This window comes from Mesoplodon bidens (genome assembly GCF_964165515.1).
Source record: "Mesoplodon bidens genome assembly, chromosome: 11".
In the NCBI taxonomy this organism is placed as follows: Eukaryota; Metazoa; Chordata; class Mammalia; order Artiodactyla; family Ziphiidae; genus Mesoplodon; species Mesoplodon bidens.
Genome location: NC_138167.1, coordinates 47,799,123 through 47,861,235, shown reverse-complemented (window position 1 = coordinate 47,861,235; position 62,113 = coordinate 47,799,123). Strand labels below are relative to the sequence as shown.

General features: G+C 48.0%; 2 protein-coding genes across 4 annotated transcripts; one reads left to right on the top strand and one right to left on the bottom strand.

Annotated features, from left to right (window-relative positions):
- Positions 1-5,586: 5,586 nt before the first annotated feature.
- SPMIP11 (sperm microtubule inner protein 11) lies at positions 5,587-31,577 on the top strand (the record flags this gene model as incomplete). The annotated part of the gene is made up of 4 exons (XM_081249723.1): positions 5,587-5,665; positions 28,251-28,373; positions 30,699-30,843; positions 31,273-31,577. 4 exons carry the CDS (start codon positions 5,587-5,589, stop codon positions 31,319-31,321), a joined length of 396 nt encoding a protein of 131 aa, XP_081105849.1. The 3' UTR covers positions 31,322-31,577.
- A 311-nt stretch (positions 31,578-31,888) lies between these two features.
- ADCY6 (adenylate cyclase 6) lies at positions 31,889-52,132 on the bottom strand. 3 transcript variants are annotated; one of them, XM_081249696.1, is made up of 22 exons: positions 51,979-52,132; positions 46,791-47,652; positions 43,005-43,154; positions 42,490-42,611; positions 42,283-42,394; positions 41,993-42,120; positions 41,317-41,475; positions 41,101-41,242; positions 40,857-40,985; positions 40,560-40,585; positions 40,175-40,361; positions 39,874-39,971; positions 39,609-39,696; positions 39,338-39,454; positions 38,915-39,073; positions 38,440-38,618; positions 37,520-37,558; positions 37,308-37,437; positions 36,756-37,019; positions 35,734-35,938; positions 34,761-34,885; positions 31,889-34,534 (listed from the first exon to the last, which is right to left on the bottom strand). In XM_081249696.1, the coding sequence occupies exons 2-22, from the start codon at positions 47,646-47,648 to the stop codon at positions 34,409-34,411; spliced, it is 3,543 nt and encodes a 1,180-aa protein (XP_081105822.1). In that variant the 5' UTR covers positions 47,649-47,652; positions 51,979-52,132; the 3' UTR covers positions 31,889-34,408. The 3 variants fall into 3 exon arrangements, with proteins under 3 accessions (XP_081105822.1, XP_081105824.1, XP_081105823.1); XM_081249697.1 differs by having other exon boundaries at positions 31,890-34,534; positions 40,175-40,322; XM_081249698.1 differs by lacking the exon at positions 43,005-43,154.
- Between the last annotated feature and the right edge of the window lie 9,981 nt (positions 52,133-62,113).

Here is a 62,113-nt window from a genome sequence, read left to right as displayed (position 1 = left end):
TCCACCCTGCGCGTGCACAGATTTGTAAATTCCTGCCACCTGTCAAGATGAAGCCCAGCAGTTTGAGGGCTGTTTGATCCTAGGCAAGATACTTAACTTTTCTGTGCCTCTTGTAAATGGTGTAGTACATATGGTTTAGTTTCTGAAAAGGTTTAAATGAAGATTTAATGAGTTAAAAGAATGTATATTAGTACCGGGCACGTAGAAAACATTCGGTAGATTTTCTCATAATATTTATTACATTATATTGAAGTTGATGGCAAGAACAATACCATCTTCATTTTTGTATCCCTAGCACCTACGCAGTCAGTCCTGGCCCTAGTAGTCAATAAGTGTTTGTCAAACAAATGCTCACAACAACCTACAATAGTGAAACTGAGGCTTGGGAAGATTAAGTAGTTTGTCCTACACTACACAACTTATCAGTGTAGATTTTAAAATCAAGTCTGATTCCATTGTTCTTTCCATTCTAGCAAGCTGTACTCTTGCTTTTCTGGAACACCCAATTCACCTTGATTAAATTTGGGTAATATTAGAATCTTTTGTCTTTTATAATAAATATTTTGAGTTTTGTCATTTCTAGACATGGCTGCTCCCACTCAGTTTGATTCTAATTCATTCTCAGAAGCATTTTCTTCCACTCCAGGCCCTCCTCTGCCATATACTGCCTATAATTAGCTTTAGCTCTGTTTTACTCTGGAAGAATTCAGGAAAAAATACTTACTTCAAGTTATAACATTAAAAAATTATGATTTCAAACCTCTTCCATGACAGACTGTTTTCTTTTAATAGAAAAGCACGTTCTCAGTTATGTCATCATGAATTTTGTCTTTTAAACAGCCAAAATTATTTCTCCCAGACTCCTCTTGCCTATTTCTCTGACCTGTGTTTGTTTCTCCACTAAATCTCTTGGACTGATGACTCCATTTTGAATTTGCGATGGTGGCTGTGTACCAATCTTCCAAGAAAACGTTCTGGTACCTGACAGGCTTCAGGCAATGCAGCTGCTAGCCAATGGCTTGCTACCGGCCATACAGAAGAGGGGGACCTGTGTAAATCAGAGAAAGGAAATATTCTTTGACTGAAGATGAAATTATTTGAAAGTAGGCAGCTGTGATTACATAATTGCTAAACATGAGTTTTTGATTCAGGCCTGGCTTCAAAGCCCAGCTATTCTTTTTTTTTTTTAAACTATCTCAACCACTTTTAAGTGTATGGTTCAGTAGTGTTAACTATATTCACATTGTTAGGCAACAGGTATCTACAACTTTTTCTTTTTGCAAAACTGAAACTCTCTACCCATTGAACAACTCCCCATTTCCGCCTACCCCCAGCCCTGATAACTCCCATTCTGTTTTCTGTTTCTTTGAGTTTGACTACTTTAGATATTTCATATAAGTGGAATCATACAGTATTTGTCTTTCTGTGACTGGATTATTTCACTTAGTATAATGTCCTAAAAATTCCCAGTTACTGTATTAACTAGCTGTGTGATCATAAGGGTCATCCTGAACAGAACACCATCTGACATATGGTAGGTGTTCAATACATGCTAATTGTCAAAGATGTTAGCTTTCAGATACATTGCCCTTAAAGAACAATTGACAAAATCTTAGACCAGAGGAATTTTCCTGTCCTTTTTTTAAATTTTAAATAGGACTCTATTCCCTGTAACTCACACTTGTAAGGCTACTTATTCTGGGTACAGGATGATATTTCATGGTTTGATCTTTTTTGTTTTGTGCTTGTGAATGTCATATTTCAGTCATGTCACACATTACCATTTACTACTTTTAAAACAATTTCTCCCCAACATTCATATAGTCTCCAAACTAAAATATGAAAGGATGGTGTGCTATTCATAACTATCCCCAACTCCATGTTCAGTGATGTGTATATTTACATAAGTTTATTGTAAAATTTACTGATAGAAAGGATGTATAGCATGCAATTTACAAAAATTAAAATATACAATATTCTTTATCGTAATTTTCTCATAGCCAACTGATTCTCACAGAATGCTTTCATTGACTTTTGCCAAACTCTTGAATCAAGAACCAACCTATGATGGCATTTGACAAATGAATACAGGCACACCTTGAAGATATTGTGGGTTCGGTTCCAGACCACGACAATAATGCGAATATTGCAATAAAGTGAGTCACACGAATATTTTGGTTTCCCAGTCATAAGAAGTTATGTTTACTGTAGTCTATTAAGCGTGCAATAGCATTATGTCTAGAAAACAATATACATACCTTAATTAAAAAATACTTTGTTGCTAAAAAATGCTAACCACCACCTGAGCCTTCAGTGAGTTGTAATCTTTTTGCAACAGTAGCATCACTGACCACAGATCACTATAACAAATATAATAATAATGAAAAAGAAATATTGCGAAAAAGAAATAATGAAAAAGGAATAATACCAAAATGTGACACAGAAACACGAAGTGAGCAAATGCTGTTGGAAAAAAGTCTGAGCCAGTAGACTTGCTCAATGCAGTGTAGTCACAAACCTTCAATTTGTAAAAAGCATAGTATCTGCAAAGTGCAGTAAAGCAAAGTGCAGTAAAATGAGGGATGCCTGTATAGCTTTGATTGCTGGTTGACATTTTCATTTGCATTAACAAGATGAAAGTGAAACAATGAGACTTATGTTGGAACTTCACTTATTTGTCAGTGACTTGAGCAACATCTTTGCTGAATTGGATAAGAGTTTTTGAATACTGCAAAAATATTTCAATTTTTTGTGCTTTTGACAATGTAATGGCTACAGATATGATACACTTTTAAACTTAATCTACATTATTAACATTTTCTTGATCACTTTCTTGACAATCAACAAAACAAATAAAGACCTTGTTTGTAGTATTTGCCAATTTCTATAGTGTAAACTCTCCCACCGTGGTCAATTTCAAACTACCAATGTGACACCACTGATCATGAAATTGGGAGGAGATGAACATACCATGACATAGTGTTTCCTCCATACAAGTGCAATAGACAGGGACTTCTGTGGTTTCCTATCTGACATGTAAAGAGCTTGGAAATTATCACTCCTGTTCTCACAACAACAAAAAAGCTGAACAAACTGAAAATCAATAACCCTTCTTAGCTCCATCAGAGAATTGAAGTGACAGGTCAAATCTCCACCACAAAAACTAGAGAGACAGGCAAGATCAGAACAGGCAGAACACCGAATCATGGTTTACTAGGAGCAAAAACTACTACTGGAACCAGCAACTGACAGGAATACTTAAAGGGCAATTGACTAATTGGTGGAGACTGAACTAGATTGAAAGATTTTTTTAAAAACTCCTGGAGGCCCAGCCTAAGGTGTTGCCCATATTTTCATGAGTTTTACCTCTAGGAGCCCCACAGGTCTTACTATGAAGATTGGAGAAAAATCCCTTCATCCTTCCAGTAGGGAGAGGGAAAAAGTAGCCATTTTGAAATATACCAGAGCATTCCATTCTCCTTACCAAGACCTTCCCTCAAGGGAAACTATTTAACAGAGCCTAACCAATGTGGGAGAAGGAAAATAACCAACTCCAGCTTCCTATAGCTGTCTTGTTTCATCTAAGAGGGAAAAGAGACAAGAAGCACCTGTGAAGGTCACAGACCAGGGACACAAGTTCACTAAAAGACTGAGACCTAATAGAATTATAGAACAATTCCCCTCCCCTGCACTTTACCAACACATCAGTTGGGCTCCCATAACAGGTGACTACATATGAAAGAACTATAAACTCAGACCCTATTTAAGAAGGAGTTTCTACTTTAGCTATCACCCTCCTACCCCCACTCCCCAACCCTAAGCAACCACTAATTAAATGGTTTGATTCTTTCCTTCTGGCCTGGATCCTTTTATTTCTCTTTCTTACCTAATCTCCCTGAGTAGAATCACCCATACAATGTTGAATAAAAATGGTGAGAGACAAAAAAAAAAAAAAAGAGTTTCTAGGGCTTCCCTGGTGGTGCAGTGGTTGAGAATCCACCTGCCAATGCAGGGACATGGGTTTGAGCCCTGGTCCAGGAAGATCCCACATACCGTGGAGCAACCAAGCCCATGCGCCACAACTACTGAGCCTGCACTCTAGGGCCCACATGCCACAACTACTGAAGCCCAAGTACCTAGAGCCCGTGCTCCGCAACAAGAAAAGCCACCGCAGTGAGAAGCCTGCACACCGCAACGAAGAGTGGCCTCCACTTGATGCAACAAGAGAGAGCCCACGTGCAGCGACCAAGACCCAATGCAGCCAAAAATATAATTAATTTTTTTTAAAAAAAGAAGGAGTTTCTAGGGAAACCCAAAGACAACAGGGAAGACAAAGACAAGGACATCAGAGGAAATTTTAGCCTCTGACACCTACAGCTATAACAAACAGGAAACACAGCCTGACTCCCAGCCAGATAAACATAGAACCTCAGTTCCTTTTACCCAATATATCATGTCTCACTTTCTATAAAAAAATTAGAAGGCATGCTAAAAGGCAAAAAACACAGTCTAAAGAGACAAAGCAAGCATTAGAACCAGACTCACATATGGCGAAAACTTTGGGATTATAAAACTAGGAATTAAACTATGATTAATATGCTAAGGACTCAAATGGAAAAAGTGGATAACATGCAAGGATAAATGAGTGATGTAAGCAGAGAGATGAAAACTCTAAGAAGCAAAAGGAAAGGATAGAAATCAAAAACACTGTAACAGAAATGAAAAATGCCTCTGACGGGCTTATCAGTAACCTGGACATGACGAAGGAAAGAATCAGTGAGGTTGAAGATATGTCAATAGAAACTTCCCAAACTGAAAAGCAAAGAGGAAAAATAATGAAAACAGCAGAACAGAATATCTAGATACAAAGATGTAAATAACCTCGTGAACACAGATAATAGTAAAATGTAATAAAATAATTAGGAAAAGATGAGTTTTTAGTATTCACTACCTTTATTTTTAATAAATATATTTTATTCAATTGTAAGTTTAGACAAATTATCTGTAATAATAATAATAATGATGATGGGTTAACAACCAGCTCTCAAAATGCCTGAAAATTTAGCAAGAAGCTCTCAAAAGTCAGTATGAACTGGCCCAGCACACTGCTGCTTGAAATAACTTTGAAAGTACCATATTCAGATTTATTATATGCATTACATACATATATAAGTTTCCATTATATGCAGAACACTATGCTGAGGAAATTTGCATACATTATCTCATTTAATTCTCATAACTCTATGAACTAGATATCATAGCCCTTTTTTTTAATTAAAAAACTGAAGCTTAATCAATTCAAAGTCAGACACCTAGAGTATGGCAAAACTAAGATTTAAGCCCAGTTCATTGCACTTTCTACTCACTGCTTTCTGCAAATAAGACTAGGGCAAGAAGAAGGGTAACTGGCACTTGTTTCCTGTGCCACTCCAGCCCACTCCAGCCCCACTGTGAACTCATAAATCCTGTGCCTCCTTAGACAAAGGGCGTGTCAGTCATAGTGATTCTTCAGGACATTACCATGGTTACTAACAGACTCCAGTGCTCCTGTCTGAACATTCCAGAAGAGGACAGGGGAGACCCAGGATGGCCTTCTTCAACTTATATCTATTAGGATATCAAAATTCCTTTCGGAACAAGAAAAGGGACACAACTGAAGAAACATGTAAGGGGAACATAGAATAGAGGGTTAGAAGGGCCACTTCTTAGCCATTTCTTTTCCTACTTTGGGTTAGAGTTTTATCCCCCAAGATTAACAATTATACTAGTTAAAATTATGGAATATGGAAGATATCCATTCCCTCTCCTGTCATTTAATATCCTTATTAAGACACCCAATGTGTTCAACCGAATAAGTGTATTCTTATTCATTTGCTTATTTAGTCAACATTTATTAAGCACCAACTATGTGTCAGGCTTTATGTTGGTGACTAGCATTACAAAGATGGATAGGATTAGGCCTCTCTCTGCCATAAAGTAGCTGACCATCAGATGAAGATAAGCACGCAAACAAAAAAATTTGCAATATGGTGTATGATTCAATTAAATATGGAATACTATGGAACCACAAAAGAGGAAGTACCTGATGCTACTGGATTTGAAATGAGAATAGGGGGATCCTTTAGAGAAGACCTCACACAGGAAATGATTCCAGGACTGAGTATTAAAGGATGATTGGAGTTAACCAAGTAGATGACAAGGGAATACAGCACAGACAAAGGAACAGAGAATTGAGAGAACCTTATTAAGTGAACTCCAAGTCCTTGGGTACAGATAAAGCATAGACAGGAGGTGAGAAGCAGGCCTTGAAAGCTAGGCAGGGGCCAGATAACTGAGGATACTGTTAGCCATGCTAAACCTTTTAACTTTATAGGGAACCACTGAAGGAGTTTTAGTTGGCAGTGAGTATATATCAGACCTGTATTATATCCACAATACCTAGCAGTACCTCACATAATAGAGGTTTAATAAATATATTTGTAGGGTGAGTGAATGAATAAGTGATACTGAGTGACTAAACTAATTCTAAAGGGAGGGTTTACAGGAAATGTGACAAGATTAAGGTCTTAGAAGATGAATTGCTTGAAAGCACAGAAATGAAGGAGAAAGGGTATTCCAGGCAGAATGGAGAACCCATGTGAAGGAAACTAAGCGTGGGCAGGTACTAAAGCAAAAGTTGCATTGGGGTAAAGGGAGGGGATAACTGGGAAAAAATAAAGTACAACGTTAAGATTGAGAAGGACTGATCTTGTACAGGCCTCCACTGGGCACTCTCTGTTCTCTTTCTAATTCCATCAAAGAAGCTCTGTTTCACGTATTCAGCTCTGTTTCACGCATTCCCACTAATGGATGCTAGGAATCCCTTAATAGCCCTACACCAGCCCTCCCCTGCTTGCCCCCACCCAGCTGGGTCCTGGCATTATGCCACGGGGATGCTATTGTCTCCAGATTAGGAGTTGTTCACCCTCTCTCAGAGAAACACACTTGGCCTAACCCGCAAATTTCCCTTGTTCCATTTTGGGTTATTATATATTGCCCTCCTGTTACGAGAGTTGAAAATTTAGCTTTCTTATACTCTACCATGTGCTTCCCCTCTCTCATCCTAGTTTTTCCAGTATAGTTATGTCACAGTTTTAGGTTTGTGGTAAGCAAAATTCTAAGAATGACCCTCAATGAACTTTGCCCTTATATAATCCCCTCCCCTTTGAATGTGGGCGGACCCTCAGAATATGATGGATAACACTCTGGTGATTGTTACTTTACATGGAAAAAAGGAGGTTATGTGAGTGGGCCTCATCTAATCACACAAGCCCTTTAAAAGCAGAGTGGTTTTTTCCAGTTAACAGCAAAAGAGGAATTCAGAGATTGGAAGCATGTGCAGTTTTGAAGATGCAGGGGCCTCCATGCCAATGTGGGTGGCAGTTAGGAGCTGAGAGTGTCCCAGCTGACAGTCAGCAAGGCATCAGTCCTATAACCACAAAAGCCTGAATTCTGCCAATAACCTGAATGAACCTGAAAAATGGATTCTTCCCTAGAGCCTCCACATAAGACCCCAGCCTAGCCAACACCTTGATTTCAGCCTTGTGAGACTAAGCAGAGACCACCAGACTTACAGAACTGTGAGATAGTAAGTGGATGTTGTTTTCTTTGTTTTTTGGCTTTTTTTTTTTTTTTTTTTTTTTACTATTTTTGGCTGCGTTGGGACTTCGTTGCTGTGCGCTGGCTTTTCCTAGTTGCGGCAAGCGGGGGCTACTCTTTGTTGCGGTGCGCAGGCTTCTCATTGCAGTGGCTTCTCTTGTTGCAGAGCAAGGGTTCTAGGCATGCGGGCTTCAGTAGTTGTGGCTCGCGGGCTCAGTAGTTGTGGCTCAGTAGTTGTGGCACACAGGCTTAGCGGCTTCATGGCATATGGGATCTTCCTGGACCAGGGCTTGAACCCAAGTCCCCTGCATTGGCAGGCAGATTCTTAACCACCGCGCCACCAGGGAAGCCTGTGGATGTTGTTTTTAAGCCACTAAATTTGATGATTTGGGATGTAGCAATAGAACATACAAGTTTAAATCTATAGTCTTGTAGTCTTAGAAATATGTAAAAATTTTTCACTGCTAAGCCAAATAATGTCACTATAATAACTTTTCCTTTTTTGTTCAATTTTTTGTTTATCCCTAGAGTTAAGAATTGCCACCATTTTTTTCACTTGCTTAGTTCTCCAGGTAACTACTGTTACTTTTTTCCACAAATTACTTCAACAGCTCTATTAAATGCCCAATGATATTTTTTCCAATCACTCAAAACACAACAAATAATCTACCAAAACACAACAAATAATCTACCAATTCCTTTTTTCCCAAACTTCCTCTCTCCTACTCCTATACTCTGCCTTCTCCTACTCCTGGCGCATAGCTCTTGTCCTGAAACTTGCTTTTGCCTCTCTCCAAAGTTTTATTCCCTATTTCCTGGATCCCATGTTTTCTTTCTTGGTTTACTCTCTCCCTTTCCTGGAATATATCCTTGAATAGTTTTCTAAGAATGTGTAGGAGGTATATTTTTGAGTGAAGAATGATTTTATTCTACCCTCACACATTTTTTAATGAATTTATTTATTTTTGGCTGCGTTGGGTCTCCGTTGCTGTGCGTGGGCTTTCCCTAGTTGCGGTGTGCGGGCTTCTCATTGCAGTGGCTTCTCTTGTTGCGGATCACGGGCTTCAGGCACACAGGCTTCAGTAGTTGTGGCACGCGGGCTCTAGAGCGCAGGCTCAGTAGTTGTGGCGCATGAGCTTAGTTGCTCCGCGGCATGTGGGATCTTCCTGCACCAGGGCTCAAACCCGTGTCCCCTGCATTGGCAGGAGGATTCTTAACCACCGTGCCACCAGGGAAGCCCTACCCTCACGCCTGATTGTCAGTTTTTCCAGATATGGAATTCTAGGTCGAAAAATCATTTTCTGAGAATATTGAAGTTATACCTTTATTGTCCTCTAACTTCCAGTTGGATTCTTTTGTGTATGATGTATTTCTTTCCAGAAGCTTTTGCTTTTCTTTTTGTTCCCTAGTGTTCTGAAATTTCATAATGTTGGAATTTGCTGTAGATCTTTTTTCATTCACTGTGATAGACATGCCCTGAGCTTCTTCAATCTGGAAATATGTGCACTTCATTTCTGACAAATTTTCCTTTATTATTTCTTTATTAATTTATTCTCTATTTTCTCTCTTCTCTCTTTTTGGAACTTCCATTTGTCAGCTCTAAAACCCCCCGAACTGATCCTGTAACTTTAATCTTTCTCTATGCTTCCTTTGGGTTTTAAAACATTTACTCTTTGGGAGGTTCCTCAATTTTATCTTCCAACCTTCTGTGTTAATTATCTATTTCTGTGTAACAAATTACCCTAAAACATAGAGGCTTAAAACAACGAACATTTATTACCTTATAGTTTCTGTGAATCAGGCATCAAGAAGCAGTTTAGCTAGTTGGTTGTGGCTAAGGGCTTCTCTTGTGGTTGCAGACAGGATGTCAGCAGGAGCTGCAGTCATCTCATAGCTGGAGGCCTCAGTTCCTCTCTGGCTATTGACAAGACACCTCAGTTTCTCACCACGTGGGCCTACCAATAAGCTGCCTGAGTGTTCTCACTTGGCAGCTAACTTTCCTCAGAGCAGGTGATCAGAGAGAGAGAGAGAGTGGAAGGAGGAAGGAAGCCGCAATGCCTTTTGATGACAGTCTCAGAAGTGACTCTGACTTCCACCTTATTCTGTTTGTTAGAAGAGAACTACTAAATCTAGCCCACACTCAAGGGGAGGGGTAATAAAGAAGCTGTGGACCTACAGGAAAATCACCATACCTTTGTATCAGAACATTTTATTTTGGTTACTATATTTTTAATTTCCAAGGGCTGTTTTTGGTCCTCTGGTTTTCCTTTTCCATATCTTCTTTTTTCTTTAGGGATATTATACTTTATTTGAAATTCTCTTCTGTTCTCTGCATTAGCTCTGTTTCCTCTGTGCCCTTTTTCCTATGAGTTTATTTTGATCTCTATCTTCCTCATTGATAACTATTGTCAAATAACTGGTGATCCTTGGCTCTCCATTATAAGTTAAGAGTGAGGAACTAAAAAGCTGACTAGAAGCCTGGAGGGCAGGGGTAGTTATCCACTGTGGGCTTCACTGGGAGCTTTCCTCTGGATCTCTACATTTTCTCCAGGGAAGAACACTATAATTGCTTCTCTGGGGATTGGTTACATGTTTGTCTGCTAGCATAATGGGATCAAGACAGGAGAAGGGGGCACTGAGTCTCACCTTTGAGGATCTCGATTTTCACTTAATCATCGTATTTTTAGTCTTGCACCATATGCCGTCCCTCACAGTAAATCTTGTGCAGGAGTGCAGTGCCTCCAAGATTCAGTTCCTCCAGAGAAATCTTTCTCTTTTTCCCCAGTTTTATTGAGATATAATTGATGTATAACATTGTGTAAGTTTAAGGTGTACAATATGTTGATTTGATATGCTTAAAATATATTGCAAGATGATAACTACCATAGTATTAGCTCTAATACCTCCATCATGTCACGTAATTGCCATTTCTTTTTTGTGGTAAGAACATTCAAGATCTACTCTCTCAGTACCTTTCAAGTATATAATGCAGTGTAATTACCTATAATCACCATGCTGTACATTAGATCCCCAGAACTTATTCATCTTATAACTGGAAGTTTATACCCTTTGGCCAACTTCTCATCCCCTCACCCCCCCCCAACCACCATTCTACTGTGTTTCTGAGTTCCGCTTTTTTAGATTGCACGTCTAAGTGAGATCATACAGTATTTGTCGTCTTCTGTCTGACTTATCTTACTTAGCATAATGCCCTCAAGGTTCATCCATGTTGTTGCAAATGACAGGATTTCCTTCTTTCTCATGACTGAATAATATTTCATGGCATATATATATATATACATATATATATGTATATATATATACATCACATCTTCTTTATCCATTCATCCATTGACAGACACTTAGGTTTCCATAACTTGGCTATTGTGAATAATGCTGCAATGAACATGAGAGTGAAGATACCTCTTCAAGATCCTGTTCTCACTTCCTTTGAATATATAGCCAGAAGTGGGATTGCTGGACAGAGAAATCTTTTATCTCCTTGTTGGGGCATGGTGGTTTGCCTGGTTGTGCCACATGCTCTGTAGACAGCTTCAGTGACCACCTTCCTGTTCTCAGACCTAGTCTTTACTCCTACCTTCTGTGGTACCTGCTGCGTTCTAAGGTTTGAGCCTCCCAAATGAATTAGCTCGATTCTACGTGTATCCTCCATTGCAGAAACTTAAGTTAAAACTTTTCCTATTCTGATAAATTTGTTACTACCCCTCTCTCTACTTCCCATTTTTCAAAAGATATTTCCACTGAAATATATCATCTTGCTATTGTATCCTTCCTCTCTCTTTGACCTTGAAGGTTAATGCCATTATTGTTATTGTTGTTATTTTGATGTGATTTTAGCAAATTTAGGAGGGAAAGGAAATAAACTTTATGGTTAATTAACCATCTCTAAAATGTATTTTCATGATATAATTTCAAAATTATAGAGGGCTTCCCTGATGGCGCAGTGGTTGAGAATCCGCCTTTTAATGTGGAGGACGCGGGTTTGGGCCCTGGTCCAGGAAGATCCCACAAGCTGTGGAGCAACTAAGCTTGTGTGCCACAACTGCTGAGTCTGCGCTCTAGAGCCCGCGAGCCACAACTACTGAAGCCCGCGCGCCTGAAGCCCGTGATCCGCAACAAGAGAAGCCACTGCAATGAGAAGCCTGCACACCCCAGTGAAGAGTAGCCCCTGCTCAACGCAACTAGACAAAACCCGTGTGCAGCAACGAAGACCCAACGCAGCCAAAAATAAATAAATATTTTTTAAAAAAAATAATGTATTTTCATGATATAATTTCAAAGTCATAGAGGGCTTCCCTGGTGGTGCAGTGGTTGAGAATCTGCCTGCCAATGCAGGGGACACAGGTTCAAGCCTTGGTCCGGGAAGATCCCCCATGCCACGGAGCAACAAAGCCTGTGCACCACAACTACTGAGCCTGTGCTCTAGAGCCTGCCCGCCACAACTATTGAAGCCCATGCACCTAGAGCCCATGCTTTGCAACAGGAGAAGCCATGGCAACTAGAGAAAGACCCAACGCAGCCAAAAATAAATTAATTAATTTTTAAAAAATTATAGAAAAGTTGTAAGACTGGTACAAAAGAAATTCTCTATACCCTTTACCCAAATTAGTCAATTGTTAATATTTGGCCACATTTGCTTGCTCTCTCTCCATATATATATAATTTATATATTTACATATCTATATATAAACATCTATTTTTTTCTCAGCTAGTTGAGAATAAGCTGCTCATATTATATTCTTTACTCTCAAATATTTCAGTTTGTATTTCCTAAGAATAAGGACATTTTCTTAGATAACAACCCACAGTATAGGTATCACACTCAGCAATTTTAACACTGATACAATACTATTTAATTATCTATAGTCTATATTCCAATTTTGCCAATTGTCCCATTAATGTCCTTTAGAACAAAATTTTTCCTTCTAGGATACAGTTAAGGATAAGACTGATCACAGAAATAGAAATAATTGGTTAATCAATTATTTGATTGGTTAATTAACCAATTAAATTGGTTAATTACTTATTGACCCATCAATCAATCAAATAAATAAGGATTGCATTTAGTTGGCATGTCTCTTTAGTCTCCTTTAATCTGGAACAATTCCTCTGATGCTTTGTTTCAGGACATTGACAATTTTAAAAGTACAGGCAAGATATTTTATAGAATTTTTCTTAATTTGGGTTTGTCTGATGTTTCTCAAGATTAGATTAGGTTTAAATATTTTTGGCAGGACTAAGCAATATTATGTCTTCAATACATCACATCAGGAGGCTTGTGATGTCATTTTGTCCCATTATTGGTCATGTTAACTTTGACCATTTGATTAAGGTGGTGTTTTCCAGTTTTCTCCACTGTCAAGTTACTATTTTTGTTTTGTAATTAGTAATAATTTCCAGGAAGATACTCTGAAAAAATGTAAATACCCTATTCTTCATCAAACTTTCGCTTACTAGTTTTAGTATATAGTGATGGTTCAATTATTTCTATGATAGTTGCAAAATGGTAATTTTCTAAATCCCATCCATTTTAATTCAAAGTGTAATTTTTTGAAGTTTGAGTTTTTCCAAAGCATTCAATTTCATTTTTATACAAACCACTGCTCTTTTTTTTTAATATCTCATAAATTTATTTAATGCTTGCTTGATACATTTTATGTAGAAAGGTTGAGACTGTTTTGCTTTGGGTGCCCCTGGTAAATCTCATGGAGGCACTCACTGCTCTTTTTAAAAAAATACATATTCCATTAGTTGAAATAATATATCATTAAATTGCAATATTGCAATTACAGAATAAACCTGGCATAAATTGTTTGGGGAGAAAAACCACAGCTGACTCTTGGTATGCACACAATTCAACTGGTGGAAGCATAAGTGTGCAGGTATACTCAAGAGTAGCTCTTGGCTGCAACTGGAGTGTTGCAGGCATTTTTTAATATGTTTTTCAGAGGAAATGGAGAACATTAATTAATCTAGCAAGTCTAGTCAATGGAGTTTCTTTTTTTAATATTTATTATTTATTTACTTATTTAGGCTGCACTGGATGTTATTTGCGGCATGCAGGATCTTTAGTTGCAACATGCAGGATCTTCATTGTGGCATGAGGGATCTTCACTGAGGCATGCGAGCTCTTAGTTGCAGCATGCATGTGGGATCTAGTTCCCCAACCAGGGATTGAACCTGGGCCCCCTGCATTGGGAGCCCAGAGTCTTACCCACTGGACCACCAGGGAAGTACCCTCAATGGAGCTTCTTTAGAAGAGCTTCTACTATATATATATAATATTGAGCTATTCACACTTAATAGTCTAAAATACATCGAGAAACTAGGGCACCTTGGACTTCCCTGGTGGTCCAGTGGTTAAGACTCTGCGTTCCCAACGCAGGGGGCATGGGTTCGATCCCTGATGGGGGAACTAGGATCCCGCATGCTGCACAGTACAGCCAAAAAATACAAAAAACAAAAAGAAACTAGGGTACCTTAAAGAATTACTGATAAAAACATAGATAAGTGTCCTGGACTAAGTTGGAGATTCCTGAATATTTGCCAAATTCAGTATGTGAGTTAGGATGCAGGGGAGGAATAAATGTGAGATCCCTTTCCAGACACATTTTAGATGCTTAGAATTCCTTGTAGTGAAATATCACCCAAATGAAACTAACATAATATTTTATGTAAACTATATTTCAATTTTTGTAAAAAAAGAAATATCTCCCAAAGATAATGATATCTGGTAGAAATTGACAAGATATCCTAAAATTCATATGGAAATATATGGGACCCAGAATAACCAAAGCAATCTTGAAGAATAACAATGTTGGAGGACATACTTCCCAATTTCATATCTTCTACAAAGCTGCTGTAATCAAGACCGTGTTATATTGGCATAAGAATTGCCATATAGATCAGTGAAATAGAACTGAGAGTCCAGAAATAAACCCTTAATTTATGGTCAGTTGATTTTCAACAAGAATGCCAAGACAATTCAATGGGAGAAAATAGTCGTTTCAACAAATTGTGCGGCAAAAACTGGATAATCACATGCAAAAGAATGAAATTGGACCCCACCTCACACCGTATACAAAAATTTACTCAAAATGGACCATAGACATAAATGTAAGAGCTAAAACTTTAGAACTCTTAGAAGAAAAAGCTTCATGACCTTGGGACTAGGCAGTGGTTTCTAAGAAAAGAAAACGAAAGCATAAGTGACAGAAGGAAAGACAGATAAATTGGATTTCATCAAAATTTAAAACTTTTATGCTTCAAAGTTCACTATCAAGTAAGTGAAAAGAGGTTTTTATCGTAAATGTTTGGATTACAAGGCAGATTTAAAATAAATAAGTATAGGGACTTCCCTTGTGGCACAGGGGTTAAGAATCCTCCTGCCAATGCAGGGGACACGGGTTCAATCCCTGGTCCGGGAAGATCCCACATGCTGCAGAGCAACTAAGCCCGGATGCCACAACTGCTGAGCCCGTGTGCCACAGCTGTTGAAGCCCGTGCACCCTAGAGCCCATGCTCCGCAACAAGAGAAGCCAACGCAATGAGAAGCCCACGCACCTCAACAAACAGTAGCACCTGCTCGCCACAACTAGAGAAAGCCCGCACACAGCAATGAAGACCCAATGCAACCAAAAATAAAATTAAAAATTAAAAAAAAACACTTTGTAAATTAATTTGGAAAACTTTCCTCATAGGACATAGCCCCAGAAGCCTAAGAGAAAAGATTGACAATTTTTCCTAAATAAAAGCTATAATTCTGTATCAAAAGACATCATAAAGTTAAAAGGCAAGAAACAGACTTAAGAGGGGAATTCCCTGGCAGTCCAAGGGTTAGGACTCTGTGCTATCATTGCCAAGGACCCGGGTTTGATCCCTGGTTTGGGAACTAAGATCCCACAAGCCGTGTGGCATGGCCAAAATAAATAAATAAATAAAAGAGAGACGAAGAGAAAATATTTGCCATATACAGGTGTTTGTGTGTGTGTGTGTATATATACACATATATTTACGTATATACATATATACACACACCTCTATATAAACACACACATACATACATATATTCATATTTATAATTTATATATATAATTTCAGAATACATAGAAACCTCCCAAGTAAGTCACCAATCCAGACTCCCCTTCTCATCCAACATCAGATAATTATTTATTGGGAACTGATTGTGCCAGGCACTGTGTTAGGCACTAGGACTACAACAGTGACTAACACAGACAATAAACAGGTAAATAAACAAACAAGGTATTCACAGAATATAACAAGTACTGGGAAGGATATAAGGCTGGGAGAGTTGATGCAATGGATCAGAAGTTATAAACTGCTGGCCAGAGGGCCGGACTCAGCCTGCAGAGTGATATCTTAAAAAAATTTGGACCCACATCTAAAAATCAGGAGATTTTATGTAAAATCCACATTTCTGACTTCTCTTAAAAATTAGAACTGGCCACACTGGCCCTAAATTCCCACATGACCACAAATGGCCAGAGCAAAGCAGAAGCTGCCCCTTTAGATGGGACAGGTTTCTTAGTTGTTGTATTCATAAACATTATCTGCCTGACTCTTATAGGCAACTGAGTTTGCAGATCCCATGATGGAGAGTAACTTGGAGAGGCCCACTTTATTTATTTATTTATCATCATCATCATTATTATTATTATTATTATTATTATTATTATTTTTGGCTGCATTGGGTCTTCACTGCTGCACGCGGGCTTTCTCTAGTTGAGGCGAGCGCGGGCTACTCTTCATTGCAGTGCACAGGCTTCTCACTGTGGTGGCTTCTGTTGTTGCAGAGCATGGGCTCTAGGCACGCAGGCCTCAGTAGTTGTGGCACGCAGGCTCAGTAATTGTGGCTCGCAGGCTCTAGAGTGCAGGCTCAGCAGTTGTGGTGCATGGGCTTAGTTGCTCCAGGGCATGTGGGATCTTCCTGAACCAGGGCTCGAACCCGTGTCCCCTGCATTGGCAGGTAGATCCTTAACCACTGTGCCACCAGGGAAGCCTGAGAGGCCCACTTTAGACAGTAATCAAGGAGGTAATGTTTGAGCCACACCATGAAGAATGAGAATGAGCCAGCCATGTGTAGAGCTGAGGCAAGAGCTTCATCCTCATAAGAGTAAATTTCAAAATCTAGAAGGAATTCAAGGCTAAAACCATAACAAAGCACTTCCAACTCCCACTTTGATCACAGACTGCTTTCACTGCATGCCAGCCAGAACTCTGTAACTCATCTCCCATTTCTGACAAGCCATTTTTTCTCATTTTTCCTTCTGTGGTTGATTTCTAGTTTCATACTGTTACGGTCAGAAAAGATGCTTCAAATAACTTCTGTCCTCTTAAATTTGTTGAGTCTTCTCTTGTGTCCTTTATATGGTCTATCCTAGAGAATGTTCCATGTGACTTGAAAAGAATGTGTATTCTGGGTTTTGTTTGTTTGTTTTTGTTTTGTTTTGGTTGTAGTGTCTTGTAGATATAAATTAAGTCCAACTGTTTCATTGTGTCATTTAGGATCTCTGTTGCATTATTGATTTTCTGTCTGGAAGATCTGTCCATTGATGTCAGTGAGGTATTAAAGTCTCCTACTATTGTTGTATTCCTGTCAATTTCTCCCTTTATTGTCTGTTAGTATTTGTTTTATGTATTTAGGTGCTCCTATATTGGGTGCATATATGTTAACAAGTGTAATATCCCCTTCTCATAATATAATGATTCCTTTATCATTATATAGTATTCTTCTTTGTCTTTCTCTATGGACTTTGTTTTAGAGTCTATTTTGTCTGGTGTGAGTATTGCTACACCTGCTTTCTTGTCATTTCCATTTGCATGAAATATCTTTTTCCATCCCATCACTTTCAATCTATGTGTGTCTTTTGCCCTCAAGTGGCAGCATATTGTAGGTTCTTGACAAGTCATTTTAATTGTGCACATCCTGAAATATCTATGCACAAAGACATTCAGGGAACTTGGCTACCCTCTGCCAAGTTTGGCTTCAACCATGTTATTCAGACTTCCACCTGAAAATTCCACTCAATAGTAATTATGTTCTATTCATAGTATTCCCTTGAAGCCACTTGAGCTGCCCAGGAGCTGAAGTCTGGGACCACATGGCCAAGCTCCGGGGCACATAGGATGACTCTAGAAGCTCAGGACAAGGCTATGAAACTCCAGGGAGTTGGAGTATGGAGCTCCAGGGAAACCTATGAAGACAAAGTTATGTGTATTTGGCCCTCCGCCTAGGACATCTAGTCTTCCTAGAATGATTAGTACCATAACCACAAATCTCAAGTGAGCACTTGGGACTTCCTGAAAATCCTATTATATTTCCCTAGCCACTCTCCCACTCCTCAAGGCAACTCCCCCTCTCTCCTCAAATCTCTAAAATCCCCTCTGGATCCTCACTCTGAGCTAATAACTTCCTTGCTCCTTATTTAACTAAAAATAGAAGCAATCAAAAGAGACTTTCCATCATCACATCTAACATTCCACTGCATTTATACCTTCTCTCTGGTACAATGAATGAACTGACTCCATTTGTGTACTGGATCTCATCCACACTTTCCTCAAGGATTTTGCTCCTGTAATTATCCCCCTCTCCCTCAATTTTTTCCCTCTTCCCAGATCATTTCCATAAGTATACAAATGTGCTGTAATCATTCCATCTGGGGAAAATAAAGAATCCTCTCTTGGGGCTTCCCTGGTGGCGCAGTGGTTGAGAGTCCGCCTGCCAATGCAGGGGACGCGGGTTCGTGCCCCGGTCCGGGAAGATCCCACATGCCGCGGAGCAGCTGGGCCCGTGAGCCATGACCGCTGAGCCTGCATGTCCGGGGCCTGTGCTCCGCAACGGGAGAGTCAGCAACGGTGAGAAGCCCGCGTATCGCCAAAAAAAAAAAAAAAAAAAAAAAAAAAGAATCCTCTCTTGACCAAATGGTCCCCTCAAGCTATTGTCCCCATTTCTTTCTCCGCCACCTTCTCCCCTTTCCCACTCCTGATTATACCAAAACTCCTGGGAAAAGTAGTTTATACTCATCGACAAGAGAAAAACAACCATGCTGACTGGCCTCACTTTAAATTCCTGATCACTAAACTCAAGTGGGCCTCTATGGCTGCCCAGAAGTCAGACTACATTTCCTTGTTCTATGCATTCTCTCACTCTCCTGAAGGCCACTTCGTACCTTCTCTTTCCTCAAACCTCTAACACCTCATCTCCTATCCTCACTCTCACATAATGACTTTCCTTCTATTTCACAGTGAAAACAGAAGCAACTGGAAGATAATTTCTATAACCTCTCACAAAATCATGTCTATCCATCTACCTGCATCTGTGCCTGTATATGTCTTATTATAATGAGTGAGTGGTCTACACACTTGTTAAGACCAACCCCTCCACTTGTGCATCAGATCTCATGTTGTTGACTATTCAAGGACACTACTCCAATGTTCTTCACACTCTATTGCATCAGTTTTTCTATCTCTGGCCATTCCTATCTACATACATTCATGCTATAATTTCTTCCACCTTAAAGCCCTACATCCTATTTCCCTGCCCACCCCCCATGCAGAAAAATTCTTCAAAAGAGTTGTCTGGTCTTTCTGTCTATAAATGTCCTGCCAGTCTCTTTTTTTTTTTTTTTTGCGGTACGCGGGCCTCTCACTGTTGTGGCCTCTCCTGTTGCAGAGCACAGGCTCCGGACGCGCAGGCTCAGCGGCCATGGCTCACGGGCCCAGCCACTCCGCGGCATGTGGGATCTTCCTGGACCGGGGCACAAACCCGCGTCCCCTGCATCGGCAGGCGGACTCTCAACCACTGCGCCACCAGGGAAGCCCTGCCAGTCTCTCTTGAACCCATGCCAATCAGGCTCTTGCCCCTACCACTCCACTGAAACTTCTTGTGTGTCTAGTCACCAATGCTCATATGCATGGTGATGTTGCTAAATTAAACGGTAAGCTCTTAGCTCTCATCTTATTTAACGTATCAACAGGAAAGTGCAACAGGGCTCACCTGGTTTCTGAATCCTGGTGCTGCTGAGGTTGCTTGCAATATGTCAGCTGGCAGAGATTTGGGAATGTGGACCACCGTAACAGGGAACGTGGCTCATACCTTTCTAGTACTTCAGAACTAGCTTGGGAAAGTATGTATGGAGAAAATACAGCATTCTGTCTGGCTCTCAGAAAACAACATCCATCCACCTTGCTTACCCAAGTCTTTCTAATCCCAATTTCTACATTCACTAATTCAAGGAACACACGGTCCCTGACTGTGCTCACCCTCAGTTCCATGTGGTCTTACAGGACTCTAATTTGTCATTCACACTTGTCTTCAGAATGATTCTCTGGCCCTGCTCTCTTCCTGGCTGATTTCGCCTTGTTAATACATTCACTCAAGCGGTTTGACCTTTTTCTGTCCCCCCGTACTAGCACTTCAACCTGTTCTCCAGGCTCAAATCAACCACGCTCTTACTTGGCCCTTCAGTGAGGGCTCTAACAGCAACCATTAAAATGAACTTATTAACACTTCTCATTCTTAACACAGACTATAATGATTTTTTTTTTTTTTTTTTTTTTTTTTGCGCGTTACGCGGGCCTCTCACTGCTGTGGCCTCTCCCGCTGCGGAGCACAGGCTCCGGACGCGCAGGCTCAGCGGCCATGGCTCACGGGCCCAGCCGCTCCGCAGCATGTGGCATCCTCCCGGATCGGGGCACGAACCCGCGTCCCCTGCATCGGCAGGCGGACTCTTAACCACTGCGCCACCAGGGAAGCCCTATAATGATATTTTTAAGTCATTCACAATTTTTCTTTGAAGAAAGTTTTTTTTTCCCTTCTAGTAGATGTGAGGGCCCACTCAAGCTTTCCTTATTATAGTCATAATGAAAACTCATAGACATGAGTCAACACAGGTAACTAAATATTCTGCCAGTCTCTGCCTCCTTCCTTTCTTTCCTCCTGATAAAGAACCAAAATAGAAAAACCAAAGAGGAAAACTGGGTGTGGAGAGCATACTTTGTTTTATCCTTGACTTCAGAAACTCATGTTTATCAGGTACTCAAAGTTGTTCAGATTCATGGAGCTAACTCGCTAAGCAAATTCAGAGTGCCTGTTTCCTCACTTGTAAATAATGCCTTCCTTATAGATTTGTTGTGGAGATTAAATTATATAATGTATGTAATACGCCTAAGACCTAGCACATAAAACCGTACAACAGATGATTGGAAGAAAAGTTATAAACCATAATAAGTAAGTTATTATTTACATATGGAACATATACCTTTCCTCTGACTGGAATATCTTTGTCCTACTACTCAAAACATACTTGCCAGGATAGGGTACCTGAAAAGCAATACACACACACACACACACACACACACACATACACACACACACACATATATACGTACATTTTTTTTTGGCCGCACAGCTTGTGGGATCTTAGTTCCCCAACCTGGAATTGAACCTGGGTCCTTGGCAGTGAAAGTGCCAACCCTAACCACTGGATCGCCAGGGAATTCCCATGGAAAGCAATATTTTTAACCATAAGATGCCTTGAGAAGCAACAAATGCTAGCTGGCTTCAAAGGATAGCTCATCCAGGCCCTGAAAGAGCCTGGTCAATTGCAGCCGCCCACAGAAGAGCATCCCTGAGCAGTGAACAGAACTCTCTTGTTTACTAATCAGTAGATTCCTGCCCCTCCCAGACTCACCCTTCCTGATACTACTACTAGTTGCCTCTGCAGGTTCAGCCCAGCTTCCCGTGTTCATTCACCTTGAGTGCCTAAGCTTTCCCTTCTCTGTCCTGCCCAGGGGAGCATGGCCATATATCTGTCCTTTTCTTTGCTGAATCTATTTCACCACCTGCTTTGAACCCTGTTCTCCCACCTACTCTTAGCGTCATACCTGGACACTCCTCTTGGTCCAGGAGTGTCAGAATTTCAGAAAAATTCCCTTTTTTCTGGCCCTTTGCTGAGACAACTCCCTTGCCTCGTTATATGAAAACCCGTGGTCAAGCTAGGCATCATCCTAACACAAATCTACACTCAGGGCATTGCCCACTGACAGGTGTCTCAGAGGCAAATCGATGGGGGTGGGTGGTTAAGAGTGCTTATCCTTATTCTTGGCTTGAAACAAATGACCTCTCCCTGCCAGACTCTCTAGTGACTGCCCTCCAGCCACAGACACGATGACCTCCAAGCTCCACACATCCAAAGGGCCTCACTCCATCTTCCTCCACTGCTGCCTTTACCATTCCTTCTCCCAGAGGAATTCACTGAGTCCTCCAAGTTGCTCTTACTTCCAAATGAATCTCTTCAAAGAAAAAGTAAATCTCACATCTTTGGTAAAAGCTGAGCATATTATCACTTGTATTCTCATTTTCTGGATCGTGTCAAAGGGATCCCATAGGTGGTTTTCCCCACCCTGATTGGAATGTCCTCTGCTCAGTCTCCTAGTTCTCCTGACCTCTCCTAGCTGCCTGTTTGGTGACCCGCTATTAGGAGACAGCTGGAGATGCCACTTAGACTCCAGCAGAGGGCACTGTAGTTCTGGCTTTTCAAACAGGAGCAGAGGGCACTGTAGTTCTGGCTTTTCAAACAGGAGCGTGAATGGCACAATTCAGCCAAGAGTGAACTGGCCAAAACCTCTGAGCCCCTCTGCCTTTCTAAATGGATAAACATACTGAAGTTACAGAAATGTATTTTGGAAACACTCATATGTCTCATAGCTGCTATAGACCATCATCCCCATCCACCTGAAACCAGAAGGGAGAAGGTACTCAAGCTACTCACAGCTACAATCTGCCAAAGCCTAGGGAGTGGGCACCTCCAAGGTGGATGACTGTGTCTGTATTGCAGCAGATAGACCACTTTTTCCACAGGGGCTTGGCATTTCCCCACTGGTTTTCCTCACTGGGACTGATCTAATCCACTGAAGACTGGCCCACCAGGTTCCAGTCCTCTTTGCTCCCTCGATGCTGGCCATAGGAAATGATATTCCACAATTCAGTGACTCTCAGAGAGGCAGGGATCTGCCTCTAGAACAAGGTAATATCATCATGTCTCTCTCCCAACTCAAGGCTTCTCCAAGTTGAGCAGACACCCTTGACAGGGCCCCCATTGAGCTGTACACAGGGGAGCCCATTAAGAGGCTAGTTCTATCAGTTCATGTTTTTCCCTAGTCCTTGGTCTTTTCTGGAAGGCCTGATGAGATGATTTCAAGAGCCAGTTTAATGCGGTGGTTAAGAGCATGGGCTCTGGAGCCAAACTGCTTGGGTTAAACTCATGTCTCTGCCATATGCTAGTTATGTGACCTTGGGCAAATAAATCACTGAACTTCTCTGGGCCTCTGTTTCTCCATTTACAAAATAAGATAGTAACAGTACCTACCTTTTATAGTTGTGCTGAGCACATTCACTAATTATTACCCCTTTTTATTGTTGTTATCTCTAGAATATCCATGTAGTCCATTTTACATCAGCAGTCTGCAACCAGCACTAAGCCTCTCTGTTATCTCGTGCCCCCTCCACCTCCCCTGTGTTCAGAATCCTGAACAAGTGCACCACTTTGAGGAAGATATTTTTGGAGGCAAAGGAACTGTCCCCATATGTAAAATGTGCCCTGGGAATTGGTCTGGTTCCCTGGGTTTATGCTCTTGTCCACTTCCTCCCAAAGCACTGACTATTTTCTTATCTCAGGAAAGACAATAAGTGCAAGATAGCCTTCAAAACATACTTTAGCCAATTTCAATCCATGTTAACGCGCCACTCAACTTTGAGGGATTAATGCCCCACAGCTGATACGACCTCTTAGACAGGAGTCATATTTTACGTACAGTACCACAACATTTTCTCTCAAACTGATCTTGTATAAATTTCTGGTCAGGGTGGTATTACTCTGCTTGCAGTGACACCAACTTCAAGACAACTGCAAGTAATGTCTGTTAGATATTATCACCACTATGTACTCAGAATCTGGAACAGACAGGCAAATACCCTAACCTGAAAGTCAGAATTCTGGGAGCCACTGAGGTAGACCCATTCTAAAAATTCTTCAGCCTGAAAACATTGTGGCCAATCAGCCCCAGTTCCAGCTAACAGAGGCAATAGGCAAAGCAGTGGAAAACTAAGATTTTGTGACCATCCCAGTGGCCCTGGGAAGCTTAAGCTTATACTATTGAGAAATCTGCAACATAAATTTGGAAAAGTAGAAGATCCACCCAAGTACTTTTGCACTACCCCGTATGTCCTTCATGGTCCATTCAAAGCATTAAATCTGGTCTTATGGCAACTCCTAATTTATGGCCTGGCTCTAGAAGAAAGTGTCAGGGCCCTTCATATCTATTTATCACAAAAAAACATATGGAGTATAGTATTAACTGGGTGAGTGAAGAACCTGTGTTATACCATCTACCAACAAAATGATGGATTCATCTACCTTGCCATGGTGGAGGTATAAAGAGTTCATTGCATCCCTCTACCCAGAACATGCCCTTTCACAAGTAGCTGTGGCATGATTCTCATCTACCCCTCACCACCCTTCACCTCAGGTGGCTTCCAAAACTTGGCAGCTTGCAGAAGCTATGGGTTACCAAAAATATCTTCCAGCTTGCCAAATACTGATCCGAGGAATATGCCAACTGGTGCTTGATTCAAGAGGAAGGCATCCAAGTGGGTGATACTGTCCAATACACCTCCAAGCACACAGTAACCCATACAGGAAGCTGGAAGACGACTACTTGGAAACTGAGATAATAGAGAGCATCATCTGGCTGTACCCTAAAGAACAGTCTGAGGCCTCGGGACCCGGTAAAGAGCTCCCACTGTCACCTGCACCCAGACCAATAATTACTTGTAGTCCAGGTCCCATTGCCTACTAGGAATATGCTCTTGCTCTTTCTCCTCAGTCTACACTTACTTGGCCATAGACATTCTGACACCCTCACTTAGCCCAAAGTCAAACGACCCCAAAGTCAAATGACCAAACTCAAATGACACTGCTTCTAGGAAATGGCCCCTCATTGCTATGACCTGTGATGAAGTAAATTCAGCCCCTGGTTCAGTCCAGGCTTCCACCTGCCCAAGCCCTCAACTGTCAAGGGAGGGGATTCAAACAGTGTCCCACTCTGGTAATGTCATTGTCTCAGAGAATGTTAAAGGAGATTTCCACTGGAGTGCAAAAGGGAGTGTGGAGGGACAAATGATGATGAATGTGCGGGGCCAAGCAGGATGAAGGGGAAAAGCAGGAGCTGGGGAAGGACTATAAAACAGAGGTGGGGGGGCTTCCCTGGTGGCACAGCGGTTAAGAATCTGCCTGCCAATGCAGGGGACATGGGTTTGAGCCCTGGTCCGGGAAGATCCCACATGCCGCAGGGCAACTAAGCCCGTGCGCCACACCTACTGAGCCTGCGCTCTAGAGCCTGCGAGCCACAACTACTGAGCCCACGAGCCACAACTACTGAGCCCGTGAGCCACAACTACTGAGCCCAGGAACCACAACTACTGAAGCCCGCGTGCCTAGAGCCTCTGCTCCGCAACAAGAGAAGCCACTGCAATGAGAAGCCCGCGCGCTGCAACGAAGACCCAACGCAGCCAAAAATTAATTAATTAATGAATTAATGAATTAAAACAGAGGGGGCATCCCCACCATCCACCAGAGATGAGTCAGCTATCTTAACAATTTCAAGAGAGAATGGCAAATTTTGACCCAGTTCCTGACAAGCCCAGGATTCTGAGATGCAAGCCAAATCTAGCCTATTTAAGCAGAACATGAATTTATTAAAAGAATATTGGTGGAATTACATCAAACTAAAAAGCTTCTGCACAGCAAAGGAAACAATCAGCAAAATGAAAAGGCAACCTACAGTATGGGGGAAAATACTTGCAAACCATATATTTGATAAAGAGTTAATATCCAAAATATATAAGGAATTCCTATAACTCAATAGCAAAAACAAACAAAAAAAAGAAAACCCAACTAAAAAATGGGCAGAGGATCTGAAAAGACATTTCTCCAAAGAAGACACACAAATGGCCAACAGGTATATGAAAAGATGCTCAACATCTAATCATGAGGGAAATGCAAATTAAAACCGCAGTGTCACCCCACACCTGTTAAAGTGGCTATGATCAAAAAAACCCACAAAAGGTAACCAGCACTGGTGAGGGAAAAAGGGAACCCACGTGCACTGCGGTGGGAATGCAAATGGGTGCAGCCAGTATAGAAAACAGTAAGGTGATTTCTCAAGAAATTAATAGAACTACCATATGATCCAGCAATCCCACTTCTGATATATATATCCTGAAAGGAATTGAAACCACGATCTCAAAGAGATATCTGCACTCTCATATTCGTTGCAGCATTATTCACAACAGCCCAGATATGGAAGCAACATAAATGTCCATCAACGCATGAATGGGTTTTTTATTATTTTTAAAAATATTTCTTTGTTTATTTGGCTGTGCCAGGTCTTAGTTGCGGCATGCGGGGTCTTCATTGCTATATGCGAGATCTTCATTGCAGCATGCGGGATCATTTTTAGTTGTGGCACGTAGGCTCTTAGTTGCAGCATGAGGGATCTAGTTCCCTGACCAGATAATTGAACCCTGGCCCCCTGCAGGGAGGGTGGAATCTTAACCACTGGACCATCAGGGAAGTCCCTGAATTTTTTAAATATGGTATATGCATATAATGGAATATTATTCAGCCTTAAAAAAAAAAGGAAATCCTGCCATTTGCAACAACATGGATGAATCTGGAAGACATTATGCTAAGTGAAATAAGCCAGACACAGGACAAATACTACATGATACCACTTGTATGAGGAATCTAAAATAATCAAACTCATAGAAGCAGAGAATAAAATGGTGGTTGCCAGAGGCTGGGGGGAGGAAGAAACAGGGAGGTAGTAATCAAAGGGTACAAAATTTCAGTTATGCAAGATGAATAAGTCCTAGAGATCTACTGTACAGCACAGAGTCTATAGTTAATACTGTGTTATATACTTAAAACTTCGCTAAGAGGTTAGAGCTTATGTTAGATGTTCTTGTCAAAAAAATAATAACAACAATAAACAAAGAAGGTGGGAGGAGATTTTTGGAGGGGATGTATATGTTTGTGGCATAGATTGTGGTGATGGTTTCACAGGTGTATACTTATCTCCAAACTCAATAAGTTGTATATATTAAATATATACAACTTTTTCTATGTCTGTTATACAATGAAGTAGTTTATTTAAAAAAAGGAATATTGGAAAACACATAAAAATTGTAGAAGGAACAGAGAACAAAGCTTGGCAGAGGGTAACCAGAAACAATGTTCAGAATCATGCTGCAGACCTGGCTGGGCACAGACACCACTGCATTTGATGCTGTGGTGGGCACTGCTGGCACCAAGGACACTGGGCCCCGGTTACTGCTGCTCAAAACAAGATGCAGCTTCACTGCCCCAACTTCCATCAATAGAAAAAGACTTTACATGGTCCCAGCTTCTTTGCAACCCCAATCTTTGATTCAAAATCTGAAGATGTGTTGATTGGCCTAGCAAAACTCTTTGCCCATGGCCTCTCTACACAAGAGGCTGTGTATCTTAGTCCATTCAGGCTGCTATAACAAAATACCATAGACTGGGTGGCTTATAAACAACAGAAATTTATTTCTCACATTTCTGGAGGCTGGAAGTCCAGGATCAGGATGCCAGGTGAGGGCCCTCTTCCAGGTTGCAGACTTCTTATTGTTTCCTCACATGGCAGAAGGGGCAAGGAAGCTCTCTCAGGTCTCTTTTACAAGGGCACTAATTCCATTCATGAGGGCTCTGCCCTCATGAATCACATCCCAAAGGCCCCACCTCCAAATACCATTACCTTGGGCATTAAGTTTTCAACATGTGAATTTGGGGGGGATGGGAACATTCAGACCACAGCACTGGGTAAGGAAGGTCTGGTTTTTTCAGTCACTGTAAGATACAGATTTTGCCTCAGAGGAGATTCCTAAACCCCCATAAGAATGCTAAGTCTACACTACCCTACTCTACACTGCCTTTCCAGCTGCCGGCCCTGTCCCTCTCCACTTTACCCAGCATTAGTCCGGCTCTAAGTCAACAGCAAGCTGAGACCTCTCTAGCGCTTCTAACGCACTTGATATCTTGCTGCCCGAAATGCTCTTCCTGATACTACTATGTCCCATGAATCCCTTCTTATCCTCCAGCACTTAGCTTAAACATAATTTCCCCTCTTAGACCAACTGACGCTCTGCAAATATGCCAATCTCAGGAAAGGAATATCCATCCAGACAAGGGGCCTGTTTCACCTACACTAACCTTAAGTATTTGTCAATATCCTGATTCTAGCAGGCGGCCACTCAAAACCCAGGAGTCAGGGAGGAGCAAGAGAGTAGTGAGGAAGGTCTGATCACTGTTCTCCCTCCCTCCCCTCTGTCACAGGCATTTTGATTTGACTCCTGAGATCCTGAGAATCGGATGTGAGTGGCTTGGAGACATCCCTGCCCTGTGCCTGGTTGGCATGGAGACCAGAGACTCAGAAAGTCAAATAACCCCATTTGCTAAGTACTCAGAGCAAGTCTGCTCTCGTTTCAGACCAAAAAGAACCACAGCCCACTAGGCTACCCCCTATTATCTCAGAAGATGGGAATCATTCCGTGCACCAGAATAGCCACACAAGGTACCAGGAAGCTGTACTGAAGGTGTTGTTAAAGACACGTAAGTATCTTGGATTTGTCGCATGCTAGGGGCAGAAAAGATGTGTCTGAGTTCCTAAAGAATGGCTGGGATGTGGTGGGGCATTGTTATAGAGCAGAGGATGGGGGCAAAAAGAGCCAAGAAGAGACTGAGAAGGAGAAAGTAGACTTGAATGGTGGGGTAAGCAAGATAAAATAAAAACTGAATCAGACCTGGAAGTGGAAGATCCAGGTGTGAGTACTATTTCTGTCTCTTTTTAAGTGTCTCACCTTGGGCAATCACTTATCCTTTTGTAACCTGCTTCCTCGTTTATTTAAAAAAACAAAACAAAAAAACAGAAAATGTCTACTCTACCAATCTTACAGAATTGTTGTGAGGATCAAAGCTTTGGAATTTGAACCGAGTTTAAACTCCAAACAAGCCGTGTGACCTTGGGCAAATTCCTTCAACCACTTAATCTCTCTGGATCATCTGAAAATCGGAATTATACTGTAGCATTTTTTGTGAAAGTTAGAGAAAATGTACAGTTAAAAAAGCACCTAGGGGCTTCCCTGGTGGCGCAGTGGTTGAGAGTCCGCCTGCCGATGCAGGGGACACGGGTTCGTGCCCCAGCCCGGGAAGATCCCACATGCCGCGGAGCGGCTGGGCCTGTGAGCCATGGCCGCTGAGCCTGCGCGTCCGTCCGGAGCCTGTGCTCCGCAATGGGAGAGGCCACAACAGTGAGAGGCCAGCGTACCGCAAAAAAAAAAAAAAAAAAAGCAAAGCACCTAGGACAACCTACTGATACATGCAAATACTGAGGAATCTCCAGGGAATTCTGCTACGTAAAGAAAGCCAATCCCAAAAAAGATCCCATACTGTATGATGCCATTTATATAACATTCTTAAAATGACAAAATTATAGAACTGAAGAGCACATTATTGATTACCAAGGGGTGGAGGGAGGAGGATGTGGTTATAAAAGGGCAACTCCAGGATTCTGTGGTGGTAGAACCGTTCTGTATCAATATGTTAATACCCTGGTTGCAATAAAGTGCTATAATTTTACAAGATGTTACCTCGGTGGGGGCTGGGAGGACATGGCTAAAGGGTACACAAGATCTCTGTCTTTCACTTCTTACAACTGTATGTGAATATATCATTATCTCAAAATTAAAGTTTAATTTAAAAAAACACTTTCAGAAATTAAAAAAGATTCGCATGAAAAGGAATATCTGTTATTTCTACTAGCAAAACTTTTAAAAAGCTTTTTATCAATTAATAGGAAAACAACTCAGTGAAAAATATAACATCTACTCAATAGTATATTAGAGATTTTTAAAAAAATAACGATTATAAAGACTATACAGCCAGAATACTAGGCTATAATTTTATGTTTTAAAAACATACAAATTTTATGGGCTTCCCTGGTGGTGCAGTGGTTGAGAGTCCGCCTGCCGATGCAGGGGACACGGGTTCGTGCCCCGGCCCAGGAAGATCCCACATGCCGCGGAGCAGCTGGGCCCGTGAGCCATGGCTGCTGAGCCTGCGCGTCCGGAGCCTGTGCTCCGCAATGGGAGAGGCCACAACAGTGAGAGGCCCGCGTACCGCAAAAAAAAAAAAAAAAAAAAAAAAAAAAAAAAAATATATATATATATATATATATGTATACACACAAATTTTATACACTGGTATAATTAGATTTATTCAAATAAATAAAGAGTGAAAATCCCAAAAAACGAAAATCTAGGTAAGTCTGGTATATTTCAAAATTTTAAAAACCCTTAATACCTAATACAACATTTAGAACATAACAGGTACTTGATACATTATATCTATTAGTAATATCCAAACATGAGGTAGTATCACTGCTAAATTTCAGAGAATTACCTGAAATGAGCAAAGAGAGAAAAAAAAAGAACCAGCAGACTCACCTTGCACATTTTCCAAGTGTGTTGGGTGGTTAGAACTCTGTGCTCTCACTGCCGAGGGCCCGGGTTCAATCCCTGGTCGGGGAACTAAGATCCCACAAGCCGTGTAGCACGGCCAAAGAAAGAAAGAAAACAAACCAAGTGGGTTGACCGCTTGTTTTTCTACCACCTTAGCACTTGGGGAAAGCTCTCTTGGAGATGGGCTTATAGTAGAAGCAGGAAGAACCAAGACTGATTCCACTGACCATGAAGGGTGCGAGACGCTGGAGAGATGCTGGAATCCAGAAGTGGAACTCAGTGTGGTGACCACATTTCCAGGACTTCTCAGCACCTGGTCAGGCCCAGTTGCTAGGCTGGGCTTGTGATGCCCTGAGGCACAGAAGGGAGCAGACAACTCTAAGAAACTGGATAACCTGCCCTTCCCCCAACCATCCAGTTCCCAATCAGGTCTTCAGAGTCCCCCTGACTGATGCTCAGAACTTCAGCCTCTGGCGGTCCCACAGTCCAGGAGTGCGCCCAGAGGAAACCATGCCATGGATCCGGGGCCCCTGCCACTGCCTCATCAAACGCCCAATGACCAGGTTAGGCTGGAAGGGTGAGGGTGGGGAGATCAAGGAAAGTATTACTCCTTCCCCTCACTGAAATCCTTGGGAGCCTCTTTCATTTCTAGTCAGAGTTGGGAAATGGAATAGGAAGTTTTGGTCTTACCAGGGACAACCGGCCCCAGAATCTGGGCAGTGGTGGCATTCAAAGGAACTAAAGATTGGTCTGTGTCTTTGCGTTTTGCCTTATGGATATGACTTCTGAATAGACACAAGTATCTACAGCACTCCTGTGGGAGGTCTGGGGTGTTTCAGCTCCCTTCCTTGCCACCTCGCACCCCTCTAACCACCATCCATTGGCAGTAGCCCCACTTTTTCATCACTACCTCTGCCCATTCTAGGTTTAAGCACCCCCCGCCCCCATCAGCCTAACCTGGCTGAATCTGAGACCCTATCTCTCTTTTCCAGGTTTATGGATCACTCTATTCTCAATGACAGAAACTCCAGTCTGTATTGAGCAGGATGTGTTTGCAGAAGGACAAGATCAACTCTGGATGGAGGGCAAAGAGGGAAAGAGGGAGGTGTCCTGGTTCCAATGGCTGCCTAATGGGAGGAGGGGATTGAGAACATGGAATAAACAGATCGGACTAGAAGTCACTTGTGTGCACTGGAAGTGAGGGGGAGGGAAATTATTCCAATACCCAAATTCCTGGGAGATCAGGATTGTGAGAGATTCCTGAAGGAGCCAGAACTTGGTGTTTGGCTTGGGAGGGGCCAGGGCACTGGAAAGACCACCACAGGGGTTCCCGAGCTCATGCATGGCAGGGGTCAGAGTAACAAATCTCGGAAGACACCCTGCCCCTCATGATGCTGACAGGCCTTGGAGTAGTCATGCTCTGTGAAGACGCTGCAGTTTCACCTCGGCAAGGAGAAAACCAGAGGAAGCCCTCTGACCACAGACGAGAGAGGTCCACAGAGCCCCCAGACTGGGGCCTGCCTCCTACCCCAGGCTCTGCCACTTCTGACCCAACCCAGGGCCCAGAACAGCTGCAGAGAACAGGGAATTTTACAAAGAGTTTGATTTTTATTGATATTTAAATATATTAAATATTTCACTGAAATACATGGTATACACACCCTCCCCCCCGCCACACACACACTGGTTACATTATAAAACCAAAGTCCATGGGCCTCCCATCCACTGACTCCCCCACCCCAGCTGGCGAGGAAGGGGGCAACGTCAGCCCGGGGGAAGCACACGGCTGGCACTGCGGTACAGGGAGCCAGGGTGTGGACAGGCCCCTCCCACCTGGCAAGCAGCAGAGACAAGTCACCCAAGACTGCAGTCTTCCCACTCTGGTCTCCTTACAGCCTCATCCCCACCCCAGGACCCCACGCAGAACCTTCCTGTCCAGGGATGTGGCTGAGGGAAGGGGAGTTGACTTTCTGTCTGGACCAACTAGTCTTTTCCCCTTCTCCTGCCTTGGCTAAGGAAGTGACTGATGGCCCATTTGGCTGATGCATGAAGATCCCCCAAAGCAGGCAGTACGAGCCAGAAACCAGGCTTCTGCAAGGAGCTAGAGTCAGAAAGGACATGAGAAAGGGCAAGACTACCACCTGCCCCTTCCAATCCCCAAACCCAGCAACTCTGGGACCCTCTCTCCTCCGCCTCTCTAACGCCTCAAAGACAAAGCCATCTTCAATCAAAATCCTGGCTAATGCCTCTGGCTTAAATAGGTACAGACAGAGAAACCAAGGCACCAACTAATTCAGTCCAGAGGCAAGGAGGTTGCAGGGAAGAGGGTAAAAGGCAGGCAGGGATAGGAAGGGAATCTAGGCTCCAGCCCTCCTAACCCTCCTGCCAGCTCTTGCAGGCTTCGTGAGGACTGGGGAGCCCGGAGCACGCTAGGCTCAAGCTGAAGGCTGGGGAAGGCTGGGGAAGGCTGAGGTCCAGGTTCCCTCCCCTAGCCCTTAGTACCAGAATCTGGGTCCTCAGAGGGATCCCATGCGACCCCAGCCCCAAAGCATACCACATCCCAGGACACCAGCTGGGGAGCCCAGGAAACTCCTGAGCCTCTGCCCACCAAACCCCAGACAGTTCAAGTGCAAGGAGCACTGTGGGCCTCAAGCAGGCGCTTGGGTCCCTGCCCCAGGCAGGGAGACAGTCATGCTGCACACGTGGCCCCCAAATGGCACTTAGGGATTTGGCACAAAATGGACTCCTCTCCCCAGGGCCACCCTCTTGCTACCACACCCCATCCCACTCCTGTGCAACAGGGGCATCTCTCTCCAGCCCTTGAAATCAGAAATCCTGCCTTATTCCCAGAAGACAGAGGCCCACAGGAAAGAGGCAACCCAGGGTGGAGAGCCAAGGAGCAGGACCACAGAGACACACAGACCGGGAAAACAGACACACACACAGACCACCATGCACGCACACTTACACAGACACGCAGACCACCATGCACGCACGGTTACACACACGTGCAGACCACCATGCACGCACGGTTACACACATGCAGACCACCATGCACGCACGGTTACACACACGCGCAGACCACCATGCAGGCATGGTTACACACACACACAGGCCCTCCCCAGTGCCAGAGGCGTGGGAGGACAGGTTTGGGATCAGGGCCATCTTCCTCCATGCCCTGGCCCTTTTCTATTTGGCAACAGAAGGGGTAGAGATGCTCCATGCCCCCTTGCAGCAGACAGCAAGAGAGCGCTGGGGCAGAGTGGCCTGATCCTGCCCTTCGGATCAGAGTCTGGCACCACCCCCGTCCCTGGCTGGCCTGCTCTCTTTGGCACCTGCAGGCGAACATCCAGCTCCTGATCTTCTGACATCCCCACGCACACGCTTGCTCTCCGGCTGGGCATTTTCACAGTACCAATGAGACCAGATGCCCCTTTCCCTGGAGCTGTGCAGGAAACGGGACTAATCTGAGCTGGCAGAAGTCCCTTTGTTCCCCTTTGGGGACAGATCATGGGACTAGGATTTGGCAAATGGAAACATTCCCCTGAAATATGGACAGAGCTGGGTCCCCAGAACATCTCCCTCCCGTGCCCTGTGTCTGTGAGGGAAACCTGGCTGGGGTAGGGAGTGCCCAGGACCCATGGTGGGGATGCAGGCATAGCAAAGGAAGGCAAGGATGGAATAGGCACTCTTCAAGCCTGCCCCAGTCTTTATAAAAATATTCCCAGGAAAAAGAGGGAAAGGAAGGGCCCAGCCCTGAGCCTAGTGCCCAGACAGACAGGGAAAGGGCGGGCGTGGCAAGCTGCCGTTTTAATCTCTCAGGCAGGAGACGTCCCCCTGCCTCTGCTGCTGCCCCCTCCCCTGCTCCCAAAAGCTGGAAAAAAGGAGAGAAAACAGCCCTACCCCAGTTAAGAAAGAAAGCCACGTGCATAATCCTCTTGGTATCCCCTCATTCACCAGCCTGAGGGCAGACGAGCATGGTCCAAGTACAGCCTGCTGGGGTGTTCCCTTTTGTGGTCAGCAGGGTCTGGAGGCTCAGCACCCCCTGTCACAGCCTCCCCCAGCGAGCACAGAGTCCACTCAAATGCCCACCTTGGTCCTTTCAGCCGAATTTGCAGCTGGGCCCTGCTAACTGCTGGGGCCCCCATTGAGGAAGTAGGTGGTCATCTCCCCCTTGCCCTTCACCTTGACCACCCCTCGACACTCCAGCTGGTAGCCCTTGGCCGCTAGAACCTGGTACAGGTCCGTGGTCACCTGGGGGGGTGGGGTGGGAGGGGAACCTGCTTAGCCCAGGATCCTTCCTGCTGCATTTGCAGGAGTCCAGGGGTTCTCTGCTCATGCTAGCTCCCCTCCCCCAACCCCGACTCCACCAGCCAGAGAACAGCACCACCCCTCCCCTGTCCTAGCTGACTGCAGAGAGGGTCCTGCGGAAGCCCTCTGGACCCACACCCCTCCCAGCCTCTGCTCACATCCCCCTCACCTGGATTCGGTCCGGGACCCCCGTGCTGTCCATGCGGCTAGAGACATTCACCGTGTTCCCCCAGATGTCATACTGCGGCTTCCGAGCCCCAATGACGCCTGCCACAACTGGGCCCATGTTCAGCCCTGGGGTAGGTGGGGACAGCAGTAAGAAAGCGAGAGCAGTGGCTGTTCCACCGTCAGCCCAGGGAGGCACCCAGCTCCTGGCACCTTTAGAAGGGCCCAGAGAAGAAACCGGAAAAGGGACAAGCCTCCTAGTCGTAAAGAATGGAAGATGCGGGCATATCAGCTGAGGAGCTCCCCCGAGTCAAGACGGCTATGCTAGAACAGCAGCTAATCTACCGATGCGCGCTCTGCGCCAACCACTCTGTAAGCGTTTTACACTATCTCATCCTCTCAACAGCCCCGAAAGGTAGGTATCATCATTCCCGCTTTACAGAAAAGATACCTGAAGTTTAGAGAAGTTAGACAACTTGCTAAATAAGCCCAGTTAAGTGGAACAGCCAGAATTCAAAGCAGACAGTCTGACTCCAGAACCCATGCTATTAACCATTCCCATCCACCAGGTCATCTGACAGGAAGTGCCTCTTATCAGACTGGCCACAGAAAAGGACACGGGTACTGGAGTGTAGCTAAACCTGGTCTTGAACCCCAGTTCAGCCAGTTACTAGTTGTATGACCTTGGCTGAGTTATTTACTCTGAGAGTCCATCTCTTTATCTGTAAAAGGGGATAATAATGTGAGGATTGAGATGTGTTTAAAAAAAAAAAAAAAAGCCTGGGACAGTGCTTAGCCCAGAGCAGGCCTTCAATAAACGGTCTCCGTTCTTACGATCAGACAATATAGGAGGCGGGAGGAAAGGGAAGCCCCACAGGACGCCTGACGGGGAATATGAGACGCCATCCCCAGTCTGCTGCCTCAGCTTCACCCAGAAACGGCCCCGGGAAAACCTGCCATCGGCCGGGCCCTCTCACCGATCTTCATCTGGAAATTGTTGAAGGAGTGCTCATTGATGTGCTTCATCTGCTCCATGAGCCGCATGGCGTAGTCGGCAAGGGCAGTGATGTGGGAGCGGCCCACCTGATCGTAGGTGCTGGCATTCAGCCCGGAGGCAGCCATGTAGGTGCTACCGATCGTCTTGATCTTCTCCAGCTGCCGGAACCGTTCCTCGCTGATGATCTGGACAGCACCGGGGGAGCTGGCTGTCAAGGCAGACAGGCCAAACCCAGCCCTGCCTCAAGCCTCAAGCCTTGCCGTGCCCTGGCCCGCTTCTCCACTTCCCTGGCTCCACACTCCCCTCCTTTCGGTAAGTGAGCCCCGCTGCCAGCCGCTGCTCTCAGTGCAGGACTAAGGAGCCGGGAAAACAGCCTCCCTCGCCGGGCAGCCGTCAAAACCCAAGCCGGGACGTGAGCACACAGCTCCGGGTCAACTTCGACAGCTTGCTACAGAACCCAGAACCACAGGAGGGATACCAGGCATCAGTGATTCCAACCCTCACCTTTGGGGAAACTGAGTCCCAGGCTGAGGAAGTGCCTTCCCTCCAGAATAGGGAACAACCCATTCCTGACCTGGATGTTCAGGTCACTTCTTCATTTTTTGCTTCCATTTTCTCTATTCAGGGGATCATCTTGCTTACTTGGCCCCATGGGGCCATCGTCTACAGATTACCGGCTTCTTCTCCAATGACCCCCACCTGCTACCTATCCTGGCCCCTCCACAGATCCTCACGTCCTCCTGTGCTCCCCAACAATGATGACCCTGCCCCACGGGGGCTGAGCTTGCTGCCTGTGACACCTTCGTGAGCACCTGTCCCTGACTCCACTGTACCTACCCTTTACTCCTACCCCTGACATCTCTGGGTCCCATCAGATCTCCCTTCCTCCTCCCAGTACCAACCATGCCCTCCAATCCTGGCCTTCTTATCCAAAGTTCTCCCCACTCCTCCGGTCCCCAAGTCCCCCCACCCTCTGCCAGCACCAGCCGACTGGACAAGTACCTCATCAAAGTCAGCGATGATCTCGTTGAGCAGCCGCAGGCACTCGACACCCTCATTGTTTGCCTCCAGCTCCACGTAGAACTCAGAGAAGTTGGCAATGGAGGCAAACATGACGGCCACGCACTCACATGACTGATAGTAGAGCTCATCATTCCGGCGCTCCCGGGCAAGGAAGTGGGCGGCCACGTCCTTGGGCAGAATGTTATGTAGCAGCCGCCGGTTGTATGCCTGGAGCTCCTCCATCTCCTCCTTCTCCCCTGTGGCCTGTGGACACCACACCCATCACCCACTGCCCAACATTCACAAGGCGTGGGTGCAGCAGCCAACACCTGGAGATGGGCATCAGAGGGAACCACGTGGAAGAAGAAAGGCATGGACAGGCCTAAAGAACAGGCAAAGAAGTAGAGGGGGCAGGGACAGGATGAGGCGGGGGATAGGGGACGGGCACAGAGGAGGCATGGAGCCAGGGTGGTGGCCAGCCTGAGAGATGCCTGGCATGGCCCAGGCTCTGCCCCTAGGATCTTCCCCCACCCCAGAGGCCCACCCAGTCACCTGCAGTTTCCAGAGGAAGTCCAGGCGGGCAGTTGATTCCACCTGCTGGGCATGCAGATACAGCGCCAGTGCAAACACCAGCAGAATCACGGGGGTCATATATTTGAGTGCCACCCTCCCTGCGGCTGAGCTGAGGGAAGCAGAGGCAAGCTCAGTGTCTGAAGGAGGCATCTGGCAGCCCCACCCTTTGCTGCCCTGGAGCCCTCACTCACCAGTCCAGCCCACTGCTGAAGGTCTCGTTGGAAGAAGCCCTGGCAGGAAGACACAAGAGACAAAGTCATCGGTTCTTCCTGGGTTGCCAGGTTGGGGCACATGGAAGGGGAGGCAGAAACTGCATTTACTGAGCACCATAAATCAGGCACTAGGCCGAGGCTTTTGCTCCTATTAACTCATTAAGAGCAGAGGTTCCACTCCTGGCTCCTCTACTCACCAGCTACGTGACCTGGAACGAGTTGCTTAACTTTCTAAGCCTCGGCTTCCTCATCAATCAACGAGGGATCAGATCTAAATAATGCACGCAAAAGGCTTAGCAGAGCGCTTGGCATCAGCAAGCCTTCGATAAGTGTTACTTATAATAATCTTTACAACTACCTTGTGATATAGATGGCATTGCCGTTTTACAGGTGAGGAAATTGAGGCTCAGAGAAGTTAATTCAACGATCCAAAGACACACAGCTAATAAGTGGCAGAGTAGGGATTCAAACAGCAGACTCCAGAGGCTTTTTCTACCGCACCATGTATTTCTACCACATACGCCGAGGGGTGAGGTTTTGCAGAGGAAAACCCAGTGTGTTGTCCCAGGCAAAGCCCTCAAGTGGGAGTCAGAGTTTTGGTTCCTTTCCTAGCCAGGGCTCTACCACCAAGCAGCTGTGTGACCTACAGGTAGTTAAGAGTGGATATGAAAGCAACATGCAAATGCAAGAGCGAATTTTTTTTTAATGTCTAGCCTAAAGACCAAGGGACTTCCCAGGACTGGGGTTTCCCTGAGGTGACTGTTGGGGGTCACGTGCTGCCTCCTTTCCCCCCACATGTGATGGGTGAGTGGTAGCATTCCAAGGGCACAGGGGGCTCACGGTGACCCAGCAGGGTCAAGAGGCTCCTGGGGGACTCAAGGGGCTGCAGATAAACTCACAAGCCATGGACGCCAAGCAGTAGGTCATAGTTGTCAAAGACGGTGGCTGGGGGACCCAGCAGAAGCAGCACCAAATAGATGAGCCCCAGGACAAAGATCATGGCCAACTTCCCGATGCTACTGATGTGCAGGAAGACAGAGCTGGCCAAGAGACTCAGCAACATGTTCCCGACGAAGTACTGGGGAGCAATGGCAGAGGCAGTGTTGGGTGAAGGCAGAGGCCATGGCGCTCCCGTGCAGGGAGAACACTGCACGCCCCCACCTGACCCCAGCTCCCCTCCACAACCTCAAACCCAAACCTCCTTCACCCTCCACACACCCCTAAAGCACACCAGGGCCCCGGGCTGCTCCTGGAGTTGGAGACTCTGGTGAGATCCTGGGTCCCCAGGGCCCATCACCAGGCCTGGCACAGAAGAGTCGATAACCGGAACTGATCAGGAACCCCCCCCACCCCTTCCGAGCACCACTTGGACACCTCAGGGAAGCTGCAAGTGGGTGCGGTGCCCTCACACAGGGGAGCATCCAGGCCCAGTGAGTAATTGAGCTGCTGCAGGTGGCAGGCGGTGATGTCAGCAGGTGTTAAATTCAGCATCCGGGCTGCGCAAGTCCGTATGGGGGTGTGGTTACAGGTGAACTGCAAAGGTCGGGGGAGGTATATCAGGGTAACCGGGGAGGGGAGGGGTTACAAGGGCCATGCCTTATAACCCCGGGGCCCTACACCCCAGGGGCCCAACTTCTCACTGAGGGATGACAAGAGGTAGGGGGAGCAAGGAGAGAGGACAAGGGTTAACCTCACCCTTGCTTTGGGCAGGAAATGTGTCTCATTCCTCTCTGTACCCCCAGCACCCAGAGTGCTTGGAGCAGACCAGGGGCAGAAACATTCCCACTGGAGCTTTACCATGTTGACGACGGCAGAGATGAACACAAGCAGGACGGAAAAGATGCCAACCGCAGTGCTATGTGCCCGCGAGCGGACGATGCTGCGAGACAGACGTCGCAGGGCCTGAGGGAACAGCTGCCGGGAGGCGGGAGACAGAGGGACGGAGGCCACGTCAGCCAACGGGTAAGGTCACCCAGGGATGGGGCCCAATGGCAGAGGCTCGGCCTTCTCCTCCCTCCCCGCCCTTGGCCTGGCCTCCCCCACCAGCCCTGGAAGGCCCCCCACATACGGAGCCACAGGAGTACACGGCGCAGGTCAGCACGGTGACCAGCAACAGCAGGAAGATACTGGCATAGATCCCAAGCATCAGGGCTGAGCTGGGGCGGAAGAGGGCCAGGGAAAATGTTACTCTGGGAGATCTCGACATCCTCGTCCCACTCCCTGGGAAGGCAGGATGTGGGCCCCAGGGACGGTGTGCTTGCGAGGATGCTTAGGAAGGTTGTGGGAAGTGGTAGCGGGAAGGGAAGCCAAGCGAGGAGGGACAGGGCTCTCACGGTGGGAAGACGAGGAGCTGGATGAAGCAGATGAAGCAGGAGACCAACAGGGCACAGGCCACGTAGGCTCCGAAGCGGGGGTCCACCTTGCGCGAGTACTGAGGGAGAGGAGACTGAGCTGGGCGCTGGCTCCGCCCTGGGGAAGGTAGGGCACTACCAGTTGGCCCAGTTGATATGAACCCCCACTGTGCCCTGTGGTCACCTCCCCACTCCCCAGAAACCTCACCTGTGCTCAGACCTCCCTGCCGGGACCCCCCCTCCTCCCCCAGCCCTCCTCCTTCTGCCCTTGCATCCCCCAAACCTTCTTTTCAAGATCCTCTCTCTGGAAGGTGAGCAGGAACCGGCGCACGTGGTCCTTGCGCAGCTGATCGATGCTGCGGGCATCGATGGCACGGCCCAGGAACTCGTCTACCTCATCCTCAGGGTTCAGGGCGTCCTGGGGACCCCGGCTGAGGGCAGGGGACATGGCTTCACCAGGTGCCTGAGCACTGCCATGTGACAGGCGATGAGAAGGGAGGGGCACAGGAAGCACTCAAAGAAGGAGTGTGAGCGGGGTAGGTGGCACCTGCTCCCATAAGACACATCTAAGGTCCAAGGAAGAGGGGGGTCTTGGCTCCCCGCAGCCCCGCCCCAGGGTGCAAATGCCTTCGCCCAGCCCTTCTTCCCTACTCCACAACCTGACTTACTTGTCTTTGCTGGAATCATCAATGCCCTGGAGAAAGGGAGAGTGTGCGAGTGAGGTGAAGGGCAGGCGACCTGCACGTCTACAAGCCCTTCCCCACCCTCAGCACCGCGCTGACGGCTCTCCCCATAGACCCTGGGGGGATTGGGACCCCTGGGGTGAAATCATCCCTCCTATCCCCAATTCCAGAAACTACGGAGACAGCGGCCATGACGAGGAAGGCGGAAGAGGCAAGAGGACACAGAGTGCTGAGGGAGACAGGAAAGCGAGGCCCCAGGTCCCAGCGCTGTGGGCCCCTCACCATCTGCCGGAAAGCCTTGGAGTCCTTGGTCCGGGAGAAGGTGCGGTCGGGCACCCAGCGTGGCATCAGTCCCTCCATGGAGTTGGCCCGCGCCCGCTGCAGCTTGGCCAGCATGGCCTTCTCCTCTTTCTGTGTGGGCAGCGTGGGCACAGGCTGGGAAGAGTGGCCCGGAGAAGGCCTCTGCCAGCTGCCCCCATCTGCCCCTCTCCCCGTCTGCCCACCCCCGCCCCACCCCGGCCCTGACCCGTTTCTGGCTGGCTCCCAGGATGAGGAAGGTCTCAATGTGCTGCTCCTTGAGGTAGGCGTTGCGCTCCCCGCCACGGCCCGGCTCCACCTCGTAGTCCCCGTTCAGGTACTGCAGCGTGGCCCGAGTGATGTGGATGCGGCTGCGCGGAACAGGAGGGTGAGACCCCTGCTCTGCCAGGGGCTCCCGTCCCTCGCCCCCTGGACGCACGCTCACCCGGCCCGGCCCCCGGCCTCCATGTGATTGGCCAGAGTCACGTCATTGGACCACACATCGAACTGCCATTTCCGCAGGCCAAGGACGCCGCAGTGCACGCGCCCGCTGTGGATGCCCACGCGCATGTTCACGTTCACACCTGTCACCTCGCGCACCAGCCTGGGAGGAGGCAGCCTGGCTTAGCTCCCGGCACAGTCCTCCCCACTCCCAGCCCAGAGCCCAGGCCCTGTGCTCGCCTTGGAGCCAAGTGGGCAAGGACAGACCCAGTCGCAGGGCACACGGCACACCCTCAGCAGGACACGGGCAACAGGCTGCATGGGGCCCAAGGACAAATGTTCGGGAGCCCTGTTCACCAGCAGGGGCCCGGCAGCATCTGATGGGACTGAGCTAGGAGAGGAGGAATCACTACCCTCCCTTTGGGCCTACTCAGCTGGTATCTTCTCCAGCCCAATTCCCCCTCACCCTGGCTCCCCCTACCCCATCCCAGCTGGCTGGAGTCTAAGGTGCACATGGGTCTCCACACAGGCTGAAGAAAGATCCTTTCCCCTCCCCAGTGATGGATCTCCAAGACACGGAGACAGCCAAGACTGAGAAAAAGTCCCAAGGACACATCAAAGGGTAGGAGCAGGTTGGGGCACCCTCAGTTCCAGGAAGCCTGGGAGGGGACGGTGCTCACGAGATGGCCTCGATCATGTCCACCCCCATCTCCACGCAGCAGTGGGCATGGTCTGCCCGGGCCTCCGGCAGCCCTGACACACAATAGTAACAGTCCCCTAAGATCTTGATCCTCAGGCAGTGATTTTCCTAAAGGAGAAAGAGTGGGGGGAGAGTCACCTTTACTCTGGCCCAGCCTGCCTGGCCCACTACCCTCACTGCAGATTCCCTCGGCCCCCATCCCCCAAGGCCGCTGCCAATGAGGCTTGCCCTCACCCCGTCGGCCCCACCCCCAAGCTCTAGCACCCTCACCGCAGCCAGCTTGTCAAACCGGGCAAAGAGCTCATTCAGGGTCATGACCAGCTCCTGCGCCGTGCACTGGGATGCCAGGCTGGTGAAGCCTTCAATGTCTGCAAACAGGATGCTGAGGACGACGGCAGAAGATGGGAAGGGCGATGTGGCCCTCAAAGACTCCCAGATCCCACACCTCTCCCGGCATCTTCCCCACCCCCACCCTACCTGACATTGTCATGCTTCTGGATGTAGATCCTGTGAAACATCATGTCTTCTTTCTTTGTGTTGATGTCTTCTTTCATCTCCATGGCAACATGCTGGGGCAACACGGACAGCAGCAGCCGCTCCTAGACCAGTGGTTTCAACAGAGGACCACTATCTTCTTGGCCTCACATTTTAATCCTTCCTGGTCCCTCCACATCCCCAAAACCCTCCCAGACCTCTCTGGAGACCTGAGCTTCCCTTCTGGACCGCGGCCTGACCCTCCCCCATTAGAGTCCTCAGCAGACATACATCCCAGCCTTCTCTGACCACACCCCACTCAACCCCTCAGATGCACTCCATCTACTCCCTCCCACCCTCAGACAGGACAGGAACCCAGTGTCAAAGGGCCTCTGTGATGCACAATCAGGGGGAACCATTCACACTGTTCCATGGAGTTGCATGAGGTGGTGGATCCAATCTGCAAGCTATTTGCAGGTGAGATGTGGGAAGGCCGTGATCAGGGGGGGCAGCCCCACCTGCTGCCGATTCTCATGCTGCAGGTGCAGCCGGGCCTGGATGTAACCACGGGTCTCCTGAAAGGCCTGGCGCTGAGACACCTCAGCCGGGTAGTGTGTGCAGATGCCAATGACATTGGTGCAGAGGAACAGCAGCATGTTGGCACCGAGCTGCAGAGGGGTGGCAGAGGCAAACGGTGACCACCCCCAACACACACAGGTGCAACTAGCTAGGCTCTCTGTAGATGCACTGCTTTGGGGAGGAAGCCAGGATCCTGTGCCCTGTCTTGCCCAAGCTGTCCCCACCCCTGCAATACCTCCCCATCCCCACAGGACTCCAGCTCCCTGCCTGGATCACTCCATGGCTAGAAATGTGATCTTCTCACAGCTCCTGGGAGAAGAAGCACCAACCAGGGCCAGGTAGGTCACAGGGCCTGGGCCCAGCACACCATAGTGTGTGCTGACAAATGGAAAAAAAAAAAAGACAGAAGCACCAACCAGGGCCAGGTAGGTCACAGGGCCTGGGCCCAGCACACCACAGTGTGTGCTGACAAAATGATGAAAAAAAAAAGGACAAATGAGCTCCTCCTGCATGTGGTTCTCCTTACAGGACGACACCCAGGAGATCTGAGCTCCACATCTTCCTGTGAGTGCCCAGGACAAGTCACCTCATCTCTAGGGGCCTGTTTGCTCATCTAGAACCTGGAGAGGGAGAATAAGATCTCCAAGTTCCCTCCCTGCCCTCACATAAATTAATATAATAATAATTCTATTATTATCATTACTGGAGCTAATTTGTTGGCTGCCTACAAACGTGCCTAGATTCTATAGCTGTCCTCCGTATGTTAACGAAGGAACTTCTCACAACTCTATGAAATCAGTAGCATTATCTCATTTGAAAGGTGAGGGACTCAGGCACAGAGAAGCTGTGTAACTTGCCCAAGATCACACAGCTGGTAGTAGCCAGTGTGGGACTTGAGTCCAGGAGAGTCAGACTCCAAAGCTGTGTCCTAACCCTACTGTAAACTACATTCCAGGTTCCCAGGATTCCTACTCACTCCACTCACCTAAGCTCTTGAGGCCCAGCCTCAGAACTCAGGCTTGGGAATCATCAATTCTACTGACACAAAGAACCCTTCGGAATTGGGATGGGGTGCCACCATGCCTGGCCACCCCCAACACTTGGCCCAGCCAGGCCCCATGCCCTAGGACCCCGATCCTAGGATGTTCCGCCCTCAGTCATCAGCAGCAGCACTGACTGCAGAGCAAATCTAAGGGAAGCCGACCTCAGTGTTTCTGGAAGTTCAGGGGTTAACCTGGAACTTGTGGCTCCACCCCAGAGTTGGCTGGGGCAGGGCTCTGGTTTGGGGAGAAGGGAGGGCAAGAGCACCAACTGGAAGCCAGGAGTTCTGGGCTCTGCCCGGAACCAGAACTAGTCCTGCAAACTTGGGCATGTCACTCAATCTCTGGGACCTTGGTTTCATTTTCCTTGGGTAAGATGGAGGGGTCCGGTAAACCCCCAGCCATCTCCAGCTCCCGTCCTCTAGGATTGGCCTCCCAGCTTCCCTTCTCAGTCCAGCTCACAAGGGCCCCCCCTCCCAGCAGCAGGGGTGAAGAGGGGGGCACACTATCTCCCCCGGGGGTTTCTAAGAATAGCCCCCAGTGGGGGAGAAGGAAAGGGGGGCAAACCAGGCAACTTCCCTTCCTGGCCCCAGGAGCCCAAGAGGAAAATGTGAGTCATGGTGGAGGGAAAGGGAAGGGGGACAAGAGACCGAAATAGATCTGTACACAGACCCCTATCCAACTGTGAGAAAAAATGGATATCGGGGCACTATAGGAGGCTCCAGGCTGGGCTGGGGCACTGGGTGAAACTGCTCAGTGCGTCTGAGTGAGCAGGTCATAGGAGGATGAAGGGGCTGGATCCGGGAAGGGGCTAACCAAGGAGCCTAGGAAGGAGGCCACAGCCCCACCCTACCCAGAAACCTGTAAGCCAGCTGGGTGCAGGGAACCTGTACGCCAACTGCATGTAGAATCTAGGCATGTTCTCAGCTCAGAGAGGTGGTATGGGCCGCCCTGGCCCCAAGGACTGACACAGGGCAGGGGCAGCTTTCTTCACTCGCCCACTGGGTGAGGCAGGGTGCCCCGCAGAGGCAGGAGACCGGGATAGCCCTGGCCTCCATGGGACTGCGCGTCCCCAGTCAGGCCCTGGGCTTGGCTCTGGGCACCATGCCAGCTGAGAGCAGGGAAGAGACACCCACCTACCCCAGCCAGCCAGAGAGGATGGGGGAAGGGAGGCACCACCCCCAAGCTCCTCATTCCCCAAGAGGGCAGTCCAGCTCCAAAGCCCAGTGCGACAGCTACCCTGGAGGGAAACTGGGGGCTAGCAGCGGCAGAAGGATCCTGGCCCTTTGAGAGATCTGAGAGCGCCCTGCGGGTATGTGCTCCACAAACAAACCGGCTATGAGGTTACTCTTAAGAAGGTACATTCTGTTCCACGGGCTGGGCAGGGAAGGGCATCATGCCAGAGCACCCAGCTTCGCACCCTGGGAGCCCCAGGCAACTTCCTCTTTGTAGGTGGGGCTAGGGTGGGCTACAGGCCACAAGGCCTGGGCAAGGCAGAGGCTGGCTCCCTCAAACCTTGAGCGAGACCGAGGACAGCACCATCTAAATCAGGGTGCCAGTGCAGGGCTCTCGAGGTGTGCTGGCTGGGGGGCTGTGCCTACAGCCGCCCCTAAAGGATCAGCTGGGCAAGAGCCCCTGTCCCTGGTCTGGGGGATGACACGAGACGGCCAACACCACCGGCTCACATCTCTCTGCAAGGGACATCCGGAAGTCCCTTCACTGGGAGCCATCCCCTGCAGCATCCCCGCAGCTCCCTGCCTCCAGGTGAGAGCGCTACCCTGTCCGGTTTTACTCCACTCAGAGAGGGTGGGGCCCTGAGAGCAACATCATGAGGTAGATACTATTTTTATCCCAGTTTTACAGACTGGGAAACGAAGGCTGGGAGAGGCAAGGTTAGCTGTCTACGATCTCACAGAGAAGAATGCAGCCCACTGGACAACCGGGGCTGTCTGCAGCCAAGCCTCTGCGACAGCCTCACCTCACACAGCACTCTGAAGCCAGAAGTGGGAGCCCACAGGGGCAGAGAGCCTCAAGGCAGGCTGCCAGAGCCCTGGTGCCCAGTGGGAAGAGGGCGGGGTGCGGTCAGAGCCTAAAGCCCCTCTTGTCAACAGTCCAGCCCCAAACGACTCCCGGTCCAGGACAGAACTGACCCACTCATCACCTTCCCTGTCCTTCCGGAGCTGGCCTCAGTCCAGGAGAGAGGCAACTCCTCCCTTGCTAACTGCATCCAAAACCTACTCGATCACTCCAGATCGCCATCTAGAGCTGCCCTGCAGGGAAGGCACCAGGCCCTGAGTCTCAAGTGTCAACTTGGGGCCGGAGATGCCAAAGTCTGGATGTCGCCCACCCAGCCCTCTCAGCCCTGCCCCAACCCTGGGGCTGAACGTCGCCTGCCCACCTCCAGCCTCACGTTGGGTCTCTACAGATTATGCTATTGCAAGGGCCTCAGGCTAAAGGGCTGTAGACTGTGGCCCACGGGGACGGAGCACAGGCTTTAGGTTCTGGAGCCTTCCCTTCCCTTAGCAGTGCCTTCTGCCCCAGATCCCAAATGGAGACCCACCCCTCCTCCCAGATACAGCCAGACGTCTGTCTCCCGTGTCCACCCGTGACTCTCCCACCCTCGATTAGCAGACCCCTTCTCATTCCCGGACTGGTGCCCCCATGCCTACCTCCCCAACTACCCACCTGCTTCCAGAGGAAGGCATCACCACGGTTGAGTTGCCAGGCCAAGATCAAGTGCAGGGTGGAGAGGCCCAGGCCACTGAAGACAGCGGCCCGCATGCGGATGGGGAGAAGCGTGTAGGTGATGTAGACGAAGAACACGGGGCACCAGAGGCCTACAGAAGGGCTGCGGGGGCTGGCTGCCAGGGCGCCGCCAACCTGCACGGCTGCCAGGATGCCCAGCACCACGTAGCTCACCAGCCACATGGAGTCCTGGCGGAAGCTGTGTCGGTTGCACACCACCATGAGCGCCACGAAGAGGACGGCGGCGCAGGCCAGCAGGGCCACGTAGGCAGGCTGAGGGTGGGCAGGCGCCGCGTGGAAGGCCAGCAGCACGGCCGTGAGCAGCACGAGCACAGCCATCAGCAGTGTCAGGCTGCTCTGGTTCATCTGGAAAAAGTACCTCTGGTACAAGCGCTCCAGCTTGGCCGAGCGGAACTGCTTCGACTGGAACACCTGCACCAGCCGGCGCCAGCAAGCTCGGCTGCTCCTGGCAGCCGCGTCGGGGGCCCCTTCAGTGGCCCCGACTGCCACGGTCACCTCAGGGTCCTCGAAGCCCAGGGCCACGGCCCGCAGCCCCAGCTCCGGGCCCTTGCCTGGGCCACCCCTCCGGATGAAGGCCTCATCCTGCCAGGGGCACCGAGGTGCGGCTGTGGGGGTCGGGCTGGGTGGCTGCGCACCCTGAAAGCAGCTCATGTAACGGGGTGTGCAGAAGCCGCTGGAGCGAGTCCCGCGGCGTGGACGCTTCTGCCCATTGCGCTCGCCCCAGGCTGTTTTCCGTTCATCCACTTTGGGGACCAGGAGGCCACTAAACCATGACATCCTGCTGGGAGGAAAGGAATGAGGTGGTGTTAATACCACCGTTACTGCCGCCAGCAGCAGCTTTCATTAACCGAGCGCTTCCCGTTACCAAGCTGAGCAACTCAGACATATCCTCCTCCTGAAATGACTCTGAGGAAGACCAGGGTATCCCCAGCCACCAGGTGAGGAAACTGAGACAGAGGGAGGTGAAGTCACTTGCCCGAGATCAAGCAGCCACACAAGTGTGAGAACCAAAATTCTAACCCAGATCTGTCTGACTCCAAAGCAATTCATTTAAACATTCACCTCTTCCCTAAAAGGCACTGATTTCTTGGTGGTTACAGACCCACTCGAGTGCCTGTCAATGAGAAAAGCCTCCCAGTTCAGGAGAGAGAGGGCACAGCCCAAGCAGGGGCAAGCACCACCCCGCACCGGCAGACTGTTGCCACTGGTGTCCCAGTGGAACCTGATCCTCTGATTTTTCAACAGAAGCTGAATTTTTTTAAATGGAGGCTTTAGCATGACATCTCGTGACTTTTAAACGTTGGCAAGTAATTCACACTTTTCAACACTGCAAGCCAAATAAATCACATCTACGGAATGAATTCAGCCTGTGAGCTGCCAATCGGTGACCTCTGTACCACAGGGAATCTCTTTCCACATCCGTCCCCATCACACTCACACACTGTGCACACTTCACAGAGTTAAATTCAACTCCTCCCTCCGGTTACAGCTTCAACAAAACTTCCTCAGGAAGATGTCCCAGCTCCCCCACCCAGACTAAGTTTGGCCCCCTGTTCACCCTCCATACATTTCCTCCATGGTACTGATCACCATTATCGTTAAATAATCCCTTGTTTAATGTGTGACTCTGCCCCTCTGACTATAAATGTTAGGAGGGAAGGGATGATACCTATTTTGCTCAGCACTTTATCCCCACCCCAGGTACCCCAAATACTGAGCCTGGCTCACAGTAGGAACTCAACCAATTTATAAGTTGAAAAGAGAGAAAGAAACCAAGCTCAAGAGCATTGGTATAGAGAAGCTAACGTGAAATAATAATAACGATATGATTCTTCATCTTTCTCACTGCACTCCAGTCCTCTTAACCTCTTTGCTGTTCCCCAACACACCGTGCACAGGACAGCCTGGGACCTTGGTGCTTGCTGTTCCCTCTGCCTAGAATAAGAGCTCCTCCAGGTCACAGCTCAAATGTCCCCTTATCAGCGAGCTTTCCCTGACCACTCTATTAAAATAGCAACCCCCTTTCCTGGAGCTCCCTATCTCTCTTCCGAGCTTTATGCTTTATTTTTCTCCACAGCTCTTATCAGCAGCTGCCATTCTATATATTTTTCTTATTTGTTCATTGTCTGTCTCTCCTAACTGGGATGTCAACTTCACGAGGGCAAGGATTTGGGCCTGCTTTGCTCACTGCTACATCTGCAACACCTGGTGGGGTCTAAATAAATGTTCGTTGAGTAGATAGGCGGGTAGGTGGGTGGATGGATGGATAACACTCCCATGCACTTTCCCTCTGCTTGAAACTTTTCGAGGTCCTTTCACATACCCAAGTCCATCTGATCTTCACCAAAACCCTGTGAGGCTGGTCCTGTGGCCATCTGGGGCACAGGACAGATTTGACAGCCAAAAAAAAAAAAAAAAAGAAGAACTGAGGTCCACGGTAGTTTTCTACAGCTGGCCCAAGTTCTAGAGATCACAAGTAATCAAGTCAGCCCCAAATCTCACGTCTCCAGGAGGGAAGTGGCTTGACCTGGGGGAAGGGGAGGACTCCATGACAACACCCTCAATGTGTCTCCCAGCTGAGCCCAGCTCAGGAGGAGGTGAGGGTGAGAGCACTGCCACCCATGGATGCCTGTGTCCCCACCAGGGCCACCCTCCTCCATGCCCACAGGGCACCCTGAGGGGCTCCTCGTACTTAAACCTGCAGAGCTAGCAGCACTGACGTTTGTACTCACTAGGGGACAAGGCGGAGAATACCCAGAGCTTGCCCCAGGTGGGCACAGGACCAGACGCTCAAGCCACAGAAGCAGTGCTCCAAGCAGACACCCAGGGGCCCACAAAGCAGAAGGCGGACTGGGGACCTCTCTGCACATGGGAAACCCCCATCTCTGGTACACCCTCCACCAAGTACTCTTGGCATCCCTTCTCCTATATCCCACGGAGCAGCAGGCCCTTCAGCCCCTTAACATCACCAATGGCACCATCTGGAGGGACAGATCAAAAATCCAAGACTTTTGGTCAGGCTGACATTTGGCAAAGGTCACCAAAGAAAGTCTGGCTCTTCGAAACACTTCATTAGAAACAAGATCTTTGGAGTGAGACCACGTTTCAAACCTTATTGTGATTCTTTGCTAGCCTCGCAGCCTTGGACAAGTTACTTCACCTCTCTATGTCACTTTCTTCACCTGTAAAATGGGAACAATAAGAGTTGCGAGGAAAGAATGTAACAGCACCCGTCAGGCATATAGTACACACTCAATAAACATTAGCTCTTCTCCTCACCCTACACCACTTTGAACCCAAAACCCTGCCAGCGTCCAAGAGATGGAAAGACAGGAAAATTGTGAGCAAAAACCCACACCCCCCCAGCCAGTCAGACGCCTGGCCCTATCAGTCCCTGTGTCCTCGGCTGTCAGTCCCGAGACCTGCGTGAGACAGAGCCCAGAGCAAGCAGGTTTCCCACTGCCCCCCATGACACTCTGCTCCAGCCTCCTGCCCCTCGCCAGTCCCCTGACCTGTCCTCACCACCCCCCACCCCACTGGCCAGACCTCTGTTCCCAAAGTACCTGTTTCTGGCCATGCTCCCATCCCCCTGGAAGCACAGCCTAGCATGTGGCTTGTACCCACAGAGGAAGGCACGTACACTGTCCAGGGGAATGCATGACCCTCCCAAGAACACTCTGACCCCACAAGTGGATAGCTTCAGAGATCTGTAATTGTCCAACCAACTGCAACCATCCCACCCTGGGCTCCATTCCAGGCACTGCCCATCTTGGAGAACTTACTCCTGGCACCCCACGCCAGGCTGGTACGGCAGGGAACAGGGCAGGGCACTGGTCAAAGCCACAAAACTTCCCTACATGGGGCCCCAACCCTCCTTGCCCAGGAACCCATCACTATGAGCCACAGACCACCTCCTTCCTCCCCAGAGATAGGCTCCTGAGCTTGTGCCTCCGACCCCCTCCTTCCCTGGGTTCTGGTTTCTTTGCTCTCTCTCACAGATCTGCTACTCCAGGCACCACCGGCTCCCAAGGATGGAGCCATGTCCATTCAGCCTGGCAGACTGAGGCCCAGTGTCTCCTAGACCCCAGGTCCCTCCCGAACCTGGATCCTCCAGCCTGAGACCCAGAGTCTGAAGCAGGCCAGGGCCCAGCCCCAAGGATGGCTCTGCACGCTGCTTCGCCCAAACCCTCTTCCTGGTCACCTCCTGTTCCCAGGAGGTGGCAAAAGGAGGCTCCAGGGGATTTAAAAGGACTTCAGAAAGTTCATGGAAGAAGGCACTACCCAGGCAGGGCACTTCAGTGCCAGCACCGCCCACCAGGCTGGGATGTGGGCCTCAATTACAGGCCTGTCCAGATGTAGAGAAACCTCCCCAGGGCCTGTATCTGGAGGTCCAGCAACCCTTCTCCTCCCTTCCCCAGCCCTTGGTCTCCCTAAAGACTGCACTGAGGTCCCACCTCCACCCAACCATACAAACTCCACCAGGGTCCTCCAGTCACAGGGGTACTCCAGTAAGCAGAGGGTATAGGAAAACAGTCCACCGCCTGATTCCACCTCTCGCTTTTCAGTCAGGCCCCAGAGCCTGTTCTGAATAAAGTCTGCCCACCCTGCAGCGGGCCTGGACACCAGCCCTTTCATTCCCAAGGTCTGGGGTGAGGGGAGGGGGACTCCTGCAGACAGAGGGCATCCCTCCCTCCGCCCAGGCTGCCTCCCCTTCCCCGAAGCACAATCACACTCTACCTCAAACTCGGAGGCTCACCCACAGCCCTGCTGCAAAAACCTCAGGACAGCCCCTCCCCCAGTACATGCCTCTCCCCCTCTTCCCAGCAAGCCGGGAACTCGCCCCGGGTGGAGGAAGGGAAGCACAGGGAAGGGAGTGAGGGTGGGAGCCTTGAGCCCCGGACCCAGGACTCCTCGATTCCCCATCTCCTCCCGGACTTCCCTCCGCCAGCCTCGACGGCCTCGGGCTCCCCCCGCGCCGGCTTCCCCGCCCGGACCACAAAACTCCCGGGAGCCGCACGGGAGTCTGCCAGCCGCACGGAGACCCGAGCGCCGAGCGCCGAGCGCCGGGCGCCGCCGCCTCCCCAGACGCTCCTCCGCGCGGTCTCACCTGCCGGCTGGGGTCGGCGCCTCTCCGGGGCCTTCGCCCCGCCGCCGCCGCGGGCTCCGGCCGGCCGGCCGGCCGTCCCGCGGTCCTGCTCCGTGCCCGCGCGTCCCGGCCGCCCCTCCCGCCGTCCGCAGTCCGCCGGGCCCTCGCCCCCTCCCTTGTTGTCCAGCGCAGCCGCCCTCTACCCCGGATCCAGAAGTCCCCTCCCCGCGGGCTCCCGGACTACCCGCCTTAAAGGCACAAGCTCCTTTTGTCTGGACACCCCCTCCCCCTCCCCGGACGCCGGGCAGGGTAGCCGGTTCCCCTTCGAAGGAACGGGGTAGGGGTGGGGGAGACCGAAGAATGGAACCCCTCCCTCCGCGCGCCCCCTCCTCTCCTCCGGCCGCTCCCTCCCCCAGTCTTGGGAAAACAAGCGGCTACTGTTCTGGGATCAAGACCCCGGGAAGGAGCGGGCCGTCCAGCCCGCTCCCTCTTCCCTCCACCCCCGGGCTGCGTCCTCCAGCATTCTCTTCCCACCCTCACCCCAGGGGTCCCCAAAGGCGCCGGGCAAACCCACCCTCTAGCAGCGATTACCAACCCCCCTCCCGCCCAGCACACCGAGGGTCGGCTTCCTTCCTGGCGGGGTCCCCTAAGCTGAACCGGTGCCCAGCACCCACTCCTCACCCCCATCTCCCCTCCTCCCTCCCCCAGCCCCCACCCTGCCATTCCCGCCCCGCCTGCCACGGCCCTGCTCCCCCACCCCCAGGGAACTCAGTTTAATAATTAATTAAGATTTCATTCCACAAGGCGTCAGGTGTGTGCGGCCTGCTTCCCCACACACCGCTTTTTCCCTCCTCCCCCAACCCTCCGGGGCGCTGGCCCCAAGCAAACCTCCTACACCCTGAGCCCAGAAGGGGGCCTGAGAGAAGGGGCACTCTCCACGCTGCCCACCGGCCCCTCTCTCTCTGGGGAGCTCCTCCAGCACCTGCCCACGTGGAGAGTCCCTCCCTGTCTACCCCCCCACCCCCGCACCTTTTACCCAAAGGGTTGTGCTTCCCTGAGGAGTGTGGAGGGTGGAGAGAGGGTGCATTGCTAGGGTACTGAGAAATTTGTTTGGGGCTTTTACTTCCCACGTTTTCAAGCACGGAGCTGCGGCCCCAGTTACCTGGGTGATGGGAAAATCTCGTGGAAGCTGCTTTAACCCTTTGAGGGTTAGAAAGATGGTGTAGCCAGAAAGGAGAAGAAGGTTAATAAACTCACCCGGGATGCAAGTGATTCTGACTTTAGAGGGGATGCCAGTCCTTCAGAGCTGGAAAGAGGGCAGCTTATCTGGCTTCCCTTGGAGGCGGGCTCCCTGTTGCCTCATCCAGACCTGTAGCTCCTCCTTCCTTTGGCAGCCCCTTCCCCACCCAAGGTCCCACAGCCTAGATAGCTGAAGCTGCTCCCTCAAACCCAGCCTTCCTGGTATTCTAGTCCTTCAAGGCCCAACTCTGGTCCACGCCAAGCCCCTACTGGGATTCCTAAGCCCAGGCCAGAGCTTGAGGCAGGGAAGAGAGGGGAAGAATTAAGAAAATCCATTTCAATCCCTTATCAGGCATATATGATTGCAAACTGTCCACCTTGGCTAAATCATCACTCACTCCCTTGGAGCCTCATCTATAAAATAGGGATAAAACTATCTGTCTTGTCTTTCTTACAGGATTTTCAGGATGCGCTGGAAAAATGTTGGTTAAAATGTTTGAAAATGGGAAATGAAAATGAAAAATGGTTAGTTTATTCTGCCATGTATGAGTCTCAGTTGTGCAGGCCTGGCCTGTAATTTGAACCTTGGGGCCTTTTTGCCAGACTTCTCCCTTCAAGTAGCCAGGCAAAATTTCCTTTCCAGTCTGAAACCAGTATGTACCATTTATCTCTTAGAATAATATGTTTATGGGCTGTAAGGGGAAAATACAAAAGACAGTTGAGGAAAAGAAATGGGTGTGTTATGAAATTTTATATTTTGGAATGGAAGCCTTTGTCCTTCATTTTATTTTGGAATGAAAAAAAAAAAATTTGGACACCAACCAAGTAAGCCAAAGAAATATGCTAGGGATCCACCTCTGGGTGCTTTAAGTCACACTGGCCTCCTTTACCCTAGTGTATGGCTGGTGTGTTAGTCTGGTCTCCTGAATTCCATTTCTGGTTCCTGGAGGGCAGGGCTGCCATCAGCACCTTTCTTTGATCCCCACCATCAGCACCTTACACTGAGGGTCTGTTTCTAGCACTATTGAGGCCTTAAAAATGATTCCAGCCCTTTATTTTACAGATAGGAAACATGACCTACTGCTAGGCACATGGGGAATATTCAATTATTAAAATTTAATCTATAGGATATTAGAGTAGGAAGAAGTCAGAAAGATTATCTAATTCAGCTGCTATACTTTTAGTCATCAAAATAGCAAGCACTGGGACTTCCCTGGTGGCGCAGTGGTTAAGAATCTGCCTGCCAGTGCAGGGCACAGGGGTTCGAGCCCTGGTCCAGGAAGATCCCACATGCCACAGAGTAACTAAGCCCGTATGCCACAACCACTGAGCCTGCACTCTAGAGCCCGCGTTCCACAACTACTGAGCCCGAGGGCCACAATTACTGAAGCCCATGCGCCTAGAGCCCGTGTTCCGCAACAAGAGGAGCCACCGCAACGAGAAGCCCACGCACCGCAACGAAGAGTAGCCCCCACTCGACGCAACTAGAGAAAGCCCGCGCACAGCAGCAAAGATAACGCAGCCAGAAATTATTTATTTATTTATTTATTTTAAAAAGGCAAGCACTTATATATCATTTACTCTGCGCTGAGTAGTCATCTAAGCCCTTGACATAAAATAATTCATTTAATCCTCATAACTTCATGATGCTATTATTATCGTCCTCACCTTGGAGTGAGGATGTGCCTCACTTTTCCCATGAAAAATGAGACACAGAGAAGGTCAATAATTCCAAGGTCAGAAAGTGGTAGGTCCAGATTCTGAACACGTGCTGTCTGGCTTCAGAGTCTGTGTGTGTCACCACTGTGCTCTACTCACTATGGAAAACCAAGCCCCTGAGATGGGAATTGACTTGCCCACGATCACGCAGCGGATTGGTGATGGAAGGTGGATCAGAAACCCAATTTGTTTCTCTTTCCACTCAGCATCACTATGGTTCTCTCTGTATGTATCACAGACGTGAGTTGTGCCTGTCCTTCCCTGATATTCCCTCAGAAGCAGACATTCTTTTGCTGACAGGTGGCAACATTCTTCTCCCCTTTGGCTGTGGGGAGTGCATTGAAGGATGGGGACGGTGGGCCCTTGATCTGTAGCTTCTGACCCAAAAAGAGTGAGACCTGCCTCTAGTGACCAACTGTAGAGGGCCAGGGACTCCAGGTTAGACCATGGGTTGGAGTCTGGGCCTTCCACCAGCACCTTCATGAGAGAAGATTGCACGTGTGGTACATTTTTCAGTCAGATCACGTCCCTCTGAAATGCACCAAGGCTGTTTAAAAGAGCTTGTGGGTGAGCAGCTTGGTAGGAAACATGGAATCTCGGAGACGGTGGTTCTCACACTTACACTGAGCCCCTAGAAGAAATGGTACTCTTAGCAGAACATGGTGAAATATTAATATATTAAAATACATAGTGTTGGGGGCTTCCCTGGTGGTGCAGTGGTTGAGAGTCCACCTGCCGATGCAGGGGACACGGGTTCGTGCCCTGGTCCGGGAGGATCCCACATGCCACGGAGCAGCTGGGCCTGTGAACCATGGCCACTGAGCCTGCACGTCCGGAGCCTGTGCTGTGCAACGGGAGAGGCCACAACAGTGAGAGACCTGTGTACCGCAAAAAAAAAAAAAAAAAAAAAAAAAACTAGTGTTGTACTATGCCAGATCTAACAGACTCTAGAATCATAGGCACCAATGTTTTAGAAAAAAATATTGGGAAAACTTTAAAGTTGAGAAAAATTTATTTTTTTCTATGAACCACAACAAGACGGCTATTACTCAATTTTCATGGCAGAACACCTTGATCCAGCTGGGGGAACACCAGCCCTGCCGAACCTGGTTTGAGAACCACTACAATAAGTGAAGTATTCAGAAAGGACCTCCTATCCCGAGGTGGACAATAAACAACAAGTCAGGGATCAGCTGGAAGGTTTTAACCCAGACAAAGAGAAGAAAAAAAGAGACAGAGGGAGGCAGCTGGCACGAACTGTTTCTATTGCTCCAAGTCTAGCTTGATCTCAATGACTGTGGTTTTTCTAATATAGACCACAGTCACAGTCACAGAAATTATCAACCTCTCATTTTTCAGAAAGAGGAAATTCCTAGGAGAAGAATGCATTATATGTAAATGCAAGTTCTATATACCCATAAGTGTATCTGGACAATGCTTGAAACATCCTGGAATATAACTAATGGATGGGCTTGAGTCCCCTGAGCCTTCCCTGGGTCGTTTGGGAAACAGCTAAGCAAGCCTCTGCCTACTCCCTTTTACAAGGTAAAGATTCTTTTTACAGTGCAAATAATCATTCCCTGACTTTTCTGTCTTAAAGATCCGATTTCTGTGCATTTCATTTTTGGAAAATAAGAAAAATGTGTAAAGACAACCCACATTTGTATATCCCCTGTCCACTTCACCACCCCTAACATGGCTGCTGATACCACCAGTACCCCAGAGACTCTTGGCTTCCTCTAGGTCCCAGGTTGGAGGAAGCCTTGGCCTTTTATTTTTGGCTGCACTGGGTCTTCGTTGCTGTGCACGGACTTTCTCTAGTTTCAGCGAGCGGGGGCTACTCTTCATTGCAATGCGCGGGCTCTAGGCGTGCAGGATTCAGTAGTTGTGGCATGTGGGCTCAGTAGTTGTGGCTTGAGGGCTCTAGAGAGCAGGCTCAGTAGTTGTGGCACAGGGGTTTATTTGCTCCGCAGCATGTGGGATCTTCCCGGACCAGAGCTGGAACCCGTGTCTCCTGCACCGGGAGGCGGATTCTTAACTACTGTGCCACCAGGGAAGCCCCTTAGCTCCCCATCATTCATTCATTCATTCTTTCTTTCCACAAATATTTAGCAAGTGCCTACTAAGGCCAGGTACTGTTATATTCGTAGGTGCTGGGGATACAGTCACAGCAGACTGGATCCCTATTCCCATGGAGCTTTCCTTCTAGTGGGAGGAGACAAAAAACAAATGAATAGATGAGAAGATAGTTGATGGTGATAGGTGCGATGATGACAATTAGAAAAGGGGACAGATAGGAAGTAACTTCCTCTCTGAGGAAGTGATGTTTACATAGAGACCTGAATGACAAGGAATCATCCATGCAAAATTATGAGTAAAGAGCATCCAGGCAGAGGGGACAACGAATGCAAAAGTCCTAAGGCAAAAGCAAGCTCACTGTGTTCAAGAAACAGAAAGCAAGTCAGGGAGGCTGAAGCCCAGTGTGTTGGAGGAAGAGCGTAAAGATGAGGTCAGAGAGGGAGGTATGCCCTAGCTGGTGTAGAATCTCATAAGCCAGGGTGAGGAGTTTGGATTTCATTCAAAGTGTAATGAGCACCTTTGGAAGATGTTATGCTCGGAAGCGGCATGATCTGATTTATGGTTTTAAAAGATCATGTTGGCTGCTGGATGGAGAATAAATCAAGGGATCAAGAGACGCAAGGGAAACCACTTAGGAAGCTATTATAGTGGTTCAGGTGGAAAAGATCTGTGCCTTAGACAAGGATGGTAATAGTGGGCTACTGAGAAGTTGAAGGACCCAGAAAATGTTTTGGAGTTGGAGTACCCTAATGACCTACCTTGGTTCCTTCTCCATGGTTTATCTGTAACAAATAATAATCCAAAACTGACAAATATGTATTGAGTAGCTACTACATGCCAGGCACTGTGCCTGGAAGTTATCCTCCAGAGGAGAAGACAAACCCACCTTCTCCTGCCCTACTGCCATAGCCAGCTCTAGGTTGGGGAAGCTACTGCCCATCCCTAACCCTGCCCCATTTCAGGGCCATAGGCACACCCCTCAACCCACCCCTGCACTCTATTCAAATGCTGAGCTGGAGTTTATTGTGGGGGGGGGAGTGTTTACAGGTGGACAATTGATGCCATAAAAAAGAGAGTCCAAAGTCCTCCCAAGATCTCAGAGCAAAGACTAGGAGAGCCCAAATCTCCAACAGTGGGGAGAGGGTGCAGCCAGAGCCATGAAGACAAGAGAAACCTGTTGGTGCCACACCACTGCTCGTCATTCTCAGAGTTCCCAGAGCCCAACCTACCAGAGCCCCCATCAAGCCGGACTTCTCAATCTTCTCTACCACCTGGTTCCGCTGCTCCAGTACCCTCAGTCTTCCTTAGATTTCTGAGTCTCTTGTGCCCTCTGGTGTCATGTTTCTGATACTGCAGCCCATAGTTAATCTCCCCAGCTTGTCACTTTACAATCTACAACCCAAGCTGGGGGCGGGGCAGGGGCCAGTATGGGAAATTTAAAAATTCTGGGAAGGGCTGGGAATGTCATTGCATTAAGGCAAAGGGCCACGTCAATTTCTGAGACTCAGAGACATGAGGAGCCCTCCATCTATTGCCAGATTCATCTTTTGTTTATGAGTTGAATACACTATTTTTGAATATCTACTGTGAGCTTATCCAGCCACCAACATGTGCAAAGCTGACCCAAGCTCAGATGATCAGGCACTCCCACCAAGGGCTTTGAGTCTGGAGCTGGTGATGTGAAGAAGCGAGAACACTCGAGAATTCATTCTGCTGTCGGTGGCAGTGCAGCCAGTGACAATAGCAGGACCCCCCGAACCAGAGTCTTCCATGGTTCCTACTGCCTAATTTCCCTTTGTTCCTGCCTGTTTCTTAAGCCTGGTACTCTGGCCTTTCCATCACTTCTATGAGCAAGTAATTCCCTACCCTTCCAATAAATGTCTCTGCTGTTCACAGTAGTTGGAGTCTGTTTCTGCTTTTGCAACCAAGAAGATGACAGGTACACTGGACAATTGATCAAGCTTCTCTCAGACTTAGTTTCCTCCTTGGTAAAAAGGGATGATAATGAATTTCATATGCAAGGCTGTTTTATTAAATGAGTGTATTAGTTATCTATTGCTGCAAAACAAACTACCACACATTTAACATCTTAAACAGCACATGTTTATTATTTCATAGTTTCTGTAGATCAGAACTCTGGGCATGGCTTTGCTGTGTGCTTCTGAGCTGCAATCAAGTTGTCAGCCAGGGCTGCAGTCTCATCTGAGGCTTGAATGAAGAAGACTCTAATTCCAAGTTCAGGTGGTTATTGACAGAACTCAGTTCCTGCAGGTTGTTGGACTGAAGGTCTCAGCTCCTTACCACATGGATCTCTCCAACATGGCAGCTTACTTCATCAAAGCCTGAGGGAGAGAGTCTGCTAGCAAGATGGAAGTCACAGGCTCCAGTAGCCTAATCACAGAAGTGCCATCTCATTACTTTTGCTGTGTTCTGTGAACTAGAAGCAAGTGACTAGGTCGGCCCATATACCAGAGGAGTGGATTACCCAAGGGCATGAATACCAGAAGACGGGGATCATTTGGGGTCAGCTTGGAGTTGGCCTGCCATAATGAGATAGGTGTTAGGTATAATTCCAGTCCTTGTTCAGAATCCCCCTTCCTTATTTTTTTGGGGTGGGGGGTGGGGGGCAGTGGGTCGCACCACACGCCTTGTGGGATCTTAGTTTCCTGACCAGGTATTGAACCCAGGCCCACGGCAGTGAAAGTGCAAAGTCCTAACCACTGGACCGCCAGGGAAGTCCCAGAATCCCACTTCCTTCCTGGGGGCTTTTCAAGTCCTTCCTCAACCCAAACTCTTCAAAATCAACCTTTCTTACAAATGAGGAAGCTTGATGTATTGCGTAGTACATGGAATAGTTTTAGTTGTGTTGGGAGGATAATGTTATTTTGGTGTTATAAAATAAGAAAATATTCTTTTTGACAAAATACTACTGAAATTTTTAGTGGTAGAATATCATTATGCCCACACTTTTCTTTAAAATCATCTAGAGTAGTAAGGAGAGAGTCACAGGCCATTCTCCCATTTTTTCCCAAAATCCCTGGCTAAGTAGTTACTATGGAAAAAGTTGCTTTTGCTCTTGCCAAAAATGGTCCAGGAAGTCAGTTTTATATTAGGTTGGTCAAAAATCTCATTCGGGTTTTTCCGTAACTTCATATGGAAAACCCCGAATGAACTTTTTGGCCAAGCCAATATATGTGTATAGAGGTAAGACGGACTAAAAGGAACAATGCTTAATAAATATCAAACTGGGCTTCCCTGGTGGCGCAGTGGTTGAGAGTCCGCCTGCCGATGCAGGGGACATGGGTTCATGCCCCGGTCCGGGAAGATCCCACGTGCCGCAGAGCGGCTGGGCCCGTGGGCCATGGCCGCTGGGCCTGTGCGTCCGGAGCCTGTGCTCCGCAGGGGGAGAGGCCACAACAGTGAGAGGTCTGCGTACCGCAAAATAAATAAATAAATAAATAAATAAATAAATAAATAAATAAATATCAAACTTTCTCATCTCATAAGCCTCAGGGGGCTCCCATTTTAAGGCTGTAAATGTATGTACATAGATATATACAAATTCATTCAAATTCTTCCATCAACCCTGAACAGGAGGATGTGGGGTAGAGGTGGTTGTCAATGACTTATAGATATTGTCATCAATAAAAAAAAAAAGGTGGTGTTTAGCATATGGCATTTCCCCTTCTGTATTGTGCTTGATCCTTTAGATCAGATCAAGATCAAAAGAAATGATCCTAGAGAAAGCCCAGGACGGAGAACCAACTCCCAGGAATCAGTTATTGCTCTGCTCATTGCCAGCACCCTCATACACATGTGGGGGGCAGATACTCAAGACAAGGATTCTCTTTTAACTTGGTTTTGACCCAGGTGAATCTCAGCCCTTAGCTCCGGACTTGGGCTTAAGGGAAGAGAAGGGAGGGGAGAAAGTCACTTCAGTCACTTCTGGCTTAGCTCAGGCTGGCTCCAAGGCTCCGCAGCAGAGAGCAGGAAGCATGTAGTCACTTTGTGCAGTCTTGGCCCCAGGAAAAATGATGACCAATCATGGCCCTTCCTTTCTGGGCCTCTTCTCTTTGGTCTCCTCACTCTTCCTCCAGCTCTCCTCATTCCTCTCCTCCTCTCTAAGGTAACATCCTCCTTGATTAAGAAAAATGCCATGAATGCCACCTTAGCCAGGTGACCACCAAAAATGGGACAAACTGACATCATTCGTCCCCTACGGGATGCACTAAGGACACTATGTCACCTGTCGTATTCCTACCAAAAATGTTTAAACTGAATCTGATCCCAAGGAGACAAATTGAGGTACATTTCTAAAACAATTGGCCTGCACTATTCAAAAATATCAATGTTATGCCAGAAAAAGAAATGTGCAGCTGAGAAAATGTTACAGTTTTAAGGAAACTAGAGAGACATAACTAAATATAATGCATGATGCTTGATTGGATCCCAGGGGTTTTGGGGGTTTTTTGTTTGCTTGTTTGTTTGTTTTTTTAATTTTCTTTCTTTATTTTATTTTTCGCTACGTTGGGTCTTTGTCGCTGCACGCGGGCTTTCTCTAGTTGCATCGAGAGGGGGCCACTCTTCGTTGCGGTGCACAGGCTTCCCATTGTGGTGGCTTCTCTTGTTGTAGAGCAGAGGCTCTAGGCGCGCTGGCTTCAATAGTTGTGGCACGTGGGCTCAGTAGTTGTGGCTCGCCGGCTCTAGAGCACAGGCTCAGTAGTTGTGGCACACGGGCTTAGTTGCTCCGCAGCATGTGGGATCTTCCCAGATCAGGGATCAAACCTGTGTTCCCTGCAGTGGCAGGCGGGTTCTTAACCCCTGCGCCACCAGGGAAGTCTGTTTGTTTATTTGTTTGCTTGTTTGTTTTAGTCATGAGGACATTGTTGGGACAATTAGGGAAATTTTCAACAGACTATATATTAGATAATATTGTAACAATGTTAAATTTCCCGAGTGTGACAATGTTTTGCGGTTATGTAGAAATATCTCTGTTCTTGGTAAATACGTGATGAATTATTTAGGAATGAAGTTGCTGTCTGAAACTAACTCAAGTGGTTCAGCGAAAACACGTCTACATAACAAATGTGGGGAAACTGTAACAACCACTGAATCTAGG

What these genes read in the sequence shown, in the direction of transcription:
- ADCY6 (XM_081249696.1), bottom strand. Translation starts at nt 47,648, where the DNA reads ATGTCATGGTTTAGTGGCCTCCTGGTCCCCAAAGTGGATGAACGGAAA. An exon ending in CCACTTGCAGCTTCCCTGAG is followed by an intron (nt 38,619 to 38,914) that starts GTGTCCAAGTGG and finishes ATTGCTCCCCAG; the next exon opens with TACTTCGTCGGGAACATGTT. An exon ending in TTCAGCAGTGGGCTGGACTG is followed by an intron (nt 37,438 to 37,519) that starts GTGAGTGAGGGC and finishes TGCTTCCCTCAG; the next exon opens with CTCAGCCGCAGGGAGGGTGG.